The sequence below is a fragment of the Gavia stellata genome, chromosome 14 (assembly GCF_030936135.1).
Source record: "Gavia stellata isolate bGavSte3 chromosome 14, bGavSte3.hap2, whole genome shotgun sequence".
NCBI classification, from domain to species: Eukaryota; Metazoa; Chordata; class Aves; order Gaviiformes; family Gaviidae; genus Gavia; species Gavia stellata.
The window spans coordinates 22,004,924-22,065,649 of record NC_082607.1 but is presented as its reverse complement, the minus strand read 5'-3'; the positions used below and the strand labels follow the sequence as shown (position 1 = coordinate 22,065,649).

Here is a 60,726-nt window from a genome sequence, read left to right as displayed (position 1 = left end):
GGCTTCAAAGTATTCCTCCGCCACATCAGAGTTCTGGTGGAACACCGCGATTCAGGAATATGGCGTCTCTCAGCAGTTGCCTGTTCGGGCATCGAACGAGGGTGGCGGTGCCTCGCTGAGAGGCGAGCTGCAGGAATCCCAGCTCCTGGCACTGAGCGGCCGGAAACCTCTGGCTACGCTTCTCCTGGGGTCGGGGCAGTGGGTTTCAGCTCTGACTGCCCAACAGCTTTCAGGAACATGGGACGAACTTGCTTTTATCCAGTTGTGGCTAGGGCAGGTAGCACTGCGGGAGAGGCCAGGCAGTGCCCCCAGACCACTCTGAGCTGGTTTCTTGCCTGTCTTGAATCAGGGGAAAACGCTGGCGATGGAGTTTTATGCTGAGGTAAGTCTGGGGTTTGGCCCCCAGGCAGCAGTAGTTCTTCCATTTTTGCCTGCCAGGGTGTACGTGGTGCCTCTCCGTGGGTGGACGGAGCTATTCGACATCCACTCCCCTGGTCTCTTGCTCTGTTTGTGGAGGTGACAGAAGCTACTCCACCTGTAAATAGGCGTAATTAATGGTGACCACATCCAGTCCACAGCCCTCTGCACCTGGGCTTATTGGTGGTGGTGTGGGAGAGGGGAGGGAGAACCTCATACTGACGGGTCAGTGCTGCAACTTCCTCTTGTGTGTTTTGGGTCCACCTCTAAAAACATCCAAGTGTTTCACTGATGTTAGCAGGCTTATGCTGCCAGATCCAGCTGTGAATTTAAGGGAAATAAGTTCAAAATCATTTTATTTTAATGAAATAGAGGTGAAATGTTTGCCTTTAATGTATTAGAGAAGTCTAAAGGTGGAGCTTTGGAAACAAGCTTGAATTGTATTCAGGTAATTACTGCTGGTTTCATGGTCCCTGGGGATGCTGAATGGTGACTAATAATTCTCAGCAAAGAGGCCAGTTCTCAGGCTGGTGGCATCAGTACTTGTACCAGGCCAACGCTGGAGATGAGAAGCAGACCTGTGCGCTACTGAGGGTATTGCTGAGAGGGAGAACTTCGCAGCCAGAGATGAGTGCTTGCACAAGTCTTACTATGCCAGTGCCAGCCAGCTTAACATGGAGAGAAGGTGTAAGGCGTCTTGGGGAACTGCGGGCAGGTCATTTAGCTCCAGACAGTATGAAATGGGCACAGTGTTAAGGAGCAGAGAGGCTGACTTCGTTACAGTTGTGCAGCATATGGTTAAAGGCGATGATGTCTTTCCCCCAACCATCAGAGGCTGCCGTTCCAGTCAGGGATGGTTTGTGCCGCCCTGTAGCAGCGGAAATTGCAACAAGAGCTAACCCAGCCCCCAGCCTGGACATGCAGTTCCTCTGGGAACAACAGCGGCAGCTCCAGCCTTGCCTCGTAGTTGCTGAGCTGTGCAGCATGCCGAATTAGGGAGTTAAGCCTCATTAAATTCAGCTTGCTTTATTCCCTGGGTTAGCTTTTCAGTCCAGTCAATTCTGAGCCTGGCAGCCAGGAGCAGGGGCACAACTGAGGGGAAGGGTACGTGGGAGTTCCTGTTGTTCAGGACTTTTTCCCAGTCACAGCCACAGTCTGTTTCAGGGCGGCCCAGCTCCTTTCCTGGGAGAAGCAGAAGACAGTCACACTATTTCCTGCCTCACAAGGTCACTTCCTTGGAGAAGTGGCCATTGTTGAGGTGACCTGTTCTGGGGGCGTTAGCTGATACACGGGAAAGAAAGGTTGAAAAACCACCCATGATACATGTTTTTCAGTAATATTACAATAATTTATAAAGGCATCAAAATAAATTTAACATCCATTAACAAGCTGATCTTGGAAACAAAACTTAAATTACTAGGACATTTTGGTGAAGTTGAAGGCACCTTGAAACAAGACAGAGGAGTAGTAAAAATCACGCTGCCTTCTGCAGCATCCTCTTCACTTGAACTGTCTGACCAGCAGCTGCAGGGCTTTTTCCTACTGTACTCCATACCGGTGATGTTTGGTACTACTCAGTAGGAATTGCCCTCTCTCTATCTACATAAATATTTACTGTTCCATAGCAGGCGCAGATTCTGCACATTGATTAGAAAGAGGCAAAAATTGCTTCAGGTTTTTCTGTTCCTTTGTGTCAGACAGAGGTTGGGTGACTAGTTTCTCACAAGCAGCTTTCTGACTTTGGAATTATCTTGCTCTCCACATTCATTAGGAACAACAGGGGAAAAAAGGCCCCAGAGCCCAGCTGGCCACGCACTGTTTCCGCTGTCAAAGTCCACAGCAGTGTTTATCATCCAACCAGGGAGGCCACCCCGCGTGCCAGGGGAGCTTTGGCAAGGGTTGGATCCTCAGCTGTTTCTGTGTAAGAGGCCCTGCTGTGCACCACCTTAAGCTAACAGCCAACAGAAGTGAAGTCACTCTGGCTGGAAACAACTTAAGTTGTCTAGCAAGGAACAATTTGACTCTGCAGTAATCACAAATTAATGACAAAGTAATGACAAAGCAGCCAGCCTGCAGGAAAGCGCTGCTTAAGACAATGCTGGGCACTTACCTGCAGCCAGTTTACTGCAACAAGAAATTAAGTGTTTGTTCTAGGCAGCATTTTTACAGGGGGAGAAGCTCCTTTAATTCTTATCATCTGAGCTGGCCCCACAAAAGGTACTGCAGAAACAGCCTAAGAGGGAAGATCTCTCTCACTGCAGCCTTGTTTGAGAAAGATCTGTCACTTCTACTGATTAACAACCTTCTCAAAAAGGAGGGAATTGCTTCATGTGGCATTTCTAGCTAGGCACTTGGCAAGGTGTCATAGGCCAAAACCAACCTGCCTTGGCTTCAATTCCTTTATTCTAAATTTTAACTCTACAGTGGATTTGAACGGAAGCCAAACGGGGCCCACTGTCCTTCTGGAGGCAGCTGCTTTCACACGGTTGGTACAATGTGGCTGAGGCAGCTGTGGACCCTCTGAGCTTACCCTTACCCTGGTCCAGTGAGGTGAGAGTTTGCTCCGGCTGCAAGAGGGATGTGAACAGAACTGCAGGAGCTCATCTCGCATGCCTGACAGTACAGGTGCTGGCGCAGGTACATCCTCCTCGCCTGTGCCTTAACTCTGCATCTGATCACTGGGAAACTGATAAAAATAAGACAGCATTCTTGTAACAAGCCTGTTACTTAATTATCTACCTTTTGTGGGAAAAGCTGGCCATTTTATTAAGTCATAAAAACCAGGGAAACCAGGCTGAGGAAGGGGATGGAAAATTAACCAAATTCCTTATCTCTGGCTACTGTGACAGATGCGCTCGACTCCATAACTAAGCTAGAGGTAGGCTCCAAAGGGGGTAAAGGCCTGAGCCGTAACCAGACCAAGAACTTTTCTGGTTCCAATCTGTTCTGAGAAAACCCACCAAGGAACAGTGACACAGTGAGCACCAATGTATATGAGCTTGGAACACTGATCATGCAATTAACCCATGAATAGCAGGTGGCTTTTCCACAACTCATGTATGAAGGAACAAAGAAAGTTGTGTGTACAAGGAGCCTCATGCTACCTTTTCCATCGCACGTAATTTGACTGCAAGCCAACCACTGTATCCCATAAGTATGACAGCCTAAGCGAGCCTTCTTTGAGCTCTCCCTGCTAGGCAGCTGGCTGCGTGGCGGCGATCTCCCCTTGAGCTGGGACACCGCGCAAGGGTTCTCCTCAAGTCGGTGAGAGGTCTCTCAGCCTGCAGATCTTTGGTAAGCAACCGACATCATGCATAACCTTGGATTATGGTAACTTTGATTTGGTAGTTGTGAATCATTGTTACATCCTTTGTGCAGTACGAGTGAACCTTGCCCTCAAACTTTGTTGAAGTCGCACTTTTACAACATCATATTTCAATGAAACCAGTTTTGCTGATACCTTGGACAGTGGTTCTTTAAGCAGTCTAAATCACCCATTTGCGACAAAGCTGCATGGTCAGCAGGATCCTAAGTCAGGATTCGCAACAGCTACCTGGTGCTAGGGCCATCGTACAAGTCAACCCAGCTCCACCGTGCTACCCTAGGAGCCCTTCAGCTGTCAGCTGAGAGTTACAATTGTTTGGTTTTTAATGTATCAATACATTCATTAGGTTTCAGTAACCTAAAAATATCAAGACGGGGCTATAGGAACTGCCTACTTGGGTCCACATTCTTACAGTTTTATTAGTGGCTTTTAAAAGCACCTATAAAATGATTCAGTGTCCAATAATGGCAGTCAGAGATCAGTAGCAGAACTGATTTCCCCTGCTAGTTTAATACAGACAGTCACGCCTGTTTTAACCTGTTCAAAACGTTAAATGGAAAGCAGAGCTCTAAAATGGAGGAAAGCATCTCAAAGGCGATTTGTAGAGAAACACTGGAAAAAAGAGCTTTCTCTGCAACACTGATTCTAAAGAGCTTTAATGAGCCCAGGAAGCTACAACAACTGTTCGGATTAACCATTACTTTGAATCCAACAATGAGATTTGTTGATAACCTCAGCACAGTAAAGAAATGTTTTCTCCAAAAAGGAAGCTAAAAGTCTTCTGTGGCGATACAGTGTGTAGCAAGAGTTCAGCATTCCCTTGGTTTATCTGTCACATGTTTAGCTTTGTGTGATAGCCAGCTGCTACCTGATACCTGGAACTGTTGTGTGTTCTGTTTGAGCTTTCACACGACACTTCCTGGCCAGGACACTACAGTGAGCGTGACTTTGTTCCTTTGCTCCTTCAGCATGGGGATTAGTTCCGAGTTGCTCATTCCTATTGCTGGCACTCCATTTACTGCCACTATTTCATCTCCGCACCTAATGAGAAGAGAGGAAACATGCTTGTCAGGACTCAATTATTGTTAACACTGCACCCTAGGACCCCCAAGGTCATCTAGCCCACCCTGAGCCAAGATCATCAACTCTTTGTTGAAGCAACTTTTTCACTAGATGAAAGATTAGGGGCCAGGAATGGATGCCGGCAGGGTGAGTGGCTGCTGTCAGAGGCTTGCTTCTGAGGCAAAGAGGGCAAGGGAAGAGGAGGACACTGCTGGTACTTGAGTGATACAGCAGCGAAGGTCACCAGCAGCGTGACCAGCTGGCCAGTCAGCAGAGGGAAAAGTTACAGAAAACAAATTTGTGCTGATAAACACACTCATCACCAAGGTCGGTCCTACAGCTACTTAACTAGCAATCACTAAGGTGAAGCGCTCACGACACTGAAGCATGCTGTCACGCTGTAGCTTAGTACAGTAGAGGTTTCAGAGTCCTGCCTGATCTGCCCACCCCTATGGCACACCAAGCTCTCCGATTCTGAGTGGTTGTACCATTCAGCAGTGGTGAGGTAAGGCGCTGGAGCCAGCCAGCTACCTTCCTTGTGTCTAACGGGGAAAGTGCATTGCTGTCCCAGCACTCGGACAGGAGCCCAGCTGACCCCAGTCCTCCTACCAAGGCTCTGACACAGCTCTGTTCTTTCACACCATCTTCAGGAGAGCAAAGCCCAGCTCCCTACACCGAAACTACGTCCCCCGCAGGACAGCAGCCTCGCTTTTGTTTTTTACAGTCCTGCACTTGCAGCCTGCTCCGTGCTTGCTGAGAAGCCAGCTCTGTTGGTTCCCAGAGAGAACACCACAAGAAAGTTCTGCGGCATCCTCTGGCTCCACTATTCACTCCGATCAATGACAAACAGGTCAACAAAGCTTGTTTTAAGTTTCCTACACAGGAGGGCTTTTGTTGCTTCCTAATCCAGGAGATTTTATACTCTGGAACCTTCAAGATTCATCTCAAACATCCCCTTTCTACTCTTATCTAAGTAATTAAAACCTTTACAGCCTTTTAAATGTAACTGTTAATTCCTTGTAGTTGCACCTTTATAGAGAAACCAAAACACTCGTTAATAGAGGACTTAGTTTGCTACAACTTTTGTAACAGTATTAACTGCAGAAAGGAGTGTCTAAGAATTAGATGTTAACTTTTAGCTCAGCTAGTTAAAAGGGTAGAAGACAGCCCCTCAGTAAAATGGTGCGTGCTGACATAAGTACTGATGGTGTTTCTGACACAAACACTAGAGACCCGCAGGGTGGCTCATACATACTTCAGTTTCCTGTCCCGGAAGGCAGGAGTCCCAGGCACTATGGTTTTGATGAAGAATGGCTGGTTTCCTTTGCTTTCCTCAAAGCCTCCAACAATGCTGAAGCCCCAGCTTTCCAGGTTACCTTTACTAAGGACAATATCTTGACAGCAGTGCAGGTAGCTGTGAAGACAGGCATGGTCAAAAACAGAGAAAGCTCATGAGTGTGCTTCAAGGAAAACTGCCTAACCAGCAACGCACAGTTATGTAACAGACTCATATTTATTTTCTTTTTTTAAGGACTTGAGGGAACTGCTTTGCAAGGCATGTTACAGGAATAATTCTCAAATCTGAAGATGCCAGTCCTTTAGAAATCTTTTCTCAGTATTGTCAGTGCTAGTTTAAGAGTTAACAGAAAACTACTGTTCTTTAAAGGGGTTTGTGACCTGAAAGATTCATGAATAACGTCATGAATTCTACTAATGAACATCCACAGTACTAGTGACAAAAACAAATGAACAGCGGTGAACAGCAGATACACCTGTGCAATTAATGAGAATCGAGCTTTTTTAAATTCCATCTGTATTGTACACGCTTAGTACAATGAAGGCATTCAGCAGCTATGTATCACTGATGGAAAGCAAACATAGGAGGTATGGCAGCCTTTCTTCTACTACCAACTCGGAATATGAAAGGTCTTTCCTGCAGGACCTACACCCAGGATTGCTGTGCACAGTAAGATAGGGGACTCCTTGAAGAGAGATCACATTCCGCTGTTTTTGAATGCCAGCCACTGAGGTATGTCTTCTCAGTAGCCTGGGGTATGCCGCAATGCTAGGGCTGCCTTGGAGAACGCGATACATAAGTGCTAACAGCCCTTGCTCCTTGAGTCTGTAGCACAAAGACACGCAAAGCCTTTGCAAGGCGTCTGAAAAGGTGTGGCAGGAGCGCAGGCAAGCATCTCGTGTACTCTGGCTCACAGTCAGGTTACATTCTGGCACCGAGGTGCTGCCAGAGCTACACTGTGTGAAACTGCCGCTGATGGCCCCACTGAGGTATTCCAGCAGCTAAACTTTTCCTAATAAACGTTTTTGCCTCAAGGGCTTCGCTTGAGCAGTTTACAGATGAGTTTCAAATTTCAAAAGCTTTCTCAGTTAACTTCTCACTAGGAGAAAGATCCAATTATCTACTTTCAAACTGTAATTTACTTTTGTATGAGTTCTTCACACATAAACGCTGGAAGACCCAGCTCTAGCTTACTGATGCCTCCACGTTTTTTTTTCTACTGGTAGCACACAAGTGTGAAAACACAGCTATGAGAAATGTATGTGGCAGCTAGTGCAAACAAATAGCCCGGAGAGCAAGAGTGGTAAGCACTATGTCAGCATAGAACATAAATAAAAACATTAGACACATTCTCCAAGAGCTGGTAAAGGCTGTTTGCTAGAAATCAGTTTTCCATACGAAAAAGGGTTTTTAGGAAGGGAAACATTAATTTACTATAATGGAAAATGACTGTGGGAAAAGAATTTTAGACTTATAGAAAGTAAAGGGGCAAGTTTTATTCTGACAAACACCCTGCTGAGGTTGCAGTTCTGCATCCCTTTCAGAGTTCATGGAGTGTGCCGCTCCAGCGGGGCCGTGGCAGGGAGCACCTAACAGTTGTTGCAGAAAGAGCTCAGACTTCATGGAGACTGGCTTCAGATAAACCTCAAGGAAGAAGGCAGGAGGAAAACTGCTTTTCTACCCCGTGGGAGTTACCGTAAGCCACACTGTGCACAGTTACCGTTTTCAAGAGTCAAAAGCTTTTACAGGGAAAAGATAAATCAGTCTGTAAACTTGGTGTTTCTAGTATCTTTAGGATTCAGTGTGCAATGAATTAAAATGCTGGTTTGGAGGGGGGTGTGTCCTGATATTTTATACTATCAGTAGCTGATATTGATTTAACATAATACTATGAAGAAATCAAGTGAAGTTCCTGTGCTGTCTTCTGTGACGTATACACTGATGATGATAACACTCAGTAGCAATAAGTAGTAGCATACAATTAACTTGGAACACTCACCATCACCATTAATAACAAAGCAAAGAATGGAGAAAGAATAAGTTTACAAGGACAGTAGAGCTACCCACAGTCATATTAGAAGCCAAAAAAATCCAAGAAAGATACCAGCCACCTGGTTCAGTACAGCCAATACTAATTGCCTGAGGTTAGACAGAAAAATATGACTACACCATCCCCCTTATGGGGATGTTTGTATCTTCATTGGAAGTGTGCAGCATTGGCCATGGTCAGAGGAGGAAGGTGCTCCAAGCTTACACACCAAATGGTGTGGTGTGAAAGTAGCCTTAGGAGCACAGAGTGTTTTTCTTTTGGAAGAATGTGACCAAAATGCTCATGTTACTCCCTCTGTTACCCAGGGTCCCAAGAAAGGGACCAGGACTGTCATTTCTCTCTTAAAACGCTTCTGCAACAGTACCCAGGTTCTACAGGATGGGCCACCGGGGCTCCACGTTTCAGAAGCAGCACATCACCAAGTGTGCCGAGATGACAGGCAGTATTTGACATAAACAGAAAACCTCAGATACAAGAATCAAGGCTGGAATTAAACACTGTGGGCTCAAGCGTTGCAACGATTGAATACACTTCCCTAGCCTCGAGCACTAATTTCAACTACAGTCTTTCAGCATAAAGTTTGGCTTCAAGCTAGGAAGAAATACATGGGTTTCCTCTAAGGAGGAAAGGATGTTTCTGCTGGATCAGAGTAGTAACTGGGAAAAAAAGCTGAACAAAACCAAAATCACACACGGCATCAGCAATAAGCTTTAAACTTTCACACTGTACTGCAAAATGTTTTAGCATACCGAGGCTAAGTCTGCTTCAGCGGGACAGGCCAAAAGGATCAGATCCGAGCGAGACAGCTGTTGTTGCGGACGCAAGGTCTAGTTTTGGTACCTTTCAGGGGATTTTCTGTAATCTGGTGTTAGTGTGGTACACACAGGGTCTGTTTGTGCCAGAGTGCAGTGGGCATTCCTCTGCAGCACTTCTGGTTTAGTCCCATTCAAAAGGAACACAGTTTGTGCAGGTCAAGACCTCTCTGCAACGTGAACTAAAAACAACAAGTGAGGACAACTGGGATTCTCGCTTCAACAGCACATTCCTGAGCCAAACTCAAATGCTAGCGCAGAGGCACCCTGAATGTTTCCAGACGACAAACAAGGGTGCCATTTCAGTTTACTTATTCTCAAGTAATAATTAAAAATAACCTGATTGTGCCAGCTACAACGTCAAATATAAATACGTAGCTGAAAAAGGCAGATTCTTAGTGGCCTTAGGGAAATCATTCATTCTGTGGATGACCAGCTAGTTGCTACCAGGTCTTACTGTGAGTGGATGGGAAAATGAGTGAGGAAGCACAAGTATTACAGCCATTTTTACTACTGGAAACAGGAAGGAAGATTTTGTCAGATCCTAAAGTGACGTAACCTTGCTTTGTGCCTCCTAACCACCCTCACACCCACAGAAGAATGGCAGACAAATTCAGATGCCCGAATTCAGGTCAGAGCAAGAAAGGAAGACTGAAGAGCAGAAAGGGCATCCGAAAGCATTGCTCCTTGCTTCAGTAGCAGTCAAATGAAGGGGGGCCAACATTACCAGCAGCAAAAGAATTTCAAGGGATGTATTAAATGGCAGGTAATGTCAGTATACTCTTGAAATGAAGGCAGGTGACCAATGAGCAAAGAGTGGACTCCGGTTCCTGTAGCAGAAAGTGTGGTGAAGCTGCAAGCCACCGGACGTCCAAATAAATTGGAAAAGGAAAAAGGGAGAAAGTACAGCCAGGTTTTGCCTTGCTATATTTCACTGCAGGAGCACCCATGAGGAACAAACACTAGCCAGCATCTGTGGGTTTGTACTGACGTTTGGGCTACCCAGGTGCGGCTCAGGCTAGTCCATACTAGGCCTGCACAGAACAGACAGGCTGATTCCCTGGGAGAGCAGAGGAAACTGGTAGGACGGTGCTGAGTACAAGCCAAGTTACACTCGCTTGAGACACAAAAGATACCTTCCCTGGGCTGTTTGTTTAGCATTTAAGGCTGCTAAGTAACACAAGCGTAATGTAACAGAGGCTTGTTAATATTTCTTTTTTCAGGTGCCCCAAGAAACAAGGCTGTAAATAATCCAAGCTTCCCACAGAAGGGTTTGGCTTTACTGTTCCATGTGCATCTCCTGCACGATTCTCCTCCAGTCAGCTGGAACGACAACAGACTATCTTTCACAGCTGAATGTCTTTTGATGAAACTGCAAAAGTGAGCAAACCAGAGATTCATCTATCCAGGAAGCAGATAGAAATTCAAGCTTTCAAAGCCCCAACCCTGTCATCTGGAACTTACCGTGTTGCTGCTAAAATCTGTGCTAAGTCTACCTTCCAAAGCTTTGCAGCAGGAAAACTTAACTATTCAGAATAATTTCTGCTTTATGCTAAAGATGACACATTTACAACAGCCAAAAAGAATCAGACTGAAAGAACACCTGCCCCTAAGTGAGATGATCAGGTTAGAAACTATAAAACAGCACAGGTATCTGTTGGCTTCTGTTACGTGATCCAGAAAGAGCTGCAGAGTGATTTCAGTTAATGATATTTTAGCAGAGGCTGCATCTACGTTGACTATATGTCAACTCAGTGCCTCAGATGCCAGAATCTATACTTCTCATTTTCTGTGTCAGTTCCCTTAGAAAAAAAGATCTTCAGGAACTTCTGAAATATGGTTTCTGTCCAACAGAAGTGGGGGAACAATGGGTCACACCATAAAAAGCAGTGGAAGTTTCTTATGCGTTCATTATACTGTGATCTCATTGACAAATAAGGCTTTCCCCTGCCTTAGAGCTAAATGAGAATACCAGTAATGCTCCCAAGTCAACCAACAAAGCAATTAATTTCTAGCGTTTGAGTGAAAGTCAACCCTCTGATTGAACAGATCTCTATACAGTCACCAAACAAACGTACCTAGGCAATCCAAGCCATGTGATCCAGAGGGGAGACCAGCTGAATCCTTGCTCCTTGATGTCCAGAGATGGCTCTGCCGTGTTCAATGAAAGGATTTCCAAGGCTTTGAGTACGACTGAGTGGGAAGCTGCATTAGATTTCAGTGCTGAGACAGCTTCATAGTAGTTCAGATGAGTCAAATCAATGCCATTTATGCTCAAAAGTACATCTCCTGTTGATTAAATAAGATAGGATTATTACAGACCTTTTGCTATGAAGCCTATTTCTGCCTCAAGGTCTTATGTGGAACCCTGTTTCCAGCCTCACTTTAGTGTCTAAGTCCAGCTTCCACTGAAAAAAAAAACAAAACAGTTCCTAAAGGATAAAAGGTCTGAGAGCCTCCTTACCTCGCTTGATTCTGCCATCCCTGAAGAGGCATCCAATGGGCTGCACGCTAGTTACATATATAGGGAGCTTGTTTTTGTTATCCCTTCCGCCTCCAATTGTTATTCCTAAAGATTCCTTTGGTTCCTTTTTTATTGCAACTGTCTTTTCATGACTTATGTATCCCTGAGGCAAATCCTACAAAGGAATGACAGTACAAAATGCAGCTTCATTAATGCAATTAACATGAGAAGCCCAGATCTGGAAGAAAATAGCAGAACATATTGTATCTTTAATCCAGGACATTTCGGCGATGTTGCTGGATGGCAAAGTCAGCTTCTCATATACTTGCTCCAGGTAAAAATACTACCCTGTATTTCCAAAGTGATACCACCACGACTGAGGCACTGCTCTCCTAACAATGCCACATTCATTTGCTGTAGACAGATGTTCACTCTGAGGAGAACAATTTTGCAGTGAGGAACAAGCTATGAACTCGTTTCAAGGCCATTCATATCAAGCAATCAACCTCTTTCGGACTACTGCTAAACCTTTAGGTTGCAGTGAAAGCACACATTATAGCATATGCTGTAGAAACAATATATAAGTGATATTCTAGGATTTGACTCAAGGAACCACACTCCAGCCATTTATGACAGCTACTTACTAAACTCCAGAGACATTTAAACACAAAAGTCTAAGCAGTTGTAGCAAGTTTTCTCTCTCAAATGGAAGTTCTAAACATGGAGCAAATCTCTCTTGGTACAACAGACTGGCGATTCTTCTCTTGCTCAAACTGTTTCTTATAATATGCAAACAAATGGCAGACGCAACACTGAATTCACAGGAGCACCACAGTGTAATTTGTATAGTTTCTACTTCTGTACCATAAAGCCTTCTAGCTCCAAACCAGAAGCACAACTTAGTGTCATCGTGCAATACCCTGAACGTGTTGTGCTTGATGGATTGTCGAGAAGCAAGTCCCAAGCGTCTCTCAGATGGTGAATTTCCCATTGCCCTTTCCAGACAAGAAAGGATTAAACACTGGTTCTGTATCAACATTAGAGACATTTGAAGAAATTTTGACATGTTTTTTCCTAAAAACTGTGTTTCCCAGTAGATGGCAAATGTACAGTTCTCAGTACCAAAAGCCAGAAACCTGCTGCTTTTCAATAGCTCAAGAAGAAATGGAGCTACTGATCAGTCTTACATGATAAATCACCATCACAGAGCAAACATAATAGATCTGCTAGACCAAGAATAACCAGCGCTTTCACCATTATTTATAAAACTTACCTTCTGATAGGTAGATTTTCGTCTATAGTGATTCTGGTCTAGTCGTCTCCGATGGTGCACTGGGCTTCCTCCATTGCTACTGCTGCTGCTGCTGCTGCTATTTGATGTGCTGCCATCTTCTACCGGGTCCGACATCTGGACGCCCGGCTGCCTCAAGACGACAAAGTTCACTCTTGATTCAGTGGTCTGCCAGGAGAAACAAAGAGAATGTAAATAAAATACATAGAAAAATAAATTAGAAATTAGGGACGGCCCCTGTCATTTTCTTGGGGAGAGAGAAGGGTTGGCATCGGTTTCTACAAAGGGTCTGAAACAGGGCTATGCAATGTGATGCAATGTTTTTCTTGAAGAGCCACAGAATCCTATGGTGAAAAGAAAAAAGAAATTAGCAAATGTTAGTCGGAAGGAACAGGAGTAGAGGCAGGCTTCACTCATGCCTCCCTCCCCCACAAATGCCAAACGAGAGAAAGTGGAAAGGGATGATTAATTCCTCCACTTCAGTATGAATAACCAAAATAGCATATTGTGTTGTGATACAAAATGAACCGAGCGAGAACGATGACTGATCCACACGATGGAAGACCATGATACAAGTACTGGATGCTTTTTCTTTTATTGTAAAGAAACTTGTTAAAGCTCTTTCCCTCCCAGCTTATGTACCACGTCTATTGTTCAACATCTCCCACCCATTTTTTTTTCCCCAGAGTACCTGAAGGCATGACCTTTTGTCTAAGATTGCTGCCAATTAAACACTTAACCAGCTGTATGTCTGGCCTTGGCAGAACTACAGGGAAAGTATTCACTATTGTTACTGCTCTTCTAATTTGGTTTGTTCTTTCAGATAATTTGACAAAACCTTATTGTGAAGGACTCCATTGGGGTAAGGCGTATGTGCTTACTTGGGGCATTTCCTGCAATGGATGAGAGAAGTACAGTTGCCACTCTCACTTCTTGACACAGGACCCTGTTTCCCTGGTGCCACAGCACCCTGGCAGCAGTGAATTCCCTGGCCTCAGAAGAGGGACTGCAGCAACTGTTTTGGGGTTGGTTTTTTTTTCCTTTTTAAATTAGTACAGGAGAGTTTTGTTTTCTGAAACAGAATTTAAAAGCCTCTTGTCTCCAAAGTCACTTCAGACAGAGCAAATTTTCTTTTCCAGACAAGCTGGCACATATCCATGTCTTCATAAAATATATTGTAAACATCACATCCTAAGATGGGAATTTGCCCTCCCCTTCAAGCGGGAGTACCAGACTACATACAGTACGTATGGCTGTGCATATATATATATATAGCTATAAATGGTACTTTGCAATACAGGTAGAAGGACTCTTTTCTGCAAATGATTAGCAATCAAAATTAAAATTACCTTTAACCAAGAATTTGAATTAGCCCTCAGAAGAACAGATAATATTTGGAAGACCATCACAGTTTTACATAAATGTCACTTCAAATGGAATTCAATACCCAAACCTAATGAAGCCAGTTCTGAGACTTTGGTTACTGATTTCAGTGGGATCAAGAAAGAGTTCCTCACATGGGAGTTACGTTTGCACATTACAACAGGAATACAGCAGCACTTGTGGGATGCAAACAAAATTCTAAGAGACCATAGAATGGAATCACATGTATAACATAAAAAAGGATCTCAGTACTGGAACTCTGCTCTTTCCCTTCTTTTCTCCCATGCCACTGCACTCCTCTGCTGATCACCAGGAAGAGAACTGGCTCTCCCTCACTGCTGACCTCAGATCCTTTCCGGGATATAAACAGTATGTGATGAGATGTATTGTGTCAGGATCTTCAGATAAAAACAGAAACTGGAGGTTATCCCCTGGGGAGATAAAGAATTTAAACTGATCTACATGATATCTGCTGCACACGTAGCAATCCTTAATCCTTAACCAGAATTCCTTGCCCTCTTCTTTCACCAAAACATTTGGCATGCTGCAACAGGAGCGCATTCCTATTACGCAGGGAAAGACCACCTCTCTTCTACCCATTTAGTATTTTAGAATGTTTTTAGCCGGAGGTGCCTCAGGCACCATTTCCCAAATACAGGTAAAATGGGGAGAGAGGGCTTCAAATCAGTCAGAAGGGCTCTGGTTCTGTACTGCCAGCCTATCACATCTCCCAACAAACACCTTCAGTTTGACTGTCTGAAGCACGAGAGGCTGTCATAATCTCTCCTTGTCTCTGCTGCATGCATCTACACAGTGCATATGAATATTCACTCTGCAATAAAGGCTCCAAACACCACACCACGAAGGAGATCCAATTGCCTTAGCTGAACTAGAGTGCCATGAGCAACTGCCTCGCTTCAGACTTGTCAGAGATGACTCACAATGGATTCCCACTCTTCATGTTTATCTTCATTTGGGAGCAGTGCTTCCCACACATCCGTGGGGAAGTCACTTTCCCAAAGAGATATTTTAGGGAATGCAGTTTGCTCTAGCGTGTTCTGTCAGCCCTTGGGTCAGAACAGGAGCCCTGCCATCAACGCAGACAGCTGCAGAATCATTAGCCATACAACCTCACCATGTCATAAATTACCTGGATTATCTGTGCAGCAGCCTCAGGTGTTCCTTGCCTCAAATCCTGGCCATTTATTGACAGGACTCTGTCATTCCGACTCAGCTTTCCATTTTTGGCTGCCAAACCTCCCTCCAACAGATCTAGAATAAAAATCCCTGCCTCATCTGTCTTCCTGATCAGTTTGATTCCCAAGGGTTCAGATCGGTCTCTCTTTATCAAGGTTACATGGATCACTTCCCGATTTGTAACAGAAGTGGAATCCTGCTGTGCAGTCTTATTGGAAAAGCCCTTCTCCTGCAGGACCATGAGGTGGAGAACAGGACCTGGGTGGCGCAGGAAGGAGACAGCTTGGCAGTGAGTCACACTGCTGATGTTGACGCCATTCACCTAGAAAGACAAACAAACCAGAGTCACTAATCAGAACCTGCATAATTTAAGCACTGTCCACAGTGCGGAACATCACAAAGTTGGAAGCAGGATGTGCAACTCCCTGTGCAATGCCATGACTGAGGCAGTTGCTTCTGATGCACATTAGAGAGCAGAGTTTTCTAAAAAAGAATGCAGAAGATTAAATGAGACCATAACTGATGGTGAATAGCTGAGGACAGGGACAAGACAGGACAACTCACATAACTAACAGATCTGAAACTGCAAGATATTAAATCATTACATCCTTGGAGGAGAAGACTCGAATTGGAGACTAGCCATCCTCACTTTTAAGTTGAAGAGTGGTCCATAGTCTACAAGCTTCTGGAATCATCAGTCTCATCATGCTTTTACCAAGGTAACTCCAAGAAGCTGCTTTTCGCTTTGTCTGTTGTCACATAAGACTCTGTGCAGTCTTCTTTTAGGATGTTAATAGGGCTACTAAGTGTGGGGACATGCCCTGTTTACAGCCCAGTCAAGACTGAGACATGTACAGTTCAACTGGATAAAACAGAAGTTACTCTATTGGTCTATCTAAGAAACCAACTCAGAGATTGTATCAGCCACTTGCACATGCGGGGCTGCCGGTCTGTACTGCAGTCCACAATCCAACAGGATAATAAGGTCTTTATGGCTTGTCAAACAATTGGGCAGCCATAGCCGGGAGGTGCTAACAGTGCTCGGTGCATGTAGGCTTTGCTGCTGCATACAAGCTTCTGTCGCCTCAATTAGCCCACTGCCATACAGTGTGATTAATCTGGAAACTAAATCTGGCCGTGGGTCAGCACGGTATGAGGTTGGTGCTCCTTATTACTCACGTTACATATCTGATGCTTACTTCAAGTCGTAAGGTCTTAAACTTCGGACCTGCCCATTGAGAATGCGCAGCTTAAGCAACATTGGAAGTCTTATAATTGCTTGCTCTTCTAACTAGAGCACAGTCCTTTGGAGAGAATTGGTGCTACTGGGTGAAATTTATCAGACAGAAGTCTTTTTAATTTACCCAAAATGGTCTAAATTTCAAAAAGCTATCCAATATGCAAGGTAAATATGAGTATGACTGGAAGGAACCTCAAAAGTCTGCTTCTAAGCCCCAGCAGACACACAATGCTACTAACACACAAGTCTGATCAATGCTTTTAAACTCTCAGCTGTAGAGATCTCCCAGTTTTTCTAGGCAACTCTCCTCCCCCAGTCCTCATATCAAGTCAAGAGAAGCAATGGGACTAACAGTGGGGTTTTACATACCTCAAGAATATGGTCCCCAGGTGCTATTCTTCCATCTGCAGCAATGACAGAATCCCGCAAGACTTCCTGAACAACTATGTTGCCTAGTGGGGTGTCTTTACCCCCAACTATCCTCATCCCCAGCTCTTCCTCTGGGTCTTCTCGGTGAATTTCAATTGTGGTCGTTTCAGCCACAAGACTAGTTCTCTGAGGAAGGTCTGATGGTGGAAATTGAAGAGAAAAAACAACACATAAATAGAATTTTCCTTCATATAGCACCACAAGATTTTTAACACTGGCAGGTTGTGTCCAAAGTAGCATCTGGAGGGAAAGCAGTTATCAGGAGAGGGAACAATAGGTCACATTAAAAACTTCAAAAGCCCCTGTTTCTTTACAGTTTCTCCAGAATGTTTCCCACCTTCTCCTAGCTTATGGCAAATTTAAATTCTTTCATTATTATTTCTTGAGTTTTATTAAAGGGCATTCAGTATGTTTCACTTACCATTTAGAGATCTATTTTTCTATTGTGACAGCTGGCCTACCAGAAGTGCACATGTAAAAAATGCCAATTTCCAGGATGCCCATTAGAAAAGAGGACTACTGAGCTGTAATTACCGGTCTGCCATTGCGGTGACTTTACCACAGGCAGCTCACTGCAACTTCCCTCCTCTAATTTCCTTTCCTCCTCTTTTCCCATCCCCCTTGTAACACAGGAGTAATGTTTACCTATTTACAGCATACTGAAGACTAAGCAATGCTCCTCAGACACTTTGAAGATGAAAGTTGTTGTTAGCAGGTCATATTAAATCTACCAGCACTGCAACATTTAGGCAGGCCCAACACTCTAATGAAGCCAAGCGCACTGCCTGTCAGGGTGAACTGCAGTTGTCACATAAGAGATGCAAAACCTGCCCCAAGTGTACTTCAGGGAAAAAGCCAACAGAGAATTAAACTGACCTGTGTGTTAATTCTGGCACGGGCACAGCAGTTGCCAGCTCCAGCGCCTGCACCCTTGGAAACTGAGCCTAACTTTGAAACAAAGCACCAAGATTTCATTGCTGCTGCCTTCTAACAGGGATCAAGACAAGCTGTTCTGTACTGAAGTGGAGATGGTTACTTTTATCTGCAAGGGTTTCATAACTGACTATTAATCCAAAACCTAAGTTATGCTACAAAAACACACTTGCTGCACACCATTGAGGAGGTACTGACCACTCCAGGAAACCAACTGTATATTTAACTTTCTTAACAAGATTAAGAAGAAGCTGGAACATTTCCTAATTACTAATTATTTGGCTTCTGCAAGTACTTTAAGTGCTGCATGTTCTCATTGACAGGGACTGCCTTTGTTTCTGCAAAGAATACTGCAAATATTCACTGCAGTCTAACAGAGATTCTCCAAATTGTTTTGCAGAGACAGTTTTATGCTTGTGAGCAGATCCTGCCACACCTGATACACATGAATGCAGCACCCTTCTGCTCAAGGACAAGCAGAGGGAAGAGATTACTCTGATGGCTACTAATGGCTGAATAGCATTGAGGATATCTAAGAATGTTGGGGACACTTTAAAAATTGAACTGAGATAATTACCTCATTTTTATATTATAAAAGGTAATTACAATAATTACATTTCTGTATCAAACTCTCACCTTCTTCAGTCTCCTCAAAAGCTGGATTAACCAGTCCAGGCTCTGCAGTCCCTAGCGATACCACAGCAGCTGCAGAGCTTTCTGCCACAAGTGACGATCCTCCACTTGGCACCTCTGGATCCTTGGGAGTGTTTGTCTCCACCTTGGTAGGAGGATCTTCCTTCCCTTTGGAAATGGGATTCTTTTTCCGCTGTAGTTCAGATTTGTATTTCTTGAAACCAGGACACCTAGAGAGATTTGTCAGTGACTGTAAGTGGCTCGTCTCTGCCTGCATAGTTAACCCACCACATGCAAACTCTGACTGACAAAGGTATGTGAAGAAGCATGTTCAAGATCTCATCAGCTGCAAAGCTTGTATCACAGGTGCTAAAATTTATTCTCATTTGACCTTCAGCTTCTACTTGTACTAGTATCAGCTTAAGAGCAGGCTTGTTATTTTATTACTTTTCAAAATTATTAAGCAAATTATTTCCAAAACAAGAATGTAATAGGAACGGGAGTCTCCCTTGCTAAATAGTTACCTGGCAAACACTCGGTGAAGAAAACAATACCTTTTAAAAATATAAGCAAATACTTAGCTCTGACCTTTTAGAGATGACTATGAACTGTATCTTTATGCAAAGGAAGCGGCTCAAGTTTCAAGCTCAGCCTTGAATTAAGCTTTGTTTTTAACCAGTAACATGCAAGAGCAGCAAGTGAGGCTTGCTTATTCTCTTGCTGAATGAGACCTGACCCTCAGACAGCACTCCACCTCCAGTCCATGCAGGTGATAGCTCTACTTGAATGGGAGCAATTTAGAAGAGTTTATAATCCCACTGACTGCTCCCCACATGGAGGTTCAAGAAGTAATTCTACATTCAACAAAATGCGCTCTGTAGGCTGGCTGTGGTGTAGCTGCATATCTCAGCAAAAATGAGCGAGGAAAAACAAGCTCTTTTATCAAGAGTACTTATAAAAAAGGCAGCAGGCGAGGACGGTGATGAATGCAAAAGCATCACTTTCAGAGACATGAGTAGTATTGGGTGTTTACCAGAGTCACTTTTCAAATTAAACTCTACTATTTACATTCCGGCTAAACAAGTCTCATCCCGGTATTACTTCCTCTGCTTTATTCCTAGTTATTTATTCTCTAAGCAGTATGATAACCCTGAAACTTAAAGACAGAACCTGATTGATCCACTTGTGCACATGTCCCTTTTAATAGGTTGAGAAACAAATTCATTTTGCAAAGGGCAGGGAAATCCCTCAGAAAAACAAGCTGCTAGATGCTTCTTACTTCCTCAAGTCTCCTGCTATCAGTTAATCTCTGTTAAAACAAAAACAGGAGCACACAAATCCCAGTGTAATTTTTCTTCTCATTTTCTTTTTCATTTTTCAGTCTAACTATGCTCACAGCCCAGGTGAAATAGCCTTGATTTTTACAATACCCCATCCCCAAGGAATATACAACTATGAAATGTATGAGAGAATGATACAGTTTCCAGACAGGTCTCTAATGTAAACATTTAAGGGTGCCTCCCTCTTCTGTGTTAACTCCTGTGCCAAAGCGATTAACAAGTGACAGAAATTTACTGATACCAGGGTAGATTTACAGAGCAGAGAGGAAGGCCCAGCCCTGGTATGGGCCGTGGCCCCAGCTGTATGACAGCTGCACAGCTGGGCAGCCCTGTCCCCGTAGTCGAAGCATTCAGCCCTGCCTGATAACAAGCAAGCAGTACAAAGAGTTAGTTCAAGAAAAAGGAGATTATAAGCTTTCACAGATAGAGGGAAAGGGCCACACGAGCATCTTCCGTCACTTCCCCTGGCTCTAACACAAGCTCTCAGCTCGTGGGTACTGAAGACGAACAAGAACCGCAAGGATACTTCCTTGGCTGGAACTGCAAAGGTGTCCTAAGCGTAACTGCTCCGTGCACACTGGCTGACCTATTTTTTGTCTCATTGCCACAAAATCCTACAACATAGCTGAAGGGAAACAAGCCTGTTGCATCTCTCATTGCCCACTGACAAAACACACACTGCCAATGAAGGTCTGCTTCTGCCTGTAGTAGGGCTTGTACTTAGCTCCCTTTCCTGCAATCATTAACTAGGTAGGAACAAGTGTTCTTCAAGCACCATGGCAAGAGCTCTTTGTCACCTGCACTTCTTTTAAAGCTACAATATTCTGCCTGCCACCAGCTCAAACAGCAGTGGAAGCACCAAAACACATCTCTGCTGAAAAGCACAAGAAAGAAGTCTCCATTCCTCTGCACAAGGGGGGGGGGGGGGGAGAAAAAAAACCCACCTATTTTTCATTTGCTTCTCTTTCTCAGCAAAAGAAAGAGAGAAGATAATGGAATTATAAGTAGGTGATTCAGCAACTGCATAATGTGCAGCTTGGAGGGACTTACATTATTTGGATCAAAGACTTATGTATTGCACATCTTAATTGGACCAATTAAACTGGCAACACTGCATGATCCCTTGCTTCCAGAGTGTTGACTTTGTGCCTGTCTTTCTTCTCTGTGCAAGTGAAACAAGAATAAGCATGTTTATAATAATTTTCAGAGTCAGGTGCCCCAGCTCAGGACACACAATTTTATATACATTTGATAGGTTTTGTGTCTGCGGACAACTTGCATGCAAGCAGGCAAGCACCTCACCCTTCGCCTCTGTGGCACATGGGAGCTGGCCTCCCTAACACACACACGCACAATTACGCTGTCTTCACCCACCCACCTCTCTGGCCTCACCCTCTGCCATCTCTGGTGTCCCACCTTGCCCCAGTTTAAGAACTGTTCTGAGAATGGATCTTTCTGGTCAGAAGCACAACAGACAGATGGCATTATACAAGGAGCAATAATATAATGTAAATGGGAATGCACCTGTTCTGCAGATGAGCTTCTAGTTCACATCGCTGCATTGTCTGCTGACACTCTGCCTTGAAAGGACAGAAGACAATCAGCTTATCCAACAGGTTTCGTACTAGAAGGCTGGACTTGTGGCACTGCTGGAAAGAGAGCTTTTTCCGATCCATAGGACAAAAGTTATACTCCTGCATGAAGTTTTCAAGGCACTTGAAACAGTATGTATGTCCACAGGGGGTGTCCATAGGTTGGAGCAGAGGCTGAAGGCAGATATGGCAGATGAGTTCATCGTCCACTTCATCCTGGAAGTTGTAGAGATGATTGTCCAGCAAGAGGTGGAACTGACCACATTCGCAGCAGAGTTCACTAACTGGGGACGCGTGTTCCTCTGCTACGGGATCAGCCATGACAGCCAGCATCAGGTACTCTTGGCCCAGCAGCAAGGAAACTTGTCACGTAGTAGCTGTCTGACAGAGGACCTCTAATGAAAGGGAGACAAAGAGAGATTTCCAGCTAACTGTCCACTCTAGATCTAGCCAATTAAAAATTAAATTGTATTCCTGCCTTAAGTTCCCCCCAGTATCTTCACCCCCACCTACCCCCCTTAGCATTCTTCCTACCACAGCAACCCTGTGAATGATGAACCCAGGGATCAGAGAATGCAAGGACCTCATTCAGCAAAACATTTAAGCACATGAATAAATTGAAGCTTAAATTACTTTACACACAGCAGTGACACAGACTAGATAAAACCCTGCCAAACATATGAACTAGAAAAGCTGAGACAAAAGCTGCATGTTCTTGAGGGAGAGAGGGAAGGGAAGGGAAAGAAAGGATAACCAAGATAGTGATTTTTAAACTGGCAATTTTTCTCCCTGGCTTTCCAGATTATATTGAATATTTTAAAGATATGTATGGTGAAACATCAGTTTGGGGACTTCTAGTTGTTTGGATTTTTGTTTTGTGTTTTGAGGGGGCACGAGAAAAAAGAAGAGGAAGAAATTTCAAAAGAAACTTAAATCTAACCCACGTTTCCTTCCTTTTAAGCCCACTCCCTTCAAAAAAGTTCATTTTAACAAACAATGCATTGTTCCCCACTCATCCATGCCTAAGTTCAACCATGGAAACAAATTTCCTCTAAAAAGACTAAAGCTTTCTAAGTGGAAAAAATGTAAAGAATTGTCCACATCAATTTATTGTAACGCTACACAAAGGCTTGAGCTTCAGCTTCTTACTGTTAAGGAGAATAAGACAAGGGGCAAACCGAGTTCTTTATAGCTGCTGCTCTACTGATTTTAATAGAGATGTCTCCAGTCACATCCATTTTGAACATTGCCTATTGTAATTAAATATAAAATTCACCTGAGTTTGCTAGCAGATTACTCTACAGGCACAGAGACTACTGCAGGAAGGATTTTTTTTTAACCTGGCAGTTATTTTAATGAAGTAGGAAATGTGGTACTAGATAGAGATAACACTCTGTATTATACAGTGGGGGGTTTTGTTGTTGTAAGTTTTTTGAGGGAGTTTTGGGTTTGGGTTTTGTTTTTGTTTTTTTTTTTAAAGTTTATGTAAAAAATCCCAGAGTCTTAAAACAAAAAAATTGCAGAACTGTGATGAAATGGAAAATTTCTGAAAGACAACATGGAAAATATCTGAAAACAATTGCTTTATCTGGAACAGGTAAAAGTCTAAGCAAGAGCGAACACTGGTCTGTACCAGTGCCTGGAGGACATGGCTGGCACGCAGCAGCAACTTTGGAGGAGGGTAGGCAAGAACAATAAGATAGCAAGAACGGCAAGAAAAAATTAGTCATGGGTTTCTAATAAAAATCATACCTCACTCCAATTAATTGTCAAGCGTAAGTCAGCTATTTAATTAAAAGGATAATGTATCACCAACAGAATTAAGCCATTTTACAGGCGAATTTTTACCTAGCCATAGAAACTTGTTCACTTCAAAAGATTAAAACGTTACTGTCACGGTTCCAGGTGGGTACAGGGCATGAGTTGTTTGCTTCTCCTCCTGCTGCTGGAGTGCCAGAAAGCATCTTCCCCTTGAGGGAAGCACTTAGGCTGGGTGTACAGACCTATCTCTTCTGTTTGCATTTACTCCTTAACTCTTGCATGACTGACTCAGTGCTCCCCAAAAGAGAAAGCACAGTTCACAGACAGCACACAAGGAAAACAAAGCAGATGTATCCATGCCCTACTCTCTTAGAAATACCGGTTCTTTGGTACTTACCTCCATCTGAAACAGGCATCCCTACTGTTTGCCTTGTAAAAAGTCTTCGTTTAATCTTAAGTTATCTTACAAGTGAAAAGGAAACATTTTAACATCAGACAATCACTTAACGTCACCCACCAATTCTAATCAATCAGCTCAGCATCAGCAGTTAATGAAACACCAAGCTTCCAAAGCAAACATCTACCAATAAGAAATACTTGTGCTTCGGGTTGTAGTATTTGCATAAAGCTTTGGCAGGTGATTAAACAAATCTACTTTCTCAGTGAAAACAAACCCCATGGTAATTTTGCTGATAAACCACCTTTATATGGGGGTTTTTCAGATTATTTACCAAATTCATTCTCTACTCTCTGTGTTTAAAGGTTATACAAGATGAATCCCATTTATGAGTCATTTCAAAACTCGTGGAAGATAAACATATCACCACAATCTTACTGCTTTTTTCTTCCCTGTAACTCTAAGCTGTTCTACTGTCTCAATTCTAGATCCTCAAAAACAAGGTGTGAAGATTTCATTCAAAAGTGCCAAAGTAAATTTTACTTTTACACCACTGTCCTTTCAATAAGGAGGACACTCCTGCAGACACCAGGGAACCTAAGCCTGACACCTCCGTGATGAAACCCAGCCCACACCCTTCGGCAAGGCAGGAGTTAGTGAGCAGCACGGGGAGGACAGCAGGCTCAAACAAGCCTGCCGCTTTTTTGGTGATTCAGTCAGAAAGCAGATGTTCTGCAAGAGGAAAATTGCTAACATCTTATTCAGCAAAGATGACTACTTCAGCGCAACAAGACAGATTTTAAGTGTCTAGAAAATGCACTGTTTCAACATAACAGGCACAGTTCCCCTCAGCTTAAATAGACCAGTTTCAAGAGGGTCCGTCTAGAGTCCCTAGGATTCTAGCTTTGGAGGTGAAGTTTGATATATACTCAATCTTTTGCAGTTTCCATCAAATTTCAGTTACTCGTTCTAACCTCTGAAGGTCAGACCAACCCCAACAACCCCCTTCATTCTTGTGTTGCTCTTTTTGTTATACTATTTCCCCTCTCCAGTTTCCTTCCAACAATGCCACCTTGAGTGGCATGTTCCCTGCTCCTGCCTATCTGGTACTGGGATCTCTCCCTAGGCCTCACACGTGTTTTAGCTTACACACAATGCACATAATATGAGGGAATCATAAAATAAGGACCTGGCTTGGTCCCAAAGTTATTACTTATTGACTACATGAAAATACTAAAGCTGCTGCTCTAATGATTCTGCTGTTCTAAAAGTATAATGCAAGGAATGCCTCTGGAGTCTGAATTCTTTAGAAAGTAATACACACCATTCCTACACGTGACAAAGAGTTGAAGGAAATAAACCGGCAGAAATCTCTATTTCCCTGTTTCTTACCCTGTGGGCGCTAAAGAAAAGAATTCTTTGTGATTACCTTTATCTTTACTGTATTTTAAAAAAAAAAATCACTGTGGGTTTTTTTTTTAAAGTAGGATTTCTTGTACTGTAACACTGACTCAAAGAATAGATTTTTTTTTTTTTTTTTAAAGGAAGACTTATCAGGTTGTCTAATCTATTTCCCTGCCAAAGCAAGACTATTCCTGCCAATATTAGCACATTGCCTATTCTTGTTTTAACTCTGCTAGGGCACAGAGCTTCAGATATACACCCCCCCACACATCTACAATGCTGTTAATAGCTCTAGTAAGGGAACATGCCAAGAACCACACCAACAGCAAACCACTCAGTACCATTCCTGAGGGACAAACTCTGTTCAGAACTAGTCTCCAAAGCACCCCTGGACTTGTAAACAGAACTGATGAATTACTTCTACAGCTTTTTTAAAACATCCTTTTAAAAAAGCATTATCTAAGAAATCTTTCCAATGCCGTGCCTCCACTTCTGCTACAGCGACTGAAAAGGAAGGGTGGTTGTGGTACCTAGCTACCCCAAAAGCAACATCCTTGCTTTCCAATCTTACCATTTGAAGTCTCGGCATTTCCAAACGCAACTCTTGCTCCTTGTTTTTAAAGCATTTCACTCTGCCATTGTCAGCGTGGAGCACAAATCATGGCCCAATTCAGTCCCAGCCTGTCTGCTCATACAATTCCAGCATTTGATACCAGTCACTTTCAGTCGTCAATGTATTTACCTTAATGACATCTCTTTGAGGTGTAACATTGTTGTTATTGCCATTGAAAGACTGAAAATGACATCACGAGAGGCTAAAATACAGACCCGCAGAGGCATCGACTCATGGCAATTTAACACTTTGGTACGTCTCTGAATATGATCTCAAGTGACTTACCTAAGATCACATAGGAAGCTGCTGGGGAAAAAAAAAAAAACAAAAAACCATGACGAAAACAAAAAACCAAAACAACAAAAAGAAAATCAAGACTGTTTCTATTAACTAACTGATGTATAAAACCACAAGTATGGTAAGTGAGCCACAGCACAATCCATATTGCAAAATAAAGAAACGTGCAGCCAGTCTGCAGTAAGGACACAAAACAGAAACGTAAAATTTTTCCTAACACATTGGGATGACTAGAGGAATGTCTCATACTGCTTTAGTTAAAAATTAATTTAAAAAAATAAAAATCTGTCAAATAACTAGTTCTCAATATTGAAAAACTACTTGTACCACAGAAAACATTTTGGAAATACAACGGGTTTATGCTTGTATGCACCTGTAGGTTAGCACTTACATGTTGATATAGACTGTGTTATTGAAAACCCCAATATAAAAGTTGGCTTTGAGATTGCAGGGCGCGTGCCCCACATACACTGCTATGTAATAGTTCACTGCAATAATTATGCCAGTTATTATATTTATAGCTACATTTCCCTGGGAGACTGGAAATGTAACATTCCAACTAAAGGCTAAACAATTAGTTAATTTTTTTGGGGTGGACAAAACAAAGCCAGCACATTCTGGATTAAGATGACTGAGGGCACACACCACCAGGGCACCAACCCCAAAACCATCTGCTTATATAAAAGCCAGTTCAAGATGGATTCTAACGCAGTAAACCCAGTGCTCTAGCAATAAACTGTAAGAAAAAGTGGCAGAACTTTTGCTAAACTTTCTTCAAATAGTTTTCACTCAGTTAAAAAGTTTTGTGTTTCACAGAATGGCAATTTTTTTTTCATTCTAGAGACAGAGAGAAGTACATTGCAAAAGTGTTCTGTAACAGGTTTTCCCCCCCCCCCAAATGTCATCGCTACTTTGAACGAGGATTTCACATACGTGAAATGGGACAGGTTTTATATGAAATGCACTACTGTCCTGACTGAACATTTCCAGTGTGCTGCTGCAGTGCTTCACAACCATGAGTAAACTGTTCTTAATTTACAGTAGTGGCACATAAAATAGCGGTGAAATATCAGAGGATTTTTATAAGCAATACTTAAAGTAGGTCAACTTTTACAAAAACCACAATACTGAACCCCAGAATTGTTTCAGGTGGTGACACAATGTCCTATTATCTTTCTTTATTATTTTCTGATATTGCTGAAGGATCAGGCCACTGAATGTAAAAGTAGGAAGTCAAAGCTTCTGTAAATGGTAAATTTATACAGCTAAATAAGAAGCAACCCTTTCACTAATTAACCTTTCCTTCAAGCCAAAAGGTTTCTAATAAGCCACCTCCAAGAGTAACTGCTCAGCACATACATGAACACTTCAATGGAGAAACTCTAAATCAAAGCTGCTTTACTGTACTCAATATAAAGGAAGATCGACAATTTTAAAAGTTTTCATTGTCCCCATCATTTATGCCCGTTCTTTAACCATAAATTTGAAAATTAGTTGTATTCTAACTCCTTGGTCTTTCTGTGCTTGTTGGACAATTTTATATTTAATCTGATTGAATTTCTTCGCAAGTAGCTGTTTTCTCAACCAGAAAACCAAATGTATTTTCATTAATTATAATCAGAATCATTATCCTGTTAGACTAGAAAAGACTTATTATTCCAGGAAACCCTGTTCTGAGAGATGTGCTAAAAGGCTTGGTTGACTACAGCAAGACTATCCCAAGGAGTTTTCTCCTGAGCAACTTTTGCAATATCAGCTCTCCAGCATGGTACATGGATTTCCATTTTTAACATAATGCACTTCAAGATAGAATTTTTTTTTTTAATTTGAAAAAGAATTTTGAAAGTTCAACATAAGAAAAGATCTCTTAGCTTTGCATTACTTATTTTAAAAATCATACTAGCAACCCACAGCTTAAATTGCAAACATACACCTAATTTTAGGAGGAAGAAAAGCTGACATGAAAAATTAAGAAGTTGGCACTTATAATTCATTTCTCTTGCTACCATATGCTCTTAACATTTGCTTCTCAGCTCAGTTAATGATACCACAGAACAGTAACTGTCTCACCAGGGACCTAGCACGCTAAAGTAGCGGGACTACACAAATGTAATTTCAACAAATAATCCTGATTCTTTCTACAGGGCAGGAGATTCGGGTGTTATCATTCAATTAATATTATCTGGGTAACAAGAACCAATAAATTTCCTCTCTCCTCCCTTCTTCTTAAGGAATTAAGTAGTGGTGTAAAATGTTTTCCGCCTACACTTTTCTTCCAAGAGGATTAAACAGTGCCTATTTTCACATGCTGCTCCGAAAAATGGATAAATTAAATGCCATCAAATAGAAGTGAAGACAAGTGCTGCAGAAGCAGCAGCTTTCTCACCTTTGCTAGATGCTTCCACTATATCCACCATCCTTTCTACACCCTGTCTTCCACACAAACGTGCAAGTTGCTTGTTTTACACTCACAGGAATTCTTCTGTTGTACCACTCACTTAAATTGATTTGCTTCTTTTCAGAATTTGACCCAAGGCTCCTATGGAAGTTTCACCACTGGCGGCACGTGTGGATTTTCTTTATGTGTTTTTTTATCTTTTTCTGTTGTGTCTAATCATCTCTCTCTAGGAAATTAAACACCCCTACCTCCACCCTCGCCTCACCTACATTTTGAATTGGGGAGCTATCTGCAATTCCATCGCTAAAAATCAGTTTGATGTTTGTGGGAGAGGTTCTCTACAGACAAAGAAAAAAGGAATCCAATACTATAATTTACGGATAAAGGACCTAATCTGTAATTAATAACCAAAACTTCTCTTGCAATTAAAGCAAAAAGCCCAAAACCAAAACAAAGAGGGATTAGGAGATTTGATGTTAAGATTTGGGTTCATCTAAATATCTGGTAGCATGCTTACTTTCCAAAGAGTTGGGTTTGCTTTTGAGGACAGGAGGTAAAGATCATGTGTCTATTGGCTATATACAAATACCAGATGCTCTTACCACATTGTTGTCTGTGTGTCTGCCTGTCAATTCCTTGTTTATAGAAAGAAAATAGCACCATGGTTTACAGAATCTGAAATAAGCATGTAATGTGCAAAGGCTTGTCTTGGGTATAAGCCTTCATAACTAGCCAGCCCTGATAGCTATTACTCTTGCAGTAGCCTGACGAAAGAAAACCCGTACATCATTGCCCATTTGTGATCTGGGTGTTGTATTTGTAATATAGGTCAGAAAAAAGCAGATGCTTTCTTATCACAGAATTTCTGAAGCGTGCAAGGGAAGAAGCAGACTGTGCATTATATAACTGTATATTTTTAAAAGTCACTGTTTGAACATCCTTACCAAGGCAGACATCATCATATATATTTAAAAGTAATGTGAGAAGGGAGGAGGGGGGAAGAGAGAAACTGTTGCTTTTGGTAGACATATGGTATTTCTATAGCTCCAAGCATTGCCTGTTTTGTGAGAAACTCCTACAACGTTCTGTGACACTCTATCAGGTGTTACTTTAAAATTAAATAAAATTAATTTCAGTTTAAAGAAACAAATTCTTGGCTATTCTCAACCTTAAGCATGAAACCATTCATTTTCGAGGTTAGTTAAAAAAAAACAAGCAAAAACCAAACAATACTTTTGCAAATATTGTTTTCTACATAACTTTGCCATAAGCGATCCAGCAGCATGAAAGTAGAGCTTTGCACCTGGTGATGAAATATTTCCTATCAACAGACAGATAGTTACAGTTGTTAACATCAGAAACATCAGATTAGGGCTTTACTGCAGGATAAAGTAGCAAACAACTTTTCATTACCCACACCAAGTCAAATTTTGGTCTGTTATACTATCGCTATTTTTTTTTTATGGTACTCTGGTTTAAGTTAAAGAGTTTGGCACAATGCATGACAGCATCCTTGTATATCAATAGGCACCTGGAATCTAAACTCCGCAAAATAAAAGCAATGATCAGCGACAAACAGGTAGCATGGCTGAGAGCGCTATTCCAGAGGGATCATCAAAATTCCCCCAGTCCTGGCTCTTTTTTCTCAACGGCTCCAGACTGCCCCAGCCTGTGCTTGATGCCATCAGCAACAGCAGGGCGTATCACCCTGCTCAGTATACAATACCCGAGACTTCCTTTCACGGGGTAAGAGGGCATCAAAATCAGTGCAAAGTACTTCCTAGCCCAAGCTTGTTACCTCTAACTAAAAAAGCTGAATTAAAAGATAATCAAGTCTGTAATTCCCCTTTACATCCCATCTTACCATCATCATGGTAAAGGGGAAAGAAAGAAAACAAGTTATCTTCATTTAAACAAAAAAACCAAACACCTGATTCACTAGACCAGGTCTTCTCAAACTGCAGCTCCTCAGGGTGGCATGCAGCTGAGTTTGAAGTTAGCTTAAACTCCCGCCAGTGCCTTTGGGCAGGCAGAGCTGCTGCAACCCGTAGCTGAAATGCCCTTCACCACATATGGCAGCTCCTAAATAAATAAGCACTATAGTAGAAGTAAAACAAAACAACAAAAAAAATCTGGATTAAGAATTACATTCCCCTGGAGATTTACAGAACAGTATTATGGCTCATTTTTAAAAGACCTGAGACACATTCTGCTGCTTAGGACATCTGTATTACTGGTTCATGAGCTTAAGTACAGTTGCACATGTAATTTAAGATGCCTTTTCATCATACAACTTCTCCTGGTGTATCTTGTTGACTTTAGGCTTAAAACAAATAACCCTCACAGCTAGGGGAAACAAAATTGCAAGAGGCATTTTTTATTGGGGTTTTTTTTTTCCAGATCTTATCCTGGTTTAAAGCTGTGTCCAAGCTGGTATCAGACAGGTCTTTAAGAACCATTGTTATCTTGCCTCATTGGGCACATATTTACAGTATACGTAAATTGATAATTATGGTATATTTTCCCTTGTTCTAAAAATAATTTTTAAATGGGTGCGGCTGTGACACCAGTTAAAAGAGCTCGAACAACAGACCAAAGTCCTTCCACCGTCCACAAATCAATGCAGCAACCACATTCTTCCTTAGCCACCTGTGAACGACCGTAAGTCAGGGTATAGGTAGGAATGGGGCGGCAATCTCCTTTCTGTTCAGTTTGCAGCCTGTTGAGATTAGGAGTAAAGCAGCCAAGCAGCCCCAGGTGTTAACCTCACAGAACTTTTTTTTTTTTATCATGAGTACAAAAAGGCCCAGAAGACCCATTATGTTTATTTTTATGTATCCTCCTTGAACTAATCATAGAGCAATTTTTGTTCACTACGAATTGAGATCATGTAAAAGAGGATATCCTCAGATCTAAGGTTCCCAGGGCAGGGACTGCTTTATTTATTTATTTATTTTCTATTTAGAGACTTGCAATAGCACTTACTAGGTGAGAAGAATTTATCTGTTATAAATCTGTCTAGGGGTGGGAGGTTAATATGTCTGAGAACTTGACAAATAGGGCTGATCATGATTTACTGGACTTTCAACAACTGCAACACAACTGATGTCACAGGTGAGCCCCTTAAACTCTCAGAGGAGCAGGTCAAGTTTTATCTCAACCCCTCTTTAACTGTCAGAAAATCAGCTTTTAAAGAGAGTCTGCTGCAGCTGTTTACAAAACTTGCATGAGTTAAGACCTAGGCAAAGAGCAGAGAAAGCTAGACAACACTTTTTTTAAATACATAATCCCTTCCACTACTTCCCTTCCAGAATATTCCAAATAAAGAACTCTACAGTCTTCAAACAAAATTTGCACAGATACCCTCTAAACTCAGGGGACCACTATAGACACATAAAACCAGCCTTTGCCTGTAAGATGCTGATTGTCTCTCCAAATTCCTCCAGCTTTATTCCATTTCCCTCCTTTCAGCCTTGAGTACTTTTTCCTGGACCAGCATAGTAATTCCTACTACTCGTGTTCATCTAAATCCCCTCTAACGCTTTAGATGGTTCATGAGATACCGGCTCGTGGGCAATTTCTTATCCGAAGTATCAAAAAGATTGCCAGAGATTTTCATATTTTCAAACTCATTCATGTCAAGAAATTTCTAAGCCAAAAGCAACATCTTATGTGTTATAAATCAGGGAACATAAACTGACGAGGGACTGTCAAATACAATTCCTAATGACTGTATGAACAGCACCACTAAAGTAAGCTGAGAAGGAAAAGCCAAACAAGAGGGTTTTGTATTAAACCAGCAAAACATACTCAAGCCTGTGAGTAAGACAACAGCTGCAACTACTCTGGCAAGATATACACGATCAGAACGAAATGATGCAGCTTAATTTTCAAAATTAAATCAATATAGCAGTTGCAGCAGGGTTGGGGTTTTTTAATGCAGAAAACAAGAAATATATGGCAATACACAAGGAAGAGTAACAAAATATAGCAGGGGGTGCTTCGTGAAGTACAGATATTTTATTCTGCAGTTATTTTTATTCTTTTAAGTTTATTCTTATTATACTACTAAGACTCTACAATCTCATAAACATGTGTAAATTCATCTATTAACCATACTTGGGGAAGTACAGCACTACCATGGTTTACAAAACCATTAATTACAATTTCTAATTGAAGTTACTGGAATTGCCATTTAGGTAGCACTAATGTTATCCAGAATAATCCTCAACCTGTCTTGTCAGGTATCTTCGGGGTTTTTTGGAGGTCATTTAGCTGCCAGGTCCCTTCTGGAGCTGTTTCTTCCACCTTTTACAGCCCTCATTCCACAGGCCACACGGTTGGGTTTGTTTCTTAACTCTTGTTCACTTCCCTCACTGTTCATTTGGTTAAAAACTTTAAAAGAAACTTGGCTTTCAACAGACAAGGTTCCTTTTTGCTGCACACCACACATCCCTCTCTCCACTTCATTTCATTGGAGTTTTATGCTAGTGCATCTCTGTTATTTAAATCAGTTACATATGCATCAAGCTTGCATACTAGAGCAGACATAAATAAGGTGAACGAAGGTGTGAATTTACAGCACAGCTGAGTTTTCCAACAGCTAGAGAACCCCATAAAAGGTTGGCCTCCTGTTTATCATTTCTCTGCTCCATCCTCAGCCATATGACCCCTTTGTTTTTCCCTGCGCAAGCACTGGTGCTGTTCTGACTTCATGAGCTGGTTCAGGGAGCAAATCCCTTTGGGGGAGGGAATAAATACTACCACTGCCTTTGCCCCTTTCAGCAGCAGACACACTACATCTGCTTAGTTACTTTGTAAAAGAAGAGTTTGAGTGTGTAACTTAAGAGAAAGAAGTTTCATTTTGAAGGAGCCATGTGCACAATCTGCATTCTCTTTGCTGGAGAACTGCCAAAAGAGCTCTGGCCTTCAAGCACCAAGGACAAACGTCAGCGCTGTCCCTCAAAGGCACAGCACACAACTGGCATTGCTGCGGGAGGGTAACTACAGTGCTTTAAACTACACCACATCACCCAAACCCCGGGCTGCTCCAGAGTCTCCAGCGGCTAAAGGATTAAACTGGACAACTCTGGGGCTGTGTGACAGTGACAGAAACTTCCCTGGGCTGGGGAAGTTATGTCCTAGGCTTATGTATGCTGTGACCCTGCCCCGCCATACTCTTTGCACAGCAGAGACCTCCCCTAACACTTACTATCTGCACTTGAGCTGGAGTAGTGTTTCCTATGGAGCCTTTATACAGTTCTGGTCCTTTCGCCTTGCCTAAAAAACTGGAGCAGAAAGTGAAAATATGACCCTTTTTAGTTTGGTAAGCAACAGGGAAATACTCATTTTGCATTCCTTACTTTACCAAGGTAAAGTAGGACCAAAAAAATTGCTCAAGGATTTGAAAATGCCGTTTCAAGCATGGCTTAAAGCAAACTAAGCCTGCACTGCCACCGAAAGGGGCAGTCCCGCTCTCCCTGCCACCTCCCATGCTGGCATCAGCTGGCTGCTGCCTGATCTCTTCGTTTTCAATCAGATAACGAGGCTAATGTCAGAAGTGGAGAGATGTCAAGTGCACACAACCATGCAGCGAGGCAGAGTGGGATCGCCCCTGTAGCAGCACACAGCCTCACACTGCTTTAAACCCCTGATGAAAAACTTCTAAAATAAAATAAAAGTATTCCAGTTATTTAGTATCCCTTAAACACTTCTTTCCAAGCCCCTTACAAATCTCTCCAGAGCATTACCTCACATTTAACATCACCTGCATTTCTTACCTTTAAGGCATTTCCAAAACATCCACATTATCACCTTGCTCTCCTTTGCCTGTTATCTCAACTTCTATTTATAGGCTTTTTCTGCATTAATTACCAGCGCAGCACCAGGAACTTGCCGACTTAGTACCTCTCCATCTCCTAGCAAAGAAATTTTGCCCTACAGCCTCCCTCCGACCCACGCAAGCGGCCAAAACGCCGTGTTCGGGGTGTCCTGCACAGGCCCGAGCACTGCCTGTCTGCAGGACCGACCTTTGAAGAGTTAAACCCTTGGGGCAGGCAGGCAGCCTTCACCTGCACTGCCCAGCCCTAGCCGCACTCACTGCCCTGTGTAACGAGAAAAGACCTACATTTGCTCGCCGGCCCCGCTCGCTCACGGCTGAGAAACCCCCAGCTGAGAGAACGGGACGCCGGGGCAGGAGCTGCCGCCCTCAGCCGCTTCCATAGCTGCTCCGCGACCTCCCGCGGCCTCCCGCCCCTCAGCCCGGCGGCGGCCGCCTCAGCCGCGGCGGGAGCCCCGCGCCCCTCACGCACACACCCACCCCCCACCGCTCACCTGTAGGCGCCGGGGGCGGGAAGGGGGCTCGCTCACCCCCGGGAAGGGGCGGGAGGAGGCGAGGGAAGCCCGGCGCCGACTCGGCCTGCGACAGCGGCAATACGCGGCTCCTCCACCAAGTTTCCGGGCGGGGAAGAAAGTCGAAACCTACGTGAGAGGAGGAGGCAGCGCAGCCGCCCAGGTGTCGCTCGCTCGCTCGCCCGGCACGGCTCGGCTCGGCTCGGCCCGGCCCTCCCCTCACCGCCGCCGCGCTCCCCTCCTCCCTCCCGGGCCGCCCACACCCCCAGCAGCCCTGCCCCCGCCCCGCCAGAGGGCGCCGCGGCGGCGCGGGGCACGTTCTTCTCCTCGGCCGCCCGCGCCCGGGCCGCCCGCTCCCCTCAGGGTCCGCCCGCCCCCGAGGCCGGCGGAGCGCTGCCCGGGTCGCCTCAGCGAGCGGCGGGCGCTGGGGCGGCTCTTCCCCGCCGTCTGGGGGGCGGTGCGGGGGTGCAGCAGCCGCGGAGGACAGGTGCTGGGGCTCACCTCTGGGAAAGACCCCGGCCGCTCGCCGCGGGTACCTCGGCGCTGTGGGGAACGGTCTCTCCTCTCGTTTAGGGATATCTGCGCTCGCTTTCTGAGGTGATTCTGCTCACCCCCACCCCCGGGGATGTTTCCACCCCTGCTACCAGTGTCCTTAGGCCTCTGCCTTACCAAAAAAGCTATAAAATAGAATAAAAAGCAAAACCTGATGCTGTTCTGAGTGCAAGGAGCAAATTGTACTTCAGCCGGCTGAAAAAACCCGCAGAATTTGAAGGGAAATTATTTTTTTGCATTTACATTCTGCCCGCTCTTCTGGGGGATAAACAGAAATACTGACAATTCAGAAGTATTCGGCCTGCGCTTCCATTTAAGTTGTTGGCAAAGCAAATCGTATGAGTCTAGGAAATGAGTGAGGCGGGTGCCGGGCAGCCGTCCTGCCGTGGGAGGAAGCCCTGGTGCTACCGGGTGCTTCGTGCTGGTAAGAGCCAGGGAAGGGATGGCACTGGAGACAACAGAGTGCTGATTTCTCTGCTGTTACTAGAAACTGTAAACAGGTCCAGCTTCCAGCGTTCGTATTTAGGCAGCTCCCTGTAGCTCTCATGCTTCAAACCAGCGAAATGCCAAACCAGGTGGGGTCTAAAAGTTGTCAAGCTGTGTTAGCACTACATCCAAGCTAGGAATTCCTCCCAAAAGAAGAGACCTTCCTGGATGTGTACCATGCCTTTCTTTATGCCAGATCACATTCGGGTCCACACAGTGAACTAGAACTGTTTCAGGCCAAAAAAAAACCCCCAAAAAACAAAGCCAACCCCCAAAACCCAAACCCATAGTATTTTCTGGGTTGTAATTTCTTTCTCTGGTTCATCATATGCCTTGAAAATATTCTTACCACAGTCAAGAGGGTCATGAAGTAATAGAGAAGATGACATTTCTGCCAATAAAAAAAATGAGAATGTTAAACCATAGTTTTAGAGGAGAATCTATTAGGAAGGAAACCTTTGTACTTTAGCACAGGTAATATGCAGTGCAGGTGGAACTAGCACACACCTGTCTGCATTTGATCATTTAGGCATGTCTCATAGTTGCTGAAGTAGACCTAAATGGAGAGAGGAATAAGTGCTTTCAATGCCCTGAAAACACTTTCTCTGCTTTAGCAGGGCTAGGGATCTGCGTTGTTCAAGTAAGACTCTTCAAGAAACGTTGGCACAGAGAGAAGAGATCGTCTTTTATTTCAGATATGGACTGATTTGGTTCAATTTATCCAGCCGGTGTTAAATTTCCTATGTCATCTTTTTGGTTCTTTGCTACCTCACCAAATCCTTCTGTTCCCTGGTTTTGTCTGTTGAAGTCTTTTGATGAGGAGCTGTGGGCTATGCTTGTTAGTGTGTGAGAGGATCTTTGTGTTGCAAAGGTGAGACTATAAGAGATGCACCATGTACTGAAAATGTAACAAGGCCCTTTCTTCTTTTCATTTAGATCAGTGTTGGAAATCCAGTGGAACCGGGGCACACCAGCAATGCATCTTTGCTCAATGAGATCCATGTTACCACAGGACATGAAGTGTAAGGTATTTTTGTAGAGCTTGGCCGAGAACTGTGGTCTAGATTTGTAAAACTGTTGATTTTGGTTAGACTAAATTAATTGCTTGACAGGATTTCCTCTGAAGCACCAAGGCTGAGACGGCTGAGAAGGATGGATAGCATCACATCCTCAGACCATTCTGAACAAAAAAATATTTTGGCAATAAAGCGTTTGACTAGTCTGAGACTCTGTGCAGTTAAGCTTTAGTTTGGAGAAGGAACAGCAGTCAGCGGCGGTCCGGAGCTGCGTAACAGCTGGAAGTGCATTGCCGGCTCAGACACGAGCACTAGAGCCTGGTGCAGAGACATCAGGCTGTGTCTGCACAGTCAGCCAACCTCACACCAGAGCCCATACTCATTAAGCTAGAGCTCATTTATATCGAACACTGGCTTGCGTGTAAACTGGCAAAGGCTTAAGTTAAGCTCTGTGGAGCTGGAGCACTCTTGAGGGGAAAGATTTAAACCTTAGCACAGAACCGACCTCTCCTTCGTGCAGCCTGCAGCTCAGTCGGTGAGGACAGGAAATGTGTGGGTGAACTTGGGGTATTAGGAAGACAAACCCCAGGGAAATTTCAAATGGATGCAAATCTTTAAAATTAGGAATTCTGTCTAGTTAGCACTCGCTGGAGATTTTTATCATGTACGATGACCTGTTTTTCTGAGTGGACAGTGTGCCCATATATAATTACGATATGGTGAAAGTTTATTGTATAAGTGTGCTGGAATTTTGGTTTGGCTTTGCAATAAAGGAATCACACTGAGTCGTGGTTACTAAATGGACTCATGGAGGATACAGGTCTCTTCTGCAGAGCTAACACAAATGCAAGGAACTGAAATTAATTTCTTTCCTAGTCCAGGCAAAAGCAGCCACATCATAAATAAGGCTGTGGCTTGATGACGTGAAGCCTTTGCTGCATTACTGGTTCCTACCCGCTCCTTGCAACACAGCACACCAACCCTTAGCTGTGTCTGCAGCTCTTTATGTGGCTGAACTGTGAACCAGATCAGGATACTGATCCATCTGAAAAATAAACCAGGTGAAAATCTCTATAAATATATTTTATTTAAAATATATAAACATATTTAAAATAGATGCATTTTTTTTTTAAGCCAGATAGATCGGTTCCCTAACCTAGTTTCTAATTCAGAGGTTATCGACGGATGATATTCTTCCCTACCAGTACAGAAGCAAGCAGTTAGAGGAGCGAAGTGGCTAATATGAAACTGATCCTGGTGAAGAAGGATCCCAAACCACAGTTGAATATTCAGTCTGCAAATGGATTGCTCCACTGGATTGTTTGTGCTAGCAGTTAATGTGTTGCGTGAATTTGAATAGCAGCTTATGCAGTTTTGGATGTAAACATTTTGCCTGAAAAACATCGCAACATTTGGGAGAGAAATAGTTTCTCAGGTAACACTCAAATTATAACTCTAGCTAACCTTATGTTGAAGAGAATCTCAGTCTGCTGTCTCTTCACTGGCACCTCTTGCAAACCCCACGATCTTTTGGTCTTCACTCCCTATTGATTTTAAAACACCAAAGTTCTGCAGAACTCAAAGACTTTTTATTTACTAGCAGTTCTGCTAAATTGCTTGTGTAGTTGTTGATAACGAGAAGACTTTCTATGAAAAAATACAGTAATCTCAGTTTGAGTTTTTATCTGTTCTAACTGCTGATAATTTCTTGTGTGTGATGGTGTAATTCATACAGTAACCGCTGTGATGCTATGTGGAGAAAGATTATGGGCCACATACCTGTGCAATGCATATGTCAGGATTAAAATGCCACTTTCTGACAAACCAAATTAGATATATCAACTAAATATACTTGCATTTTTTCAGAACTTTTTTTTTATTTCACATGAAGATTTAGAAAGCTTTTTTTGTAAAATCTGAAAAAGAAAATAGAAAATCAATAAGCAAACAATATAAAAAATAACAGTAGGAGAATTGAATGGGGAAGCAAAATCACATAACACAAAGGTTTACAGATTAGTTTAATCCTATTAATGTTGCATAAAACTTGGTAACTGTGTTTGTTTCTATCGTCCTTTTGTGGGAAGGTGCAAAGAATATATGACTGCACAGTATTAATTTGGGACTCAACTTTGATGTTTCATCACAAACAAACCTAAATTCCCAACCCACACACAAGAATGTAAACACAATTAAAAAAAACAACCCACAAACAAGGAGGGAGAGTCATCCCAGGAATTTATGATTAAATGGCCTGGAATCTCCCTTTTGTGGAAAGCAGAGCAATGGAAGTACGCGTGAAGGAAGACACAGTGGATTCTGGTAAATCCAAGGCCCTAAGCACATTGTTTGGATTAATTCTGCCATATTCTATAGTACTTTTGTTCCTTTTGCAGTATTTTGTTATGTTTGCTGCAAATTATTGCTACATATGCGTTGCATACTGTATGTTTATTGGAAGTAGTCGGAGTCCCATTGTTTGAAGTTTATAAATGGGAGCAAACAGAATATTAAGAACTATATCACAAGAATCTTGTATGTGTTGGTAATGCCTCAGGACGTTGTCTTTCCTTGTGGTGTTTTATTAACAGTGGTCAGTTATTGACAATGTTGGAATACTTTATTTGATGGATCTGTAGAATGTTTTCATTAGAAGTAAACAGATTGATTCTCTGCTTATAGAAAAGTGTGTGTTGGCAGATGTAAAGAGGACATCTGGCTTTTATTAGGAGAGGAATAACCTGTCTGGTTTTTTACAGTGGAGCAGATATGATAATATAAGAAAAAAAATAAGGTACACAAAGCAAATTGCTTTCCTGATTTGCTGTTGCAAATAATATTGATGGCTATTTCATAATTTCTAAATGATACTGTTGAAATATTGCAGCTGCTTTGTAACCAACGCAGATTTATTTTTATCGCAATGCTTCTGTTGCAGCATGTTAAATGAGACTTCAGAAATATACACCTATCAAGAAAGATATTGTAGCAATAGATAAAATAACATTTCATTAGGACAATTTCAGATCCCACTGAATTTTCCATTGTTATTTTATAGGGTTGGATTTGATCTTCTGTGATGCTGAGCCCAAATGCCTTGACTGCCCTCCCTTATTAACTTCTTGAAGAAAAGAGATGAGGTACCATCAAGTTTCTAACAATTATTTTTATAAAGCAAGTATGATGTTCAATTTACTTTATAGCCCATAATTTCAACACTGTTCTCTTAGTTAGAACTGATAACAGGTACTAAGTAGACTTGATCCAATTCAGAAATATTATCTGTATAATTTTGTGCCTGGGAGGTACTGCTGCACTCTGATACAGAGTATTAACTAACAATGTGTTTCTGCAGCATTTAGAATCTGACCTCTAGCCACTTTTGTTCAGTTAACTGTTTAAAAACAAATGCTGACTTTCTGCCATCCGTGTTTATGAACACTGCTTCTTGAACAGTTGGGTCAGAGGAAAAGGCTGCATATGTCAAGGGGTATTATCCTGTCCCTAACAGGAAACTCTTCCCCTTAAAGTCCCAAGTGAGAATGTGGCAGCTTGCTGCAGTCTTCCTGGAGAAGCAGGAGTCACGGGAAGTCTGCAGCACTACTCCTAGTGTATGTAAACTCCCCGTCGCAAGGGTTTAGTAGCAGCAGCGATGAGTATATCTGGGTTATGGAATACAGAGTGGTATTTCTGGAGTACATTCAGGTCTTATTCATTAATTATTTCAAGGTAATAGACAGAGCACCTTTATTTCTCCAGCGTAAGTGTAAAATACTTGGTAGATATGAGTTTAGGGATTTTAATCACCTTTCATTTTGAATTGTCTGCTAATGGGTACTCTTCAGATAACCATAAGGCCAGTCCCCTTCCAGTCTTATGGGGAGTGCTGTCTGTTTCAGCAAGGTTACTTCTAGGACAAAGGCTGTTTGTAGTCTGCTTGGCCATACAATGTTCTTTGCTAGCAAGACATCTACATTTGGAAAACTAAACCAGAGATCCCCTTGGTTCATGCCACTACAACATCTTTCAAATCTTTTACAAGAGCAGTATCTTTCAAAGTGTCTGGTTTTGGTTGTATTTCATCCAGCTGTACAGATGCAACCTACGCCTGGATTCAAGAAATTTACTGCATCAAGTCATACGAGTCAAACTAGCCGACATCAGTAGGCCAATGTACTTTGATAGCTATGCAAAGAATGTCAAAGAATAAAAATGAAGATCCTAAAACTCATAAAAACTGGCAGGTTACACTCATCAGTTCTCTACCAACAGCTTGCTGCAAGCCGTTCAGCCCAGCAGGTACCAAAGCGATTTAAATATGTATGTACAAAATATCTCCATAAGGATTACTGCATTTTTGCCTGATTTGCACCCACTTCTGGAATGGAAGACTCAGCGTCCATTTATTTAATAGTGTATAGCACCATCCTACAAGAGAGTGAAGAAGCATCTCAACATCAGGATGTTAGAGGCAAAATGTACTGAGACACCTTGGAATATCTTTTCTCCCTGGAGCTTTTAGTTACTAAAATTGCCCTAGAATACCTTTGGTATTTACAACAATCAATTTTTAATAACAGCAATATATACCCAAAAGGATTGAAAAGAAGAATGTGGGATGGCTGCAAGTCTCATCAAGATCTAACATGATCTGGACCCATGCTAGTTAAACATACTTGTTCTTCAAAACTCTGTTCAGGTGAAGTGACGTATTTCTAATGAGACTGTTCAGTCTACACCAAGAAAAAGACATGTCCTGAGGAAAAACAAGATCCATCCAAAGTAATTGCTATGTGCTGCAGCTGGAGCTCTGTTTCCAGAAAATAGCTAAATATAAACATTCCTAACTGAATGGGTGGGAAGCCAAGACTGCCTTGCAGCAAAGATACCCACTAAATAGGATTACCTGTTAACAAGCTAATCCACAAGAATTCATTCTGCCACAGCACTGAGAAAGAGATCAGAGAAATAAGCAATATAGCTGCTTAAAGTACAATTATACCATTAATCGGACTTTTCTGAAAATGCCATTGTGGCATCTGGTATGAGTTATCTCTCACATTCCTAGACCAAGCTACTCCATATCCAAATCATGAGGTTACATTTTTTTAGCTGACAGTTAGGAACTCTGCAGACCCTCCCAGGGGATCTGCAACTCTAGCTGTTTTCTGCTGCTTGTTGCAGTGCCACTGGAGATAATGTGAGAAGGAGAACTTATGGTCAGCACACACAATTTCAGTGGTAGCTTGGAAAGGACACCGCAACCCTGACTATAGGGCTTTCCATAATCTTTGTACTTGTAGATCACTTCTCATTTTTTAGGTGAACTCTAGAATAGAAATCTAAAGTGTCAGAACAATAACAGCTGTGAAAAATAGAATAAACCTTTCCTAGGAATACTTTATTTTAAAAAATAATTCTGCCACAACTTGGAACTGTTACCAGGCTGTTTGTTGGCAGACCCAGTTGTTCAGTCCTACATGCTTCTGTAACATGTACTTTATGCTCTTTTCTGGAGAAATGTAATTCTGCAGAGCTGCCACCTTAAATTCTGGACCAGATGCCTCAGATTTTCTGAGAGTTTTCATGGATGTAGTACACAAGTTTCTTGACCATAATTACGAATCTTTGCAGTAATGGAAGTCCTCTGTTGTGCTTCCCCATTAAGCTGAACTCTGATGCAGCAGATAATAAGTTCAGTAAAAATAAGGTACCTCCATTTGACACAGAATATTCCAATACTAATTCTCTTCCAGCCAGTTCTCTCCCTGAACACTCAAGTCATGATTTGAGGAAACCAACTTTTTTGTGTTTCTGTACACAAGAATATTGACCGGTATTTTATAGGCTCATCTTGTCAAACGATGTAAGCAGCCCTGAGAGACTGTTCTGACCAGTTTTAGCAGGCTGCCTTCAATTTAAGCTATGCATGACTTAGGAAGAAGGACCTTGTTAAATACATTCCAGTGGTGAGTTAACATTAGAAAACACATGCCTTCCATAGAATGTTAGCAAAAAAGGTACTAAGTCAGGGTTTTTTTACTATGAATAATTTGCTTGGATCTGACTCCCTCCAGCTCAGTCATCCAAACTTGTATGAGCTTCAAAATACTGAAGGAAGTAAAAATATTTTTACCAGAAAAATGAAGAAATCTGACTTTGATATGAAGCAGTTACTTTAAGAAATAGAATATGTCTGTGACTGCAGCCAGCTATTTTAAATAGACCTTCACTGGAAGAGCTTTCATTTGTGTTTTGACCACCGTGTTCTTATAATGGACTTAACTCTGAAAGAAGGCTGCTCCATGCCAATTGATGGTATCAGTCCTTCTCTCCTAAATTAGATTTGTTAGTGTGTACAGTAAGATGCATCTTGCTGCCTGTACTCAAGAAATACCTTTAGTAATCATTTTAATAAAAACTCAAGAGATGTCAGGTGAAACAGAACAGACCTCTATCATATAATATTCATTGAAGTTGCATTCAAATTAAAACTGCTCTTTTGGTCATAGCCCACTTCAACATTAACTTTTTTTTGAAATCTGGAGCCCTGCTCTGAATTCATAAGAAATGCAATAACTACACTGTTGGTCCTCCCCAGAGAAGATATATTTAAGAACCAGCTGCTCTGGGAATATAGTCTGGTATATATCCTAGTGTGTTTTCTGACATGAAGGGAATTGATATTAAATCTACTCAACTATCAAGACCAGAAGTCAGTGCTCACTTCTAGTACTATCCTTTTTACATTTTTCAGAACATTCAATGGTCAAAGTAATGATCTTTGTATATTAAAAAAAAAAAAAAAAAAGCAAACCCATAAATGCGGCATCCCTGCTTGAGTGATGGACATCCAAATTATTTATCTGTATATCAGGGTTTAGCTAGTTAAGAAGAATTTCTTCAGTTGTAGGACTGAAATATATCTCACATAAGGAATTACCAGAAACAATATTTTCAACTGGCTGCTCCATCTCATGGATACAGCAATTCTCTCCTGTGGTAGCAGGTGCTTTTCTTTCATTTTTGCAGCTCGCATGACATCTTTTGATTTCTGGTCTAACTACATTCCTCATCTTCCATGGAAGTTCCCCTCTGCTGATGAGTCCACTAGCAAGTTTGCCTTCTTTACTCATAATACTTGGTCCTCCTTAATTTCTTTTTACCTAATCATCAAAAAGCAGTTTGCAGATATTAATTTGCAAATTTGCCTCCTGGCAGTCTCCCAGTTTACAATTCATGTTACCGATTTAGAAACTGAGGCACCTAGAAGTTTAGTCACTATAGCACTACAAAGAAAGTCTGTGTTTAATAGAACTCAAGGGGCTGCTTTTATTCTTATTTACATCAGCTTGTGTATTTCTTTATTCTTTCAACAGTTGTGAAAATTGGTCCAGCAGTCGTCTTGTTTTCTACAAAAAGGAAGGCTTCCTGAATCATTTACTTTGCTGCTGGGGAGAGGAAGGCTTAGGTGAGGAATTTTTTGAAGGGTTTGCTAGATAAGGCCCCAAGTCAAAGACAGGCATGCTATATTTATCTCTGATATGACTCTAAGTTGCAGTAGTGCTGTTACAGTAGCAGTTAATTTTGGTGCTTAGGGTTCAAAACAAGGTAAAAGGCACCTTGGTACTCAGCCATTTTGTATTATTAAATATTGGTTATGAAATTTCACTTCTTAAAAGGCTATCATGTAAATACATCATAAAGAAACTCCTTTTTCTGGGGATTCTCGGTGTCAAGATGTTGCTTCCATCTATCTTAGCACAGAGCAGTGTGTGTCTATCATGTTTTTGCAATCCAAAGTAAAAACACAGGTGGGGAGGAGGAATGCAAGTTGTATTTTGGTTCAGTTGAGATAACAACAAAATTTAAAAAGGGACAGTTATATTAATTATCGTTAGTTGTCTATGTACAATCAAAAATGCTAATACTAATATACTTCCCTGCTCTTCTTTTCAGTACCAGATGTTCAACAAAGTTCTACTACTTTTAAATCAGAATTTGCTAAATGGTTCAATACAGTGGTACCTCTGCAACAGGTAAGTTCTCTGCTTGACTAAAACAACATTGTAAGTAAGTTTGGGTAGTAAGTTAAGGAGCAGGTTAGATACCTGTCCTTATATGACATGAAGCTAAGTTAGAAAAAGAGTCCTCGAGCTCTTACCATGTGTGGTCAGACAACTAAAGTCCAAATTGGTCTTAAAGGTATAGGTCATGTGCTAGTTGAAGCATGAACTGTTCTTATTGCTCTCTGCTCTCAAGCTGCCTTTATAATAAAAAAATCTCAGTGTTTAATTTCCCTTTTCCCTGAGGAATGTCTTTTTGGGCTGTCTTTTTGCTGAATATCCTGGCTACTCCCAGCTCAGCATCTACCCTTGTGGTAGAAGCTAGGGTCTCGTGGAGAATAAGCCCTGCTCAAAACCCAGGTTTTGTAGTGGTGTCACTGCTTCAGCAAAAAGATCTGGGGGAGGAGGGGGGTTCATATCAACTAATGCATACAAGCATACGCAGGTACAGTGTGCTTATGTTCTGTTATTTTCCAATCGTGTATTAGTATGAGCATGTATACACTGATAATATTACTTACACTTGGACTTGTATTCCCTTAACTGTAACATTTTAGCTACAGAAGCGTAACAAATATGTTTGATAGTTTCATCAATCTAGCTGGTTTGTAATAGTTACGACCTCCTGCTTGTCCTAGAAGACTGAGGGTTAAAGAGCAGCTTTCTGCAAACAACCTACAAATCACTGTCTTTGGCAACATTTTCAAAGTTTGGTTTATGTCCTTTTTTTTGCTACATTACTCACAGCTGCTCCTAATGAAGCTCTTTAGGTGAGCAGCTATGAGCATTCTTTCATTCACCTCAGTACTTTGCTTATTCTTGAAGGTCCCCTACTGTCCTCCAGCGCTATCCCTCCAGCCCTCAGGAGCATTACAGTGCACACCGGTGCTGGGATGTTCAAAGTATGAGTACCCTCTGCTGGCATGTTTTTGTACTGGGCTCTGTCCTATAGCTCTTCTGTCTGGTTGTAATAATGCATAGTATGTTACCCAGTTATCCCTATCTCCAGATATTAACTCTGGAAATTTATTTCAGTAACAGAATTTTGACTTTGCTTAAAGTATTCATGATAAAAAGCTATTTTTTTCCTTCATTTCTCCTCATCATAAAAAAAAAAGTATTTTACTGCTTTAGTTCAAAAGCCTGGTGATGTCTTACTGCATTGTGAAAGCTACCATTCAAAATAACATCAGTGTTCAGACACAGAACACTGTTAGTGATAGATGTCCCTTCAGAAGCATTTTTGTACTTTAGTAAGTTTTACTATTCTACATACATTTTTTTTTTTCATCACAGTGTGACTCTTATAGGTCAGTAAAAGTAATCTCTTTCTCTGCTTGGTGTTTAGATCCTTGACATAAATATTTTCCCTAACAATCAGCAGTTGGTCAAAACATATTATCATTTGTTTTTAAGTACTGGTACACTTGATACTTTGCATGTTACATGCAAAGCTGATAGTTTGCAGGGATCACAGATCAACAGTGAGAGTCTTCAGGAAGAACCTGGCAACAGAAATGTAAGAGAGGTGGGGTGAGCATTGTTTTACTTTCTACCAAGAAAGTAAATAGCAAAGAATAATTGCTCTTCTGGAGAAAAAGTTTGGGAAGAAAAAATTGGCATGGGCTAGAGGTAATATTTGGCTGGTGGATCCAGGACCTCTTTAGTCATTCTTAGCTGGAATTCAGAGAGGAGACCCTGCGATCTGAGCCCTTTGTTGAGTCTTGAATACAATGGAAAGTTAGCATAGCTGGAAGAAAGGAATAGCTGCAAGTCAAGACTAGAAATCCCCTGCAGAGCATGGGAGAAGGAGACAGAGATTGTGCTGACTGTAGTTTGCCCCATATCTGGTTCTGACCATTCCCTCTCATAAACAGTTCACTACATCTTTAGGAAAGAAAAACCCAAGTTCCCTTGGGCCCCTAATTGTCCTGCTGTGTTTAATTTGCCTGCTGTCTATGCATCTGTGGCATATAGGAACCAACTGCCTTTTCTGGGGCCTCTGACAGATGTTTTGTAGGCTGCTTTACAACTGGACAGCTGTTGTGAGTTCATGGAAACCCACATAAAACCATGACAGTTGCTTTTAAAGCTACTTTAGTGACAATTGTCTAAAGCAAAAACTGGTACCTCTGGTATCCGTAAAACATCAGACCCATCTAGAACAATAAAGCTATCGCTGAGCAAGCCACACAGAAGATATTCTGAAATAACACTTTAGGCTGTACACAAAATAGTAAATTAATGTATTTCTTTTCTGTGTTCATGTCCAGTAGTCCTTTGGAGGTCTGAAACAAAAGCAAGGCAGTGCTTGAGAGGTGCTGGTCCTTTGGGACTCATTCCATAGCTTCACCACTGCACCCATCAATTAGGTAACAACTGAACTGAAGAAAAAAAACAACACGGCTTGATTTCCTTTCCTGTCCTCTGACACCTGGGGGATCTCTGATTACTAGGATGGCCCTGCTTGGATGTGTCACCTTATGAGACAGCAGTTCTTGAGTACAGCACCCTCCAGAGGGACTTGCATCAAAGAGGAATTCAGTTCTGAATGTCTGTGTTTCTACTGTTTAGTATTGGCTATGAACCCTAAGTCATAGCTTTGCAACTTACACTGCAGCCCAAAATTGCATTGTATTCCCAATTCGGACAATAATAACCATTTCAAAATGCTTTGACATCTACTTTTCTGGAGAAATGAGGTCTGCTTTCTTTTCCTGATAGCTCTGTCAAACTGTGAAATGTAGCTGTGAAATACCTGGTGGTTTACAAACCTGACACAGTAGTAAGAGTTTGCAAGGCTGCAGCTGTGTGATTATTGCAGATAGAGAAGTCTGTTAAACTAACAGATGGGGTTTTCATGTCTCTTTCTTGGAGGGAAGTTGTACTGTTTGGTTTGCTTTGCCTTGCTGCTCTGATTCATATTTAGAGCCAGACATCAAGTATAACTTGCCTCAGCCCCTTTCTTTCAGGGGTGATCTTGGATTCAAAATTTTAGTCATTAAAGTTGCAGGTTTCTGATTTAAGATCATTGGGCTTCTTTTCTAGGGTCTTCTGATTTGAATGATTTGTTTTCAAGAGGCTTTATCTGTCTTTAATTGTACTTTGTAAACTGAGTGGTCAGATCCAGCTGAGATCAAAAGGTTGACATCAGATTAAGGGAGGTAGGTAAATAGCTATTCTGAGACCCCCTTCAGAATTCAGAGACACAGACAAAGCTGTGTCATTAGCAAAGCAGACAGTTGGTAAGATTTCTCTTCTCCAGCCCTAACTATTGCCCCTTTCACACTTGTATCTGGTTATCAAACAGGGGCCTTGTACCATATTATGATGCTAATATCTGATCCAGTATCCTGCTGTCATTTATGCTGGACAATTACAGACTACATGGAGTATGTTCATCTGAAGTACAGAAAACAGAAATGGGAAATATCTGTTAAGATATTGGTCTAATAATGCATTTGTTAGCGGTTTGTCAGAAGAGGGTAGAAAAAAAATTTGGTGCTTCTTGGCTTGACACTTTCTAAAACCTTCTTTCATCTCCCTCTTCCTTCTCATCCCCCCAAAGACAACTCTCACATCAAAGTGCTTTGACTGCAAAAATTTGCAAACTTCACATACAATTCCATGATTTTCACATCTCCATCTCCAAAAGTCTCACCCAGATCACCTAAGCTGTTTCCTAAGCATATGCAGCCCCCTTAAAGGAAATGAATACTGCAGATGTTCAGCAAATTTAGAGATTTGGATCAACCTGCACTTTTCTGTTCTTGTTCACAATGTACTGTCATAGTACAGTCAATATTTATCATTCATTTTCAGCTACCAAAGGCAGTCACGATATCTGCCCAACTTTTTAAAGTGATTTGAAATCCGTCAGTGCTACATATTAAATAGGTTATTTTGCTGGGTATGTGGTAATTGAAATATGTATAACTGCACTGCATATTGTCCAAGAGACTCGCATGATCGCCCTTACATTAAACAACTATTCAACTGATGCTTCAGCCCTGAGACAGAAAGCGTGTGTGTGTCTGGGAGAGGGTGGGGTGGAATATTCATGTCATTGAAAAGACTCATGTTGTTACTTAACAACTACATTAACCTCATGTCACAAGTCATGACCTTGTGCTGACCCTGGCTAGCAAAGCAGCACAGCTCTGAAGTACAAAACATGAAAGTGGGAGAAGTAAGTAGCAGAGGAGGAGAAAAGATCAGCTCTTCATGGAAGAGGCTTCCAAACCTATTCAGACAAAATGGCAAACAATAGCTGCAGAGGGGCTGTGCATAGGCCATCTCCACCCAGTCACTCACTCACTGTTGAAGTATTTTCATGGTGAGCCTTTCACAGCCAGCTGCAGACTGACATGACCTTTAAACTGCAAGATTCCTTTTAATGTAAGGCACCCTGATAAAGCAAAGGGAAGAAGCCTGAGAGCACACAGACAGGAGCCTTCAGATCTCTTGTTTCTATCCTTCTCCTTTGCTTTGCAGTAGAGCCCAGTTTGCACAAGTGACTGCATTCAGAGATGAGCCTGCAAGCTCATCCCACCTGAATTTTGAAAATTTGGGAAAGGGAAAAACTTCACTAACCAAAGATGCTTTTTCCTTAGCTTTTTGGTGCCTGGAGTCTTTTTGGTAGCAGTGATGGGATTTACAAAACCTGGTCTGCAATGTCAGTATTAGGAAAGGGCAAAGTGACCCCAATGTTAAGCGAGAAGAAAGGAGGTTGGATCTGATTGGAGAGCAGAGCAAGGGTGGGAGGGCAACAGGAATTTGTTTTGCAGAGCAAAAACCATTGTGAAAGTTCTGCAGGACCTGTTAAAGGTACTTTAAAGGCAGGCTGACAGTCTGAGTGAGGGCTGCAGAGAGAGTCTGTGTCATGATGAGAAATTTCTCCTGGTGAAGGGCTCTGGGGAGAAATATTAACTCACAGAAGCTCAGACAAAGTGGTTTCCCCCCCCCTTATTTTCTAATAGAGTAGCAACAGCGGTGGTGACACCACAGGATTGACAGGGGTGGCTTCAGTGAGCCTGTTGAGGAATTATTCACAATGTTTTGCTGACCACATATTTTGGTCAGCAGGCACCTTACTGCTCGAGTAACTGCTAAGCCATCTGCCCGGTGGCTCATTTACTCTTGTTTGCCATCTCCAGCAGACGTCAGGACAGGGTGTTTCAGAGGAACTTCCATAAAAAGGCCTTCTAAAATAACTTACTTCAAAAAGAGGCTCCTGGTGCAAGCAGAGATTGGCTTACATTCTGAAGCTTGAGGTTTATGAAAATTGGTGTTTCTCTTTGATTTTCCAGTGGTAAATAATTACAGGTTTGACATCCTCAAGCTTTTAAGTATCATGAGTCAGGCACCCAACTATGAGATGTTCCATAAAATTCTCACTAACCTAAAAATAATAAACACTGGGTTATTTTTGCTTTCTTCCTGGATTTGCATGCTTTTGGGTTAGAGTTTTTGGGTTTTCTTCTTTGGCTGTTTAAAGCGTACTCCTTATTACGAAGGCTGAGGACTGTATACATGCACAGCAAATTCCAGGAGTGGGGTCATTCAGAGAAGCCGGGTGACTCTCAAGAATTGCACCAAAATCCTGACAGCTAGCAAAGCAGGTCTGGCATGAAATCCTATGCAGTAACCTTGTGCCAGGCCAGGAAGTTCCCAAATGTATATAGTCATATCTTCTCAAAGGGGCTGTATCTTTTGTTTGATCTACAGGGGCCAGCACCAGATAGGCCTTCCCGTTTGACAACAGCCAGGCCAGGCCAGCTGTGCCACAGACCCTCCCACTTCCCTCTGCGGATCCTGCATTCAGCTCAAGGCTGCTGGCCCAGCTCTCTGTTTACATGTTTCCAAATTCAAGGAGGAAAAGTGAATATCAAACAGACCTGCGCTCTTTTGAAGTGGCTAAAGGATGCTATCAGGTCTGGGGGGGTGTGTTGTGCCTTTGAGGCTTGTTTGTCTTTCCCTGCTCCTTCTGTGCAGGCCTTTAACCAGCCATTCGAATCTTCAAAGCTGCCCTAACCCCAACGGTGCAGCTTCTTTGGAGCTGGCACCATTACCAGGGCAAGGGTATTTTGTGTTGAACCACTTTTCTGTGTGGTTTTCAGACGTGGAAGTTTCTTTATTCTTTAGAAATAAATAATTTGACTGAAATTAGTTACTGTCCGACAGGAAGAAAATAAGGGATTTGGTTTGTTTTTCGAGTAGGAGGTTTTGTCCCTCAGCGGTGAGCTTCCTTCTTTTATGTCAGCTGTAATGATTGCTGTTTGGAGAGCTTTTATCGTACTGACACATTAGTAAGTGATGGTCTTAAAACGTGTCCTACTACTTTTCTCAGCTTTAGCACTTCCATGAACCACAAGCTTGCTGTGGCTTTAGGGCTGTAGCCTCAAATTATTGTCAGCGTCTGTCCTCTACTGGTAAATGGCTGAAATTGCTACTTGGACATATTAAATCATGTTGGAAGGAGAAACTCAAAGCACCTGGGATTTTTTGTGGTTTATTTTAGGACCATCTCACTTTGCCAAATCTCTTTTAATGTGAAAAATCTTTCCTTTTATAAATGAAAGAAGTGCTTTTGCTAATTAAAAAGTAGTGAGGAAAATCAAATATTGAAAATCCACATTCTTGAAGTAGTTACAGTTTTGAATATCAATATTAGAAAAAACAGCAATAAAAATATTTTCATTACTAAGAGCTTTTTTTATCCAGGATCTCATTCATCGAGTCTGTTTACAGGTTTTCCAAGAACAGGACTAAAAGCAGTTCAGCCATAGAATCATAGAATAATTTAGTTTGGAAAAGACACTTAAGACCATCGAGCCCAACCGTTAACCTAACACTGCCAAGTCCACCACTAAACCATGTCCCTAAGCGCCACATCTACATATCTTTTAAATACCTCTAGGGATGGTGACTCCACTGTTCCAGTGCATATAACACAAAGCTGTGCTCTGGCTATATGCAACCAGCAAAAGGTTGAAATACCTTTACTTTGATTCCACATACTGCTGTGCTGTGCTATCTGCAAAATAAAAAAAAGTTAAAATTAATTTTAAAAAATAGTCTGAAAACCAAAATAATCAACAATGTCTCTCAAGCAAAAAAGAAGATGACAAAAAAAAATTCTGGACATTTTTCTAAGTTGTATTTTTCCCATTTGTTTTTCACTTTAAAAATATCAGAAATATCAGTTCTGTTTATATGAATCATCTTACGTATTTTTGTTTTCTAGACAGCTGCAGAACCGCTTTTTTTGTTTGTAGGTCAATTAGTTATGCCCTAAATGGAAAGTAGCAGAAATTTTGCCTTCTTTAGTACTCTAGTCAGTGAGTCCAGGTAACCGTGAAAGGCAGCAGCGTTGAAGTTTTAGAAAGAGATAGATTGTTTAGTATCTTAACGCAATCAACCTTTTGGATCTCATATCTGATAGGCCTGGTGAGGGCAAAGCTGGCTTTCAGCTCTCTTTGGGCTCTGACTTCTGGAGCTTGCCTGATTTGGGGAGTAGCAGAAACTTGCTTTAGAGCTGGCTACTCAAAATGACCCCCTGAAAGTCATTCTCAGCCCAGATGATCTATTTGTCTAATTTACTGTGGCAAGACAAAAATTTTCATGCCTGGCCAAATCCCTTTGCTTTGGAAGTTGCATGTGAACTTGGTTCCTTCATAGAAGGGGAATCACCTTCCTTGAGAAAATGCCCTTTTAAAGAATCCTCTTGCGTTTGGCTCTTTAGAGCTAGTAGGGCAGCATATATGGCCTAGAATACAGCCTGGAACAACAGGTCTCTGCCTTCTAGAAGATCTTTCTTCTTTGCTTGCCAGATGCCTTGGACACCTCTGCAAAGTTTACAGTACAGCAACAGGGGGGAAAGCATCCTTCTCTCCTCTGCTAAAATCAGTTTCCACATCCCTTTCCTTATGTAGTAAGAGTTTCCCTGTTGTTAAAAATTTATGTTGGGTACCATTCAGATGATTTTCATGTAGGAACAATTTTATAAAGGTTTACAGACCTGGTGATTGCACAGGATGTCTATGACAGATATAGCCTGCAAGATTCAGATATTAAAATGGGCAGAAATCTTAATGAGATCTTTATGTTCTGATATGCTTTGTTCTTAGATTTTTGGTGCATGATGCTTTGGACAAATGGCTGGAAGCAGCCTGAGATGGCCTGGCCAATCTTCCCTGGACTGCATGGGCTGCCCTATATTGAATCCTGCAAAAAAATACCTTCTGCAGATTGCTAGATTTCATACTTGCCTAGTTGTAAAGAATGGGCAGAGATTAGAGAGTCATCTTTAATTGGATGCCTTTTAAGGGTGCAAAAATGTCATGTGAATTTTTTTCCTTGTAAGTATTGTCTTATGCCAAAATACTCTCCTTCCCTATCTCCTGTAATTTGTCATAAAATTGTTATCCTAGTCTTAGGGCCATGGTGATAATTTCCATGACAACACAGAAGGATTCCAGAAACAAAGATTTCTGACTAAATATATGAAGGTTGTCGAAAAGCATGACTGCAAGAATTCTGCCTACCCACCGTAAATAACAAACAGAAAAGTTAAGGTTACATGATCTCATCTTTTGAAACTGAAATTTTCTTAACACCATGTTGATTTACTTAAGTTGGATTTTTTAAATTTGGGTGAACAAGCATTTCTCCAAACAATAGCAATATGCCCTTAATATGCAGATCCACAAAGCCTAGCTATGTGTCATAACCTTAAATTGGTCCTGATTCCACAGAAAAATACACAGAACAAATACCCACAGAACTGAGGCTTTATGAAAAGTTGGCTAGAAATAATTGAAACATTTCTAATCCAACAGTTTGATCCAAACATAAAATTGTGCTTAGATCTTAGCCTGCAGCTTAAATCTCTCCATAATAAACTAAGTCCTAATGCATCACATTTGGAAATGTTCAAAAGTAAAGAGGCTTTGACCCTGAGCTGTTGTTTCCTTTATTGGCTGATGTACCTTTGACAGAGTACCCAGTTGTCCTGACATCAGATGAGTTTTCCCCCATATTTATAGTATTTTTCTGGGATTTTAACCATCATTCGCTATTATATGAACACCAACACTGTGCTTGATGCGTTCGGAGACAGGGATCAGGACAAACCCTGGCTTCAGCAGGTAGCAGCTTAAAAAGAGAATAAGTCACTCTGCCTTGCCCAGGGGTGGTATCAGGGTCAATTACATGCAAAGCAGTTATTCTTTGCACTGCAGTTCCAGTTTTGGTTAAGGAGCTAACTTTTTAATAAATTTGTTTATGGATTTAGAAAAGCTCTCGCTGAAAGTGATCTTGATTATCCTCTGTGTCCTGCACCCACACATTGCAGTGACTAACAGGTTCTAATTCATACTAACAGCTTCTCAGAGGAAAATGGAAATGGTTGGCCCTTCATACTGCGTTGCTCTTTTATTGTGGTTCCTCTTTATATACCAACAAGCAATGCAATTTAACCTGCCGTGTGTCATTCCTTGGAGAAAATTGGCTGGCTGTTCCTACCTTTCTGCTGGCTTGATAAATGCGTCATTTGCATGGAAAATAATGCAAATCAGTTGTTGAATTTTTGCCTTACTTAATTGCAAAGCTGGTTACTGTTCTGTGTAAACAAGCTGATGGGGTTTTATTTGCTGGCTGAAAAAAAGGAATTGGGACAGTTTATATTTGGCAATGCTTATTTTTTTGCGGGTGGCTTATGGCCTAATCCTAATGGAGACATTTGGTTTCTATTGTATGCTCGAAAATAACAAGGTTTTAGACAAAAATTCTGCATCTTCTTCATGTGAAGTGTTTGATTCAGCTCTGATCTCCTGATTCTTCTTCTGTTATATTAATAAAACCTGAAGTAGCAAATGAAAACAGATTAATTGTATATTGGCATACAGCAGCTTTGATTCTCTGTTTTCCAAAATTTTCTGTTGCTACTTACATTGCTAAAAGGCTGTAAAATGCCATAATGTTGTATTGGTGAAATTTCATTTGTTTTGACTTTCTTTATAGAGCTATAAATTATTATAAAAGGGGAGGAAAGGGGACTTTTGCATGTTAGGTTTTTCTGTGTCAAGCCTTGCACCCTGAGAAAGTCCAGAAACTACATATCTTTCTATATGGCAGCATCCAGGGACACCATCCTTCTGTCTACAACAAAGTGAAAGAATCGTGCTCCTGTTTGGGGCTTGAGGGGAAAAAATACCTGGAAAGGGTTGGAGGCATGTGCTGCACCATGTGAAGTACTGGCCCTTGCCACGTAATATCCGGTTCTCCTGAATCAGTTCCCAGCCTTTCCTTGTTTGTTTTCATAGTGTGCCTCAGGATGCTTTGCTGTGTTGCCTCTAATAAGAATTTTTACAGAGTTTCTTTGGAGGTGTCTGCCACATTCCAGGCCATTATGCAGTAAGAAGCATACTCATTTTCCTTGCAGCCTTTGTGTGTGTGTGAGAATGCTGGTACCATGTGTAAATTCATGAGATTAGCATCTACTGGTTATCCCAGTCATGTGCAGGGATGGTAACTGGGCACCCCTCTACTTATGTGCTTCAGGAAGTGATCTGAAGACAAGCACCTCTACAGTAGTTTTATAAAGAACCAAGTTTTCCCCTCACCCAGGTGCTTTCACCCTTTGATGGCATTTGTCCTGATGAGTTTTGTGTGAAGGATATTTGTCTCCTAAGCCCTGAGAACACTAAATTCACATCTAGTACATCTCCGGAAAAAAACTTTCCAAGATCCTCAAATCTCATTGAAGTGACATGAGAACTAAACCCACTATCTTTTCAGCCCCTGACACAGCTAGCTCCCTGTCATACTCTGTTTTCATTCACATTTATCCAGTGATCCCTGAAGTGACAGTAGTGACTTGTGCAGGTACCTGAACTGGCTGTAACAGTAACCCACACCCTGTCTCGACATTAAGCTGTAGTCTAAATTAGTTGGTGCTTTAAGCTTGCACCAGCTAGGCTATTGGAGAGGGGAATTCAAGCTCAAGTGCTACACACAGTGGGGATGCAGCCGCTCAAGTTGTAATAGCTCATCAGCCGCTAATTCAGTAGGGCTGCTAATCCAGTCTTTCTGTACAGCTAATGAAATCACGCTGTGTATCTTGAGTGTTTTTTGATGGTGACTGCTCGTTTTCAAGCTAACTGTTGCTGTGAAAACATTCTGGCAATTCATGCAGGTGAGGTAAGAGGTAGCGTTATTCTTTCACCCTTCAAGATGCTTAACGTCTTATGTGGCTAGACAAGTTTTGATGATAATGTGATTTTGGCGAAAAAAGAAGTGCATCTTCTCTTAGGACAGACTCTTAAATTGGATCTACTTCTTGGATATTCAGTAATCCGGAGGACATAGGCTTAGCCTCGTGACTCCTTTTCATTCCATAATAGCTTGTGGTATTTTAGTGATAGGGAACTGTGAGGAGCTACATAAGCCTTGTCATTCTGGGCCAAAAATACTTTCACAAGAAGTGACTCCTGCCAAAGAATTGGTTCTCTTAAGTCACAGACTTTGGCCTCAAAGTGTTGTGGAATGCCATGAGCTCTAAATGCAGGAGGAAAAACATATTTGCAGGCAGAGTTCTCATTTGATTATATCAGTGGGGACGCCGAGTAGTATAAATAAATGAATTTCAAGAACAGACTGTATTTAGCTCTAATTAAAGGAAGATTTCAAAATTCGCCAAATTAAGTAAATATTATATTAGCTCTCTGTCTGTTATAACCATGGACAAACTAGTCCATTTGGAAGCTAAATTGTTTCTTGGAGACACATAAAAAGATAGTGTGTTCTACATGTTATTTTACCATAGAATGTTTTGGATGAGCAAAATGCTACTTATGGCCAAATTAAGGGCTCAAATGATGCTTTGCAGTCTGTGATGGCTTTCTACGCTGGGTAGGAATTGCCCCTCAGTGACTGTAGTTATATAGCTCCCAGAAGAACTATGCTTAATGCAAGGGAAAACTTGTAGGAACTGCTGTAGGAAGTTACACCTGCAGCTGACTTTGCTCCTGATGTCTCAGACAAAAGAGACCCTTAACCACGGGGTGATATGATAGAGAAAAACAGACAAATATGATGTAAACAAAATGGGCTCCAATAGTTGTACCCCTCATCAGGCACTGCTGCTGCCACTGTGACAGCTCATTGATACACCCTTGGCTGGGCGGTTTTGTGCCACTGTAAGAGACACTGGGGGCTTTGGGTGCCCAGTCTTGGACCATCCACTGTTATGGGTGTTATTTGTCCCATTTGTGTTAATCAAAGAGGTAAAGGTAAGCCTTAAAATATGTGGGCTAATGTGATGATAAGATATCACAACGCAATACCTACTTCAGTTGAAAATTTAATCAAAAAATCATAAACCCTTCATAAAAGGAATTAACAAGACCTCTCATTATGCCTTTGCAGTAGAAGTTCATGCTATGCACAGCAAAGGCTGTTGCAAGAAGGTCTCTCTCTTAACATGAAGGGAGAGAGTTCATCTTTCCACACTAGGTATTTGCTACACCAGATAGTTGTCCAGACTCTCCTTATAGGATTTTTTTATACAAGGTTTTTATATGTATTGTATAGGTTGATATGTATGGTGTCTCCATATAAGGGAAAAATAGGTTCTTCTCTGAGGCACAATTCATTTCACCCTGGGAAAGATATTTCCTGATGTCTAGGATGAGGTGAAGTGTGCCCTTCAAGTAGTCATTTCTTTTAGTTGTAGAGAGAAGTTGGAAAACTAGCCCTCAGGTGTTTATGTCTACTCTGTAGATATCCAAAGTTAATGAGATTAATCTAGGCTGTGTACTTTTCAGGGATGCTAACAGATAATCTGTCTGTTCAACTCCTTACCTATTTACAAATACAGAACATTCTTGCTGCGGATTTGCTTTAAGGCAAATGAATAATATCAATCAACTGTTAACAGTCTTAGAAATAATTTAGGGATCTTTCGTTATTTATGCATGGCTGTAGTGCCACCCAGAAATATATTAGAAAAAGACAAAGGAGAGAATTTAAAATTTGGGACAAATCCAAGGAATTCAGTAAGGAAAACTCATGTGGGATTCCTGAGTCTAATTACTTTGCTTGTATTTTTCCTGTAATTTATGGCACCCTGTGCAAGCGTTAATCATTCTGCGGTGTTCCAGCGGACTGACAGAATACATATTAAAACCCATGGAGCATTCAGAATATATGCAGTTTCTCCCTCCCCACTCCTCCCTTTCTTTCCATGTTATTTCTTCAAAATTAGAAAGCCTAATGCTAACTCTGAGCTGAGGATTGAGACTTTTCACAGTTTGTCACATCTCCTGCCTTCCTTTGGTTTGTGAAGTGCTTGGCGTACCATCAGTCCTCCACAGATTTGGTGGCTATATTTTGTCAAAGTCTCCATTTTAGGGTGAGGAAACAAAGGTTTTTGAAGGAAATGTACTATCACTGGCTCTGAAACTTTCCAGTGTTAGGTTCTAAAACAAGACTTGTATCAAATACTATTGGTTTCCCTTGCTGTCTGCAGTGGGACTATTTTATTTGAAATTATGCTTGCTTCATTTCACCAGTTCATGGGTGATCTTCTAGGTGTTACTGCCGACAACTGCAGATAAAGAGGGTCACCTTCCAAGGCCTTCAGACAGCAGTTAATTAGGTGCTGGGTGCCAAACGCTGCAAAGTTTAAGGGCAACTCCTCTCCTGTAGGATGACAGAACTGTTAGTGTGGAAGTACAGGAGTGGTCCATGAAAGGTCTGTGCCATACACACCTGACTGACCTGGCCCGAGGCGAGAGGAGTAATGAGGCCCCAATGCCCACACACGTTAGGCACACACACTGATGTATTCCAGCATGGGTTATTCAGCTCGGAACAGAAGACAGAAATGGTAAATGAGTGGTTTGCAAATAAGCCAGGCTAAAAGATCCCAGCTTCCTGCACTAGAATGTACAAAACCACTGTGGAGAACCTTGATGATGGAAAGCCGGGATAGAAAAATAAATCTCTTTTACGTTTGGAAGCAAGCAGGCTCACAGAGTTTGTAAGCAGGAACATCTTTGATTGGTTACCAGTAGGTGTCATCGCAGGTTTGCGGACAGTGGGAATTCACCGGGGCCCCAGTGCACCCAGGCCATGGCCATGCTTCTTGGATAGGCATGCACTAAAGGAAACCTCTGCATCATCCCAACTTCATGCTGTGGCTTTAGGGTGGTGAAGAAGAAAATCCTGTTTTATTCCTCATCTATCATTTCAAGTTGAATTTTTCTCTGTTTAGGATCAGTCATCCTTATTACATTCTTTTTAGCCATAGTGGCCAGCTCCTCTTTTCTGTGTACTTAAAACCCTTGGAGTCAATCTGCCCAGGATGGAAAACTTTAATATTAAAGTGAAGAAGGGTATGGGGATGAATGCTGTGCAACAGTTCAGCATATAAGATTAGGATATGCCCCTCTCCCACTTACTTTAGGACTTGTTCCTTCCAAGAAGAAAGTCTCTCAAGCTTTGTTCTCCTGTCTTGCACATTGTGTGGTTGATCTGTCTTGAGATATTTGAGTGAAAAGCGCTGATAAACAATAGTGGCAAAATTTGCACTGTATTGCGAAGGTACAAAGTGGAGAGAAATGGCCAAGATTTTTTATTTGTGTAGGGAAATGTGGAGTGCTTTGCCACACGTTTTACTGTATTCTGTGACAAAGATTGTTGGAGGAGGATACTTAACTTTTGGCTCTGTATGTGCCAGGTCACTGGAAGGGATCTCCTTGGACACTTCCAACTATTGCAAAGCTGTCTTGTACAGTCCCTAAGGGCCAGCCCTCCTCTTAAAACCAGTTAAAGTGTTCGTTCCCCACTGGAAGGCTCTTACAGAACTTTACCTGCTCCCATGAATAGAAACCAGCTTCTAATTCCCAGACTACTGGGAATTCATGGCCCAGGAATTACTTTCTTCAGTAATTCCTGCTCAGTGCTGTTCCTTAGCTAAGAAATTTTTCTTCACTGCTCTAGTGCGTGTATAGCGAGTAACTTTGCCTCTTCTCAGTATAATTTACGCAAGCCCAGATAGGGCACCTTTGCGAAGGCCTGCCTCTACAATGAAAATGCAATTTCGCCGAGATTGCCAAGTCACCATTGACTGAGGAAATCTCAGATTTCAAGGAAGTCCAGACATATCTGACTGTCTAGAGACTTGATCTTGAAAAATGACCTTTTTATTTTTGCCATGTTGTTCTTTGGGTGGATCGATTTTCTGACTCTGTTCCCAGGTTCCCAGGTGACTGCAAAAATGTTTGTGCCAGCATGATGGAGAGAAGCAGCCTGGGGGGCAAGAATAAGAAGATGGAGGCTCCAGCAGGGGCACAGGAACTGTACCACCAAACATCCAACTTACATCTGAGCTAATATTTCTGTGCATAATGTGCTATACCATGTGGACATAAAAACACATTTGGAGCCTGCTCCAGGATCTTTGGAGGTCAGAGATATAAAAATATAATCACAGCTTCAGCCTCCTCTGATATGACAGGTTTCCTACCCTCAGTAATTCCTCTGCCTGCACCTGTCCTATGATGAATATGGGTGACGAGGGCTGTGTGCAGTACTCAGGGGAAGGTCTCAGGCAGCCCATGTACAGTGCCACTCATACACCCAGCCTTTGCTGTAATTATTTTGCCTGACACATCCTCAGATCACATTTCCTGTTTCACAGCTGCAACACATTGATATCCATACATGCTACTGTAATATACTTCGGCCTTTCTCTTCCTGTGTTGCTTCTGACTGATTAGAGGAGAAATTCTTATTCTCAGTCCCTGGGGGTTTGCCCTTGCATCCTATTACTATGATTCAATTCCCCAGAGGAATGCCATTCTTCCTGTAGGGCACTCTGATCCTCCTGTATATTGTTGGTGCCTCCCAGCTTT

At 42.0% G+C, this 60,726-nt stretch overlaps 1 protein-coding gene across 1 annotated transcript; it reads right to left on the bottom strand.

Moving 5' to 3' along the window:
* Positions 1 to 3,878: 3,878 nt before the first annotated feature.
* On the bottom strand, positions 3,879 to 21,836 carry LOC104264556 (ligand of Numb protein X 2). Its single transcript, XM_009821682.2, has 9 exons — positions 21,398 to 21,836; positions 18,537 to 18,763; positions 16,908 to 17,104; positions 15,252 to 15,620; positions 12,701 to 12,886; positions 11,428 to 11,602; positions 11,042 to 11,252; positions 6,060 to 6,218; positions 3,879 to 4,783 (listed from the first exon to the last, which is right to left on the bottom strand). The coding sequence occupies exons 1-9, from the start codon at positions 21,796 to 21,798 to the stop codon at positions 4,648 to 4,650; spliced, it is 2,061 nt and encodes a 686-aa protein (XP_009819984.2). The 5' UTR covers positions 21,799 to 21,836; the 3' UTR covers positions 3,879 to 4,647.
* Between the last annotated feature and the right edge of the window lie 38,890 nt (positions 21,837 to 60,726).

Bases quoted from the DNA above. Each gene is read 5' to 3' on its own strand.
- LOC104264556 (XM_009821682.2), bottom strand. From the start codon at position 21,798: ATGCTGGCTGTCATGGCTGATCCCGTAGCAGAGGAACACGCGTCCCCA. The intron at 12,887-15,251 runs GTAATTTATGAC...TTCTCCTGGCAG, and splicing joins CTGCTGCACAGATAATCCAG to ACCACTGAATCAAGAGTGAA. The intron at 11,603-12,700 runs GTAAGTTTTATA...ATTCCTTTGTAG, and splicing joins GAAAATCTACCTATCAGAAG to GATTTGCCTCAGGGATACAT.